We start from the raw sequence: 72,089 nt of genomic DNA, 5'->3' as shown, positions 1-72,089 counted from the left end.
TGAATCCAACGCGATCCTATAGCAATATAATACATCGATCGGTCTCGAATACCAATAATGCTACACAACCGTGTTTAGTGTGTCTTTCTATGTTGCAATGTTACACTACTATTTCAGGTTAGGGTGAAGGTTGGCGCCTGTTAAAACGTTTAAACCCGCTGCATTTGTTTGCACCTGTCCTAAGTTAGGAACCTGTTGTTCGGTGGTTGTCGTTTGTTGATGTGGTTCATAAGTGTTTCACGTTTTTTATATAGATTAGACCGTTAGTTTTCCTGTTTTAATTGTTTTACACTAGTCTTTTTGGGCCCATTATAGCTTGCTGTTCGGTGTGAGCCAAGGCTCCGTTTTAAAAGCCGTACTTTGACCTATAATTGTTTACTTTTTACACATTGTGACTTGGACGGAGAGTTGTCTCATTGGCACTCATACCACATCTTCTTATTTCTACTAATTTCCTCTCCTGTCCGTAAGGCCTTCAAAATTCTGTAACAATTTAAGTCAATAGACTAGCAATATCATCAGCTACAAATCAGAACAACTAACTGTTGTTACGTAGTAATTTCAAGATGGCGTGTATATCGTATGAAACAAATAGTTTCGCATCGTGATTCGGAGCAATAAATTTTAACCAGCATTCTTATGATATTTGGTATGCTATACAAAGTCCTTTATCGACTGTAATGCTGCATCATATTGTTAAGTTGCTACCGATGTAGTAGGAAATCTCAATCTTATCATTAATTGGGCTAGACTATTCATGTAAAGATGCAAATATTGATAACTGCTGGTCCAACCGAATCCCTGAGACATCTATCTTATACCATGTTTATCTGTCCTGGGGTCACAACTTCAGTTAAACTCATTCAACTTAAACAAAACTTGAACATGCTACTTTTTTTTAATATAACTAACCATTTGCTTCAGGCATCACAGAAAGAAGTGCAGATACCTAAGATTTTCAAGCAATATTCTATTTAAAAGAGCCTCATTTCGGCAAAATAACTCCACCGGATTTTAATCTGTAATTTTAATGGTCTGACTATGCCTACAAGGTTATATCTAATTAATTGATTAAAACATTACACAAAAAGTAAGAAAGCATTTTGAAACATTTGTCTATTTTCACAGGCCGCATGTTTGGCAGAAATCGTATAACGGGAGCACAGTTCATACTCAATCTATGTATTTTTTACAATATGAATGTATAACAAATATCTAATCAATTGTTGTCATTAGAGAAAAAAAAAAAAAACTGCAAAAAAATAAAAATGTCCAAGCAATTTTCTATTTGCATGAGCCAAAACATTAGATAAAATAGTTCAACCGGAATATCACGTAAAGTTGATATGTAACATATAATGATGTAACTTTACACTATTTAATTAATTGGCTTGAGTTGCATAATAATGATATATTTTATTCTTTAAAACCAATTAATTAAGTTACAGAGAGGGAAACATAATAATGTAACATACAATGCATAAGGTGATACACGGGGTAAATTTGTACAATAGCCAAAAAAAAAAAAAAAAAAAAAAATAGAAAAAAACCCAAAAAAACCCAGACATATGATATTAATAAAATTAATAGATAGTAATAAATGCATAATAAAAATAAAATAAAATGTCCATTATCCAGCATAATACTAAGTAAAGCTTTGGAAAACAAATGTTTTACAGCCATACACAATGCAGAGGGTTGGTTGTCATCATGTTCGAGGTCTTCGTGTAAAAAACAATGTCGCAGAAAGGGTTGCTCAGTAGGATACTGTAGATTGTGGAGTATATGTAACTGTGTGCGCTGCAGATCAGGAAGGTCACCAGAGGGTAAATAACAACAAAAATATATATTCACAAGTATAATGTTATCCTTATGAGTAATTATAGCTGTAGTACATGTACAGTTATGTTAGTACGTTAGAAAAAATATGCTTGCGTATGCACACACACCAGTTTACGTTTTTTGTCTAAAAAGGCCCTTTTGGTAAAAAATGAAAACAACATTTATACATTTCATGCGTCCGAAGCGCTTTTTTTGATTTACTTTCATCAGGAACGCTCAAAGCCGAATATTTTAAAGCGAAGAATGAATAAGAACCGAAACAGTTGAAGAACTGTATGACCAAAAAGGACCTTAAAAATAGCAAAATCCATCTAAGGTCAACTTTGTCCTAGGGAGTTGAAACCTTAGTTTCTTTATCATTTAAAAATTTATAAACGGACAATTTTAGAAATGTTTGTTATAAATCATGTTATTACCGAAGTACTGACTACCGAGCTGATGATACCCTCGAGGACTGAGAGTCCACCAGCAGAGGTATCGACCCAGTGCTGTAAAAAATTAAAACAACACGTTTTAAATGTAAAGTGATAATTGAAAATAAATGAGCTGCATCGGATAGAAATCGATCTTATGCAAATGAATATCAATACATCTGTTAACTTATTTTGGGTTCAATAAACTCTCTGCAATGTCTGGAACTGTTTAAAAATTGAGTTGATACAAGAACCCTACAAAGCAGTCTCAAATTCATCTTCTATTTTGCATTTGAATGTTCAAAAATCAATTAAAGTCTTATACATGTACATGTATACGTGCACTTGCATAATGTCGATTTCTATCCGACGCAGCTCAAATGTTACGCTATCTTAAAGGACGGAACATTAAAAAAGGTCGTGTTCACCCTGTACTGTTCTGAAAACGGTTGATTACTGCCATTACTTCATTTAAAAATCTGGTATGTCAGTTGTTAAAAAGCATGTGAGAAAAAGAGGACTATTTGAATAAAATAGGGATTAAATCGGATTAGGTTGTAAATACACAAAGTGTATTAACTTCAAGTAAATATCCATAAATCCATCAAGTCATTAATGTTTAACTTTAAAGTACAAATAGCAGAAATGTTGAAACTGCCTAACACATACACGTATCCCTTGTATTTTTGTTCTGTTCTGTTCTGTTTTATTCTATTTTTTTTCCCTTGATAATACTAAAATAATTGTGTTTATTTCCTCGTGCATTGAAAATTTTTTTTATCGAGTAAATACATAAAATATAAATCAGAACAAATTCATTTGATACATTGATACTTATTCATTTGTAAAAATAAAGTTTACTTACTACACCATAACGTAAGCATCATTCACTTCATTGAATGATTTTTGTTTACTTTACGTCCAGTGGGAAATATTTCATACATGTTTAGAAGGAGAATAATTCAAAAATAATTACATAGGCGGGTTCTTTAATGGGATCGACTTTGATGAAAATCGAGCAATTTGGACTGCCACTGAAAAAAGAGGGTATATTGGATTGGGACAAAAATTTATCAATGCAACAGGCCACCTACGGACCCCTCAAAGAGGTTTTACAAGGGTTATTAACGTGCAAAGAGCGTGACATTCCTCCTCTTTCTACGCGAGGCATCGGATTTAACGTCCCATTCTGACCGGACGTGGCTGTATATTCATACATCCCGTATAACCAAACTGACACCCCACTTTGACAAGGGTTCTATTGCAGGTCTAAGGAAGACCCTAAGTGACCATATTTCTATTCCCCAGTCACCCTTCGGGCGAACATTCAATTTGTTTTAGCACCATTAGATACTTTTAACACCACAAAAAAAATATTATCATATATATGAGAGAAACATTACAGTTACTGGACAATAGAAGATGTTTTAATATGAGAATTTATCATAGAATCAGTCCATATTAAGCAAGAATTTAAGTTCTTCACTTAGTATATTACATGGTTACGATGGAAAAATTAAAAAAAAAAAAATTTCTGAATAGTTTCAAGTTTTTTCATGGAGTAAATACATAAAGTATTAATCAAAACAAATTCATTTGAAACAGTGATACTTATTCATTATCAAAAATAAAGTTTACTTAATACACCATGAAGTAAGCATCATTTAACTCTTTGAATGATTTTTGTTTGCTTTACGTCCGGTGGGAAATATTGCATGCATGTGCAGAAGGCGAACAATTTAAACAATAATTACAATAGGTAGGTCTTTAAATGGGAGTCCATTTTGATGAAAGGCGTGAATTTTGGACTGCTTCTGAAAAAAGAGGGTATATTGGATAGGGACAGAAATTTAAGCCGTATGACAGGCCACCTTTGGACCCATCAAAGAGTTGTTGCAATGGTTATCAACGTGTAGATAGCGTGACACACTCTCTCTCTCTCTCTCTCTCTCTCTCTACACGAGGCATCGGATTAATCATCCCCATTCTGACCGGACGTGGCTGCAAATTTATACACCCCGTATAACCAAACTGACACTCCACTTTGGAAATGGTTCAACTGCAGGTGTAAGGAAGACCCTCAGTGACCATATTTCTATTCCCCAGACACCCTCCAGTAAACATTCAATTTGTTGAAGCACCAAGTATTTAATGGTGCTTCAATTTGTTGAAGCACCATTAAATACTTGGAGCACTATAATAAAAAATATAACATATTTATGAGAGAAACATTACAGTTACTGGACAATATAGGATGTTTTAATATGAGAATTTATCATAGAATCAGTCCATATTAAGCAAGAATTTAAGTTCTTCACTTAGTATATTACATGGTGAAGATGGAAAAATAAAAAAAAAAAAATTCTGAATAGTTACAAGTATAACGACTTCAAAATGTCAGAATTTATTACAAAATCTATCTATTTTAAGTCAGTGTGCGTATTGTGTTTGGTCTATATCCTTCTTTGACAGTTATAAAGCTTAGTTTAAATTTGGCTTGGCCTAAGCAACACTTATCCCAGCATCACATCTAACTTATTAGATAAAGTGCATCAGACGCTATATTTTCACATTTCTTATTCGATGAATACATTCATGAATTTTCCTCTGATAGAACATTTATCTTTGAAACACAATTATTTTCAAATTTTAAATTACATGTGTATTATGTATAATTCAGCTTTTATATTCCATCTGTATTTAAGCTTTTACAACCTTGATATTACTTTTCATATCTGAAATGTTCTTTTTATATAAAATTTAAATCAAATTTCTATAATATTTAATTTTCTATGTGCCACATGTGGAGCACTTGTGTTTATCCTGGTTTTAGGTGGAGTTCGTATTTTTTTATTCTTTTGTTATCTGTGTAATTTTTTGTTGTATGTCTTCTGGTCATTTTTAAATCATGGCCATGGTGTTGGTTGTTTTTATTTGACTTATAATATTCGATTGCCTCCTGGTATCTTCTATATCTTTGTATGACATGGGTATTTTTTATATGAGGTTATATATATAAAATAAGGATATGTGGTATGATTGCCAATGAGACAACTATCCACCGAAGTTCAAATGAAGTGGATGTAAGCAATTACAAATGTATAGGTAACCGTACAACCTTCAACAATGAGAGAAACACATACCGTATAGTCGGCTATTAAAGGCCCCGACATGAAAAGTATGAAACCATTCAATTGAGAAAACTAACGACCTTATTTATAACAGACCAATTTACGAAAAACAAATATGACAGACATGAACTAGAGGCTCCTGACTTGGGATAGGTTCGTTATCATTCAATATTTTTAGAAATTTCAATTTAATGTTTCCAGTACCATCGATGATAAATAATCTGTTGAAATTAGTAAACGTGTGTGAATTAATTTCTGCAATACTTTAGATTTGTGAATAGTACTTTTTGCTTTCAAATGCGCAAAAAACGTTAAAGTTTAAGGTATTTAATTTTCTCAACATTTAACATCATGTGACATTGAGTGCATGAACAATCTTGTGCACTGAGATTGTTATTATTATACTTTTATATCGGACCGTTTGTATCCTGTACCTAACATTGTCAAAGTAAATCTTTATTCATTCTATTGTTTGTAATTTTCAGCTTATCTGCACGAACTGGATGAAGACAACTAAATTAACACAGATAAAGATACAACAATAATTAAAAATTGTTTGTCGAGCTTTTTTAATTTTTTTTCAATTGCGTGACGTTATTTCAGTTTGTAAATGGTATGAGTCCGAAACGATTATCATCGGGAACGCTCAAAGCAACATAATAAAAATGAAAGTCAAGGATATACAAGTCCTGATACATTAATTTCGTCAGTGTATCCTGTTTATATCTTGCTGTTTGTTTGTCCACTGATATCCATATTCATATTCATGACAAAAGGAACTAATTAGGGCTTCATATAGGTATGGACTCTTTTATTGAAAATCGTTTTATTTATCTGTTGATGCCTTTTCTACTTCTACTGTGTTGTTTGATAGTTGCCTTATTTTCGTATTTAAGCAATCATGTTTTTGTTATCTTTTATATGAAAAGTAAAATAGCAAAAGTACCAAAGTCCAAGGAAATTTCAAAACGGAAAGTCTGTTATTAAATGGCAAAATCAAAAGCTCAAGCACATCAAACGAATGGAAAACAATTGTTATATTCCTGACTTGGTACAGGCATTCCCTCGTGTAGAAAATGGTGGATTAAACCTGGTTTTATAGCTTGCTTAACCTCTCACTTGTATGACAGTCGCATAGAATTCCATTATATTGACAACAACGTGTAAGCAACACAAACAGACATAATAGGTAAAAACGTCAAAAATCGGGGTACAGCAGTCAACATTGTGTTATAATCTTAATCACTATAAAAACAAATAACTATTTCAACAAAGAAAAACAAAATCGCATATAGACAATCTTTAGACAAAAATGAAAGACAAGGTAACAAATATTGACCATGATCGCACAATAACACAATGGCGGGATGTATAAATACCGAGCCACGCCAAAAGGATATTACCAAAAATAATCTTAGCAGCAAGGGTTAAAAATTTACAGAGACAAATAAAAACACTATAACACGTAATTATAAGAGATAACACATGTTAAGAATAATATATATTTATTGGCGAAGTAAGATCACTGCTTCTGTCGGTTACCAACCCATGAACAAAGGGTCTTTGGGTAACCTTAAATTAAAATTGCAAATCAAATCTTTAAAATAGAATAGATAATTAAAATTGAAATAAAACTAAAATGTAATGAAATTATGAATTAATAGACTAAGTGTGCTGAATTGAACCCTGGAAACAGATGTCCAAATCAACATGAGAAACTACGTTTGAAGTGTAAATGAAGATTAAATGGATTAATGTTCTAAATTAAATAATAATAAATCAAGTTTATCGGTACTGGTGCAGCCTATAAAGTCCGCCACTAAACAAATTCGAAAATTTCTGTCATAACAGAATGTTTCGAAAATTGTTACCGCCAACCAGTACTATGAAGGTGATTTATTTAAAAATAAAAAAAAACCAACTGTATGTTAAGGAATCTGACCGCCGTAACTACAAGCTAACAGATTCCCGAAGCCATGGACCTACTTCGCCGTTTTGTGGACAAGTTGAATGTGAAAATTTTATAATGTCAAATAAACCTTGCTGTAACCTCTACAAAAACAAATAATTTCCGATATCTGATAAATGAACACCGTCTCAAAATAAATCTGGATTGTCTTCGGATATTTCTGGATATCTAATATAAGCACCGCCATGTTTGATGATATATGTAGCTGCTAAACTATTTAATCTAACTCTAGTTCTGTTCAAAGATCTGTAAACAGTCTCATTCCTGTATTTCAATCTGGGTAAAATTTGAGACCAAACAAATTTTGACTGTGGTAGTAAGACCCGAAGGCAATCAATTACTTTTAAAATATCGTGTCCTATACACATGACACTTTTTGTCCGATATCATTTCCACCACAGTGAAATACTAATACTTGCGGGGGTTCTTCAAATGTAAGCAAATGTTTGACTTTGGGTATTATCTCACAAATCATCAATCCACTTTTTCCTTGCCACCATATTGTAGTTTTTTTCTTTCCAAACCTAAATTTACACCATCCAGAGGCGGATTTAGAGGTTTTTTAGGGGACCCGCCCCCCCCCCCCCCCCTCTTTTGTGGGAACAATTTGGTTGATTATATAGGGAATCACTGAAGCATTATTGGAGCGGGCCCCCTCTAAGGCAGTCAGTGGGCCCCCTCTTATGAAAATTTCTGGATCCGCCACTGCCATCGACAGACCTTCTAGCATGTACAAATGCATGTTTGTTGATTGAAGAACCCACCAACCAAACACTCTTTTGTTGACCCGAAAGTCTTAAAGTGACGATCAGGCGAGTATTCAAATTTCAAATTAATAATGTACAATATATACAAACAAATAAATGATGACACATATTAAATTTGACTTGCTTACTTTAGCGTTGGTATTCTGATATATCTTTTGTAAGCTTTCGATTCCCAACGACCAAAATCCTGAATTTCATCATCAGAAAACCCCATTTTCGAAGACTGAGATGCAGCTCCGATCCTAAAACTATGACTTTGAAAATTATCCGATGTAATATTCGCCACATTCAGAGCTTTCTTTAGAACAGCGTTAAACTGATAACGTGTAACATAGTTTCCACCGAAGTGTATGAATGCAGTACCAATACTTTTGGACCTGGCAATAAAATATCTCTTTAATAAATGAACAGGACATACATGAGAATTAATTGAAGGTATAATTATTAAACTACCTTTGCCTAACTGATCAGTTTTTGAAAATTTAGGTTGATAGAAACGTTATTTTCCGAAAAACTAAAATCATCTAACGACAAAGTGTGAGAATGTGCCAGTGATTTATTGACTACTAATTCCCCTATCCTGAAAAAGCCGAAATAGGCCAAACTAAACAACCCCGAAAACAATAAGGTCTCATAGTGTGAGAGCCATACAGATGGTAATAGTGAAATCAATTTATCTAAAATCTGTGGCGTAATTGGCAATATTGAATCCGCTCGTTTGTCAAGCCTTTCCATTCCAATTAACATTTTCTTAATTATAAAATTTTGAGTGTTATCAGTAATATTTAACATTTTACATTTAAAGGCTATACCAAAAATATAAGACTTGACAGTAGTAGTAATACAACTGACCTCGAAAAAGACGCTTAGTTAACGAGTTTAATGTTCCGGAATAACACACGGCTAAAAAATGTTTTAAATGATAGAATTATATCTATATTTTAATTTCTGTCTGGTCGTAAAAAGTTTCTTTGGTCACATTTTTGTATTTTAGCCCTTTAATGGGGCACCACTCAATTTACGGTTTTGGGTAGTCACCTTAAAATCCAAAAACAAAAAGTTTTTGGTAAATTTCCGGCTCTTTTCGTAAATATTTTCGATGCACATATCATCAAGGATCATCGGAATGATAGAGACATAAATATAATACCATCCCCGAGTAAAACTTTCAAACTTAAAGTTAGCAGTTTTATAGATGGAAATTTAACGCATTTTTCTTTGAAAACTAGAAAACATATGATTCAAAAACAGTATTTGACATTTGAGAGGACAAAATATATTATTGCGATACTGCATGCAAATTTGGTTGGGCAAATTCCAATTAATTTTGTCAAAAACTCAAAAATTAAAACATCATTAATACCTTTTTTTTATTACGGAAATTTCATATCCGTCAATCAGCTCCATCATTTATTTTTTTTCTTCACAATGAATTTGATAGTTTCGATGTGATGATGTACATTTTCTTGGATAAGTTAATTAATTTGGAGTTTTTGAAGTGTGATTTGATTATATATAGTAGTTCTTTCGTGTATTTTCTGTAAATAAGTTAGTTTTTTGTTAATAGAATTTTGACTTTTTATAAAAGTTAACCAAATCCTTCGGATAAGATGCTTTTCCGGATAATGACTAGTTGTGGAAGTCCTAAAAAGTTTACTCATACAAGTCCCAAAAGGAGAAGGCTTGATAGTGTGTGGAAAAAATGCATTGTATGTCAATGTTCAACATCAGAGCAACTAATATGCATGCAAGCGGTCTGGAAAAAAAGTACTATTAAAGTTTCGCAGAGATTTGGTGTGTGACAAGGTGATGTTACAACTAACTTCTCTTGATCGTCTGCTTTCTTTGGACGAAAGAGTTGTGAATCATTAGTGATGTTATAAGACTTACACCAGAAGGCAAAATGGTAGCGTCTTCAAATTATCATAACAGAAAGCCAAATATGTGATCAATCTGATCCACATGTATCCTCACAACCTGACACTTTTATACGATCTCGCGCTCAGTTTCCTCCTTGTAGTTTGGATATGAAAACATGTTTTTTTGTGTAAAAGCTAAACTTTTAAAAAGTACAGAAAACAACACAAAATTGAGTCGCCTGAACGTGTTGACAGTCTTTTGAGGTGTGCTAATGTGAGTAATCATGTATCCATGGTAAAGATAATCGCGAGTACAGATTTATTTTCGAATGCAGATTACCTTTCAGCATGCATTACCAAGTACTTATTGAAGTCAACACGTGTGCAATCAGGTATAACAGTTACTGAAGAATTAGAATATGAACTTGCTTTCAATTCATTGATAACGATTGTTAATGATGATATAATATGTTCATCCAGAAAAGGCCTTTCTCCTGTAGCACATCCTCGACATATACCGATTACTTTTACCCAAGAATGTCTCTGATGCTTACCCAACTGCCAAACTCCAGAACAAACTACTAAGTAACTAGTTATTATGACACTTTACAATTCAGACACAGCGGGGACAAGGAATTTCAAATATATAGTTTAGCTCTGAGCTTACTATAGGGGATGCCATATCTGCTGCAGAAAAAATGAAGTTTATCTTAAGACTTCAAGAATTACACCAAGATGTGTCTGTAGATATCAAAGATACATTAAAAGAGGAACAATTACTTCACTCTGCCGCTAGCGCTCTAAGGAGCTCTGTCCTAGTCGGGTCCTTCCATGGAAAAGATGCCCGCATGTATGGCTATTACAAAATCAATCGTTTTGTAGCAAAATCAACATTTGCCTCATTACATTTGGGATTGACCGTACAGATATATAATGAATATGGGAATATGGGTCACGAACATTGATAGAAACTTTGTCCTTTTGTGTTTCCTATGCAGAGGTAAGACTATACCTGACAAGCATTGCCATGCATGAGTTTGACCGAATCAAGACGGTATTTACGCTCTAAATGGCATTGTTTCAAAACACCAAGGGGAGTGTTTGATACCAATGGATGCTGACAATATAGGCCTCAACACGGAGACAATTGATAGTAAGGAACGTTTCATTCCATGGCACGAGCAAACTTTCAGGTTTGTCATTCCACAATTCCACAATTGATTCCAGTTTGCGTCAGAAAGTGAAGAGAGGTCAAGATAGCACTTTTCAACTGACTGACAGTGCATCATTGTTTCATTATACCAAAGGTAAGAGAGGTCCTGTTCACGTTCCGAATGCTTTCAAAAACATTTCAAACTGTGCTGAAAAAATTGAAAACACATCAGAGATTCCTTTGGAAATTTTGTGGTCCATGTCAAAATATATCGGAAATTTTCATGTTTAGTCGGAAACGTTTGACCATCAATTTATTCCATTTTAGACCGGATATAGCAACTCTTTCTGACTTCAGGGTTAGATTTTTGGCCTGGACGACAAAACAGGATAAACCCCAACATTTTTCAAGGGACACATGACATCAGATTACTTACAAGATTATCTTTGTACTTGCAAAGGTAAAACTTTGTGCTCAAAAGCTGTGTTTGCTTTGAACAAACTCTGTCCTGCACCGAACTTGTTTGTGTCAAGAAAGGGAAGTATGTTGTAATGCTTATACGCGTACTGAATCCGCATACGGTGACGAAGATATTGATTCATATCCCTATTTAATGAAGGCAAGAGCTTTTGCATGTAGCTTTAAAAAGACAAGTTATATAAGGGTCTTGTCAGATTTTAAATTACAACATTAGCAAATTGGCATTACATTGTATTTTCCGTTACTTCCATAAAAAATTGATGAGTCTACACTTTTTTACCAGGATAATCCCACTAAGATGCTCATGCACCAAACTGAGTTTGTTTTACACTAAACCAACCGCTAAATTAATGCAAGTCACACATGATTTTTTTAAACTTCGCATTCGCCTCGGTTGACTATTATATGTTTGGTGTAATAACTGATATGTCCGGACTTTGCAAATACACAATAATTATTTATGTATAAATAGATACTAATTTTCCCAAATTTACACAACCTTTTAGATGCAAAATTAAAAACACTGTTTCATCGCTTGAATTTTGTTTTTTTCATAGATAGAAAAAATATTGAAATAATTTGATAAACTGTTGTTTTATAGTTCAGAAAATAATTCTGTAATATACTGTAGTGAAAAATTATAACCAATATGAAAGTTAATGGATGTGAAAAGGTCAAGGCCACTTCTACTTTTGCTATGTCAGAAATGGAAAAAAATCAGAAGGATCCAGATCAACGCCATTTTGTAATGGCAACTCTTCAAATAAATAGTCAAATTTGTCGTTTTAACATACTTCGCAGCATATGCTTATGATTGAACCTTTTTTGTAGCATTCTAATGAATAAATATAAGAAAATTTATCATTTTTGTCCTTGTGGTTGAAATATTGATATTTTTAGGCCTGACCTTTGACCCAAATTTCACAAAAATGTGACCACTCTGGATTTTTACGACCGAACTTTTCTTATTGTACACGTTTTCCTCTTTCCATCGATATATAATTTAGGTGTGTGTTCTTCCGGAACATTAAAGTTTTAAAAAATGAACTCTGGTTGCAGTACTAAGACGGAGCATAACCTCGCACAGATAAATATGCTATAAAGTTACACATAACATTAAGTGAGAGTGGCCAAACAATGGCATGTCCGTGTGAAGATCTAAATTGATCAAATGACCTGACAGCAGTTTCATAAGTGTCACTTGTGTTTGGTGAGATTGACGCCGTTAACAACTTGTTGGATTCAAATTTGAGATCACTTGTAGAAAAGACTGTGTGACCTTTTCTGGTTCTTGTAGAGCCTCTGGAGACATGCGACGAAACCGTGGCCACTGTTGACGAGAAATTGCATCCGCAATACAGTTTTTGTTTGATGTAATATGCATTGCTTTAAACTGAATATTATAAACCATAGCTTTCAAGACTAAAGGACGAAGAATATGCATTACCCTTCTTGATCTAGACGTTTTAGAATTCAAGATATGAACAAGTGCTTTATTATCAACGTGTAAGATAATTTTTTTATTCGCAAAGGTCTCATACCACAAATGAAAGGCTAATACAATAGGTAATAACTCTAAATATGTAATGTCCTTTAATATATCGCAACCTAACCAAAATGACGGCCAAGGAAAGAAAGCCCAATTAGGATGTAAATACGAAGCACATCCACCAAATGCACTCCCAGCACTATCAGTAAATAACTCCATATCAACATTTGATATCCAATCGGAATCGGGAAAATAAAATTTGCCATTAAAACAATCTAAAAATAACGACCACAGCCTTATGTCTTCCTTAATTGACGCAGTGAGCCTTATATGGGTCCGAGGATTTGATATTCCTGACATTGCATCATAAAAACGTCTGTTGAATGCCCTACCCGTAGGGATCACTCGCGAACAAAAATTCAAAATGCCTGTAAAAGACTGGAGAACACGTAATGTTGTTCTTTTTTTGCCTAACAAGTTTGAAATTATTGTTTTCAATTTCAGCAATTTCTCTTGGGGAATTTTTACTGACATTTCAATTGTATTAATTTCAAGCCCCAAAAAAAGTAAGAACATGAGTTGGACCGACTGTCTTGTCATGTGCCAAAGGAACTCCTAAGTGATCACATAAACAATCAAATTCACTCATCAGGTAAAGGCAAGTTGAATCAGCCCCCGGGCTTGCAAACAAAAAATCATCTAAGTACTGTATAACACTATCCGATCCCGTTTTGTCCTTAAAGATACATTCTAAAAATGTTGAGAATTTCTCAAATGTTGCACAAGACAAACTACAACCTTGAGTTAAACAGCGGTCCACGAAGTAAAAGTCCAAAATTTTGAAATCCAATAACTCGAAATCATTCGGGTTTATTTGTAAAAGCCTAAATGCCGAGCTGATATCTTTTTTTCCAATTAGGGAGAACTTTCCTTGGCTGCCCACCATATCTAGTGCGTGGTGAAACGGCGTATAAGTCACAGAAGACAAGCCCTTATCAATATAATCATTTACGCTTAAACCGTGTGGAAACGATAAATGCTGTATAAGCCTCCAAGAACCATCCTTTTTAGGACATAAGCCAATCGGAGATAATCTTAGATTAAAAAGAGGTATATTGTTAAACGGGCCAGCTATTCTACCCAAATTAATTTCGTTCAATAATTTTATTTGCAACTTCAACTTCATTGCCAAAAACAGAAACTAGATTTCTACAATCAGTAGTCATCCTAGGTCCAGTATAATTTAGACGAGAACCTTCCAAAAATCCCAAATATAATTCCGAAACGACTATTTTATTACTATAATTTCCCAAAAACTTGCAAAGAACATCAAAATTAATTGGCGTATTAGCGATTGAATGAACCGTGGAAAGCTGGTCGCTGGAATCTGACAGCTGCCCTTGGATTAGCACTCGAGCCTCGTTGCGAACTGCTATTTGGTTGTCCAGCAGCGAATCTAGGGCCACGCCTAAAACTCAAATTTGTCTGAGCACCATAAAATCGTGTACAGTTTTTACAGATGGGTGAATACCTGTACAACGTAAACAACTATGTGAATAATGACAGTTAGGCCTAGTACAGGAGCCATTGTCATAATCATAACATTTATACACATTAGTTACATGGTTTTGGTTATTTTGTGTGTTATCATCATACATGAAGAATAACCAAAGCTCTAAATCAACTGTTCCCCAGTTCCAAGACGGCATTTTTATTTTTTTTAAAACGGAATTGCTCGTCGTACCTCTTGCAGCCTAAACCGGGAACCCTACTAGCTCCCAGTCGTATGTCACTCATGTATTTTCATTGAAGTTTTGTGAATACACAGGCATTACGGACTCTTCATTATTCGGCAAATCCACTGAACTGTTAGACATGGTAGATGGTCATGGTGCATTAAATGTTTGAATTTGCATCCGGGGCGGCACTACATCATGTTCTGTTTGGGACGGTGCAACTGTCCTGTCATTCTCAGTAACACGGGCTGTTCTCCTTCCTTTAACTCCTTTTCCCCTCCCGACAGTTTTTTCCCTAGGCACCACTAACCTTCCAATAAATGAACACAGTATAAATAAAAATAATAATAGTTGTCAATCTTAAAATATATGTATAACTAAATATAAAAGTAAACATGAAATGAACAACGCAATATCTATGACGGAAAAAAATTGATAATAAATCAATTAATCAAATGTCAATTTAAAGCATTTACCGAATATTTCTTAACGGAAGCCTAGTTAAATATAATTCACTGAAATAATTCACAACATCAAATAACAATTAGGTGTGCCATGGATAATTGTATTATCTAGCGATATTAGATGACTCTCAGCGCGCATCGAATATTTAGTATAAATTACATACCTGATAATAGGAGCTACCAGAATAATCTGCATAACAAAATGTAATTAGCATAGATAGCATCAACATTAGATGCCTCAATAAAAGACAAAGCAATAATATGAATGAAACTAAAAATTGAACTAAATTAAACATCATAATTCGTTATATAGGCATATAATAAACATAAACAAATGAATGTATTAAAATTAAATATCAAGTAATCATGTGTATACTAAATTAACTCAATAATCTGACCTTAAATCAATATAAATCCTTGAAGATAGCGTTTGCAAAATTTGTGATGAGGAGTGCAAGAGCAGGTAATTTATATGTAGTGTAATAAATTTAGACATACGCGTCTGCTTTGACCCGCTAATGAACTATTGCTGGTCTTCCTCTGATAACGCGATTTAATGGTCGAGCCCTTTAAATCGAATTATGCTGATAAACAACGTCAGTACCTAGAATCTATACTTCAAGACAATCGTGTATTATTTTTGAAGTTGATACGGAATATTAATCAACAAGGTCTTGGTATCTTCCGATGAACGTTTTTAGAAAAAGGACGAGACATTTATCTTTTGTGTTATTTATAGTTTTAAAATTTCACATACATTTGACTCAAACAGAAAACAGTACATGTTAACGCTGGTTTCTTTTGAAGAACAGTGATTTGAATAGGGTTTAGTGCTTACAAAAATGTTTAACCCTGCCACTTTTTATATATGTCTGTCCCAATTTTGTAGCCTGTAATTCAATGGTTGCCGTTGGTTGCTGTCTGTCATAATGTTTTTCGTTTATTGTTTTGTCCTAAATCAAACGGTTGGGTTTTTGGTTTGATTTGTTTCATATTATGTTATGTCGGGGCCTATACGATTTAGATTTTTCTTATTGTTAAAGTCCATACGGGTGCCAATCCTTGCTTACATCCGCTTCATTTTAACTCTGTTGGACAGTCTCATTGGCAATTATATCGTATCTCCTTCTTTTATATATAAAAGTAAAATTCAATTATACAGATTATTTAAAAGTTAATTACTTTTCTTATGCAGATGTCCTGATCTATAAAAAATAAACCAGTTGACACTACAGATTCGTTTTTTAATAACATATGGACTATTAATATAATACTGCCAGCAGGGTTCTTTTGTAAGCCAATTTAACTCTTAGGGATTGTATTCGAACTTTAAGCGACGAATATGACCTTTGTAATCGCGATAATTTACTGTAACTCCCTGAACTGGTAAAAAAGTACAACAAACATACCGAACTCTAAGGTAAATTAAAAAAAAAGGAAGTTCATAAAGACAAAATCAAACGTTAGACTTTATCAACCAACGAAGCAAATGGAAAAACAAACTGTCATATTCCTGACCTGGTTCATGCATTTTCTGGAGAAAATGGTTTAACCTTGATTTTATAGATAGCTTAACCTCCCACTTGTATGACAGTTGTTTTTAGTTCCGTTATATTGAGAAAATTTGGTGATCAATTCAAACAGACATACTTGGTTAATGTGACAATATTGAATCCAGCAACCAAAACTGTGTAAAAAAACATCACAGACATACAACACAACTAACTAAAAAAATCAAACAAACAAACAAATAAATCTAACAAATGCGCCAACAAAAAAGTTTCCGTAGTTAATATTAAATTTTAAATCTTACAAAGACGCCAACAAAAACGTTTTTGTAGTTGATAGTATATACAGTGTATTTAGTATACACGCTATGGATAATGTTCAAATTAACATATAAGGACAAGGGTAAAAAAATGAAAACTACACTATAAAAACCTCTTGCGTCCGAATCGCCTCTCTGGACACCACTTGCACCAAGAACGCCCAAAGCTAAAAAACACGATGGCTGGATGCTGGAATACCAATTCACGTCAAGAGTCAAATGACCAAAAGGAACTTAATAGCACAAAAACAAAAAAAGTAAAAAAATCAAAGTAAAAAAAAAGTTACATAATTTCAGCAACTAGAAACTAGAGGCTATCTTGTATTATTTGTGAAGTAAACACTGATTATTTATCTATTAGATTTTGGTATTTTCCGATAAACTTTTTATGAAAAAAAACTTCGGAGAAATGATTTTAAATGGCTTACGGAAGTTTTATTAGGTCATTAAATCTCTTGAATCAGTTTTCAAATTTGAAACTTCCATAAACTCTGTTATTTTTTTTTATTTTAGAAATTGAAATCAACCATTCCTTTTATATATTTAACAAATTAAACTAACCAGAAGGAATTTTGTTCGGTTTATCAAATTATCAACGTCGGGTCAAACATTGTGACATTTTGTAGATCGAGGTTCAAAATTGATTTTTTTTTGCAACTTAATTAAACAGTTTCTTAAAATGGCATTTTTCGTCGCTTTATATTAGGCGGCTTCCAATGTGAATGTTAAAATAGTAAACATAAAACGTTTATGAGTTACTTTAAAGCAAACTCTAATTATTGTTCCGGAAAGTGCATTCCCTTAGTCGTCGCCTCAAAAGTAAACAATTATTCAAGGCTAGTACGTTCGGAAAAGTTTTATCTCACGACAAGTCGATAAAACCTAAATGCAGAGGGAAACTAAATGATGATCAATGATTAGCTTCGGTTAAAAACGATAGAAACGTGATGTTGTACGAACATTATTACGTTAATAGCTATCGACTCCCCTGGAGGCTAGGGTACAATTAAAACGCGTCATTAAGTTGTTGCGCATGAGGTTAAACACCCCCACCGACAACACGCTTTGATATGAAATTTTACAGAGTGCAGAGTAAGGTGATGCAGGCGTTGAGAAGACCTATATTTTGGATTTACTTATAACTAAAATAAAAGACTCTTGTAACTTATTCTGATGACACCAAAGCAAAAACAGCATTACGATTAAAAGGGAAAAGTTTTAAGATTAACATTAAACATTAACTTGTTTACTTTCTGTACGATTGAAAATATACAATTTTTGTATTTCATACTCGAATGCCTTCAGTAAAATCAATTACCGTTATAAAATGTGAAATATTGGAAATATATATTATTGATTGAGGTAATATAATACAATATATAAACGTAAACTATAAAGAATTTTTTTTCTATTTAACTGACAATTCCCTATAGATGCCGCATATGAATAAATTATGTTTACTTTTCAGGAATTTAGTAGACTATGAATTTCAATCGTATTGACAAATATTGAACATAACGCTCCCAAATACTAATTATTGGTAATTATATACTAAACAGTGACTTCATAAACCAAAGACACAGTCTTGGATTTAAATGCAAACGCAATAACAATTTGTATTCAATGGAGACAAAAAATAAATGAAAAATGTCAATGTAAAAAGGAATTCTGATACATTTTTCGAACAATGACTTTTGAAAGACGTGTCCTGATTATTTTCTTTTTAAATAAGATTTTCGGTTTAAATAATTGTGAAATATTAACAGGATTAGATAACTTTACTACAATTGGAGCCAAGCAATGCTCAAGCCAGTGTTACGAACATGGCAGCTGTATGTCTTTTGCTTACAACAGAGATATTTTACAGTGTTTTCTCTTCATTAACAATGTTACCTTGGTTGAAGAACATTCGTATGAAAATATAACTCAGGCTGCACTTAAAAGACGCATAGACATATCAGATGTAAGTTTTCTTTCATCGCAGTGTTACTTTATTGATTATTCTTTTTTAAAACTCCAAATTCATTTCTAACCATAGTTCAAATAAAATCGCTTCTCATCTTATGGGAAAAAGTTTTAAGAAATATAAAATAAACAAAATATGAGGTATAATACGATCCATTATTTGGCTTGAATGTACAAGGACATGGTTGAATACTCTAAAGACAGCAAATATATAAAATCCGTTTCTGTACAAACGACATTTGGGATAGTATTAATCAAAAACTTTCGAAAATTTAAAGTGCTAGTATACGTTTTTTTCAACTAGTCTCTTCTTATACACCCAAAAGTGACCTCGTATTAAATACATCTTATACAATCAAACTGACACCCATTTAACCGATAGCACATGTGCTCTTGCTCAACTAGAGACATCCATGTGACAATACTTCTATACATGATTTAATCTAAGCCTTGTACACACATTTGACTTACAAATACATTAGTAAAGACTTTGGTTTTTGGTGACAAACATTAATTTGTAATATGAATAAATGCTGCTTCTTTTATAGCAAGCTGTTTTCCTAAGATAAAGGAATCGTAATCGATGGCTCAATTCTATAAGGACAAAACAAAACACCAAATTAAAATTTTCCACTGAAGTATTCCTTCAAATTTAAAATAAAAATGATATCAGAAATACGCGAAATGAAAAAAAAAGAAAGCAAAAACAAAAACACTGGGACAAATGTTGTCAAATTATTACCATTTGGTGAATTTTTATTGCACAAGGTCATGCTTTTTAAAATGGTTTTGAAGTTCTGAAAATTTATCTGTTGGAAGTGTACTGATTGCTATTTTAGTCCTGGAAAACATATCCTTAGTTTTTCTATGGTGCTATATTTATTAATTAAAGTTGGGCTCTGAACTAGCTTTATTTAACTGCGAGACGTGCGAGTTTGTTTTTGTGTGCCGACCCCTTTCGAATTGATTTTTATAGTTTGTTCTAATGCTGTTACACGTTTGTCCCTGTTTTTAAAACTTTTAAACGTCACTACATTCTGTATGTGCCTGTCCAAATCCAGCAGCTTTGGATCCAGCGGTTGTCGTTAGTTGCTGCCTGTCATCATTGTTTTCGCATTTTGTCGCTGTATAAATTAGGCTGTCGGTTTCCCTTTTCAAATTGTTTCACATTTTGTCATCCATGCATATATCTTGGTATAGCTTACTATACTGTATTGAATTTGTTAGTTTTTGAAGGCCTTATGGTATTTTGTAATTGCTTTAGTCTCACACTGGATATTAGTCTCATTGGCAATCATACCACATCTCCGTTTGCATGCTCCCGCCGTAGGCAACGGGGACATTAAGTGTTACCATTGACCGTCCTTCCATTTGTCCTTCCGTTCGTCCCATTTTCGTTTCCGCACTCTAACTTAATTTTTCCTCATCCAAATGTTATGAAACTCATACAGAATGCTAGGACTCAAAATTCGCAGACAGAGTTCGATTTTGGGCAGTGAGTCACTAACGTTCTAGAGTTTTGCCCCATTATAATTAAAAAAATTGCTAATTTTTTTCAGTTTCCACAATCTAACTTAAGTTGGTCTCATCCACATTTTATGAAACTCCTACACAATGCTAAGAACCACAACACACAGATCGAGTTTGAATTTGGGCAGTGAGTCATTTTTACATTTCTAGAATTTTGTCCCTTATCAACTTTGAAAATAGCAAAGTTTGAGTGGGGGCATTCGTGTCCGTAGACACATTTTTTAATTCCATATTGAGAAAGACCTGTACTATAAGGCACATAAGTTTCTTTAAACAAACCAAAACGTTTTGAACAGGAAAGTAGCAAACAAAGAGAACAAAACAAATCAAAGATGGACAACCATTCAATGTCAAATTTTCAAGAACACTTTGTAATAGAGAGTTAGTTGATATAACATCTTTACCACTGTCTTATTCAAAGGTTAAAGATGAGACGTTCAAATCATAAATAAAATGGAGGATTTGATTCTCTATATTGATGTCTTGAGTAGAGAAAATAAATCACTCCGAACAAGTTCAATGTCTTAACTCTCTAACCGTAAACATAAATAAGTCTAACAAAAACGCCATTAACTTAATCTCTCGAGAATTCCGAAAAAAAAGAGTATAAAAAACATACAGATATGATCGACCGTTGTGAGGAATGTGAAAATAAATAAAAAAAGGGGTGTAACAATTATGTTGCTGTGGATTAATTTATTTTCATGGATATCAATTTTCGTGGATTGAAGAAAACTTGCATTTTCGTGGATACTTGGTTTCGTGGTTTTGCCAATGTTTACGTACAAGGCAATAGGACATTTGTACTTCGTTAAACATTTAAATTCGTGGTCCAGCTGTTCCAACGAAACCCACAAAAATTGGTATCCAACAAATAATAAAGAATCCACAGTATATAATTGATATAGTATAACGTTTGAATTTTGTCAGGGTTTATGGACTTCCCCCTTTTTAAATTTACCTTGGGGTTCGGTATTTTTGTTAATAATTTTTTTAGGTATTCCTACCATAATGACATTTAAGAAGATATTGTATCTCGTATGAAAACAACACAATTTCATTGCTACATACACTGAACTCTATTGAAAGGTATCAGTTTTATATTGAATCCGATGTTTTATGGAATTCGAAAGGCTACGGAAGACAAGGTAGAAATTTATAACTTACATCATATTTCTTTAATTAACCCATTAGTCACTAACGGCACAAATCCTTCAAGAGGTGTACTTTAATACCTTACAAAAAAAGCCTTCTGCAAGCACTGTTTACGATTTAACCCAAAACATGAAACGCATAGTTTATTATAAGTAAACAGTCAATCAGATATCTGTAAAATTCGGCCTTCTTCATTAGTTTGTTATATATCCCATGTACCGAAGTTAACAATATCAAAAGAACAAAATACCCGTTTAATATAATCGCTTTCAGAGTAAACTTTATATCTGGTAAACACATTGTTTTAAGCAATATGTACCGCGATATTGATTTTACCCATTTGAAACGTACAAGTCTCATTGGCAATCATACCACATCTCCTTATTTTTATAATGTATATTATATGTATAATTGCTACTTCTTTGTTGTTTCCTTTTGCTCATAAAGCTCCTGAAGTATTTAAGTATATCTACCTCAATGGCGTTAAAAAATATTTTAGACTTCCTGATGAAAGTGAATCAAGAAGAGCGCTTCGAACACATCAATGTATAAAGTATTATTCAGTTTCATTCTTTTGAAACATTTCAGTTCAATATGAAAACTCAATGGTCATACATCAACCTATGTTTTTAATATTTCATAGAAATGTAATCTATCATCATATTTATATTTTATTTAACTATGCATAACAATTGATAACAATCAAAACTGCGTTGTTTATAACAACCGTTCAAATATAAAAGTTGAAATTGGATATAGAAAAACACTACTTTTGATGAAATTGTAAATATTCATTTGACTTCAAAATGTGAGTCAGCACCCTGTAGTATTTAAATGCAAAAATGTAACATTTATGGTAGAACAGAAATGTAAATCAAGGGAGACATCAATAAAAAAAAAGACAGAAAGAAGAACCATGCGTACATCTCTATATTTACATTCTTGTAAAAGAGAGGCGAAAGATACCAAAGGACAATCAAACGCATAAGTCGAAAATAAACTGACAACGCCATGGCTAAAAAATGAAATAGACCAAAGACTGACAATAGTACACAAAAACACAACATAGAAAACTAAAAACTGAGCAACACAAACCCCACCAACATCGGGGAGGGGGGGGGGGTTGGGGGTTGGGGGGTTGGGAGAGGGTTGAGGGTAGGGGGTCGCAAGCGCTCCGGAAGGGTTAAGGAATACACTATATGTCATCTAGTGATCAGTTGAAATAACAATCATGTAAAAAGTAATGTCATACTGATCTAGATGAAAACCATTTATAAATAAACAATGTTAATTTACTTCTTTTTCCAAATACTGACAACATTTAACATGCTAAATATTCGGGAAAGTCGGACATATGATTATACTTTTGTATAAACTGGTTAAAACTTTATAATTGGTAGTTAAATTGTCGTTTTGTGTTTCATACCAAAAAACGAAACCAATAATAGTGGGTACATGTTACAGACCACCCAAAGCAAACGATATTTCAGCTAACTTTAAATAAGCTAAGGCCAGAATTTGAACACATTATCCTAGTTGATTTTAGTATAAGCTTTAAAAATAGCTCTCTTCAAATTAAATCAGCTGATAAGTGATTATATGCATGTAACACCAACATCAAGTACCATCTTTAACTATCTTTACTGTAATAATCAAGTTAAAATAAGTCAGTCCGATGTTATCCCAACAGGCAAAAGTGACCACTTTATAACATTATGTACGAGAATGGCACAAAAAAAAGTTGGGAAGCCAAACACAGCCAAAATAAGACCAAATAGACATTAAAATAAAGAGGTCTTTAATGATAAACTTAATGCCACTCTTTGCATGTATGTAGAAATGTACAAGGAGCATGAACTAAATTTTGATCACTCTTTCATTCAGCCCTGGATAATTTTGCTCCTTATAGAGAGATAAAAATGGGACAACAATCTGAACCCTGGATGACATCTGACATCCTAATTATCATCAGAAATAGAGATGACCTGTTGCAAACTTACATAATAACAAACAATAAACACAAGTACGCACAATTTTGTAACATCAGAAATATGTTAAGAGAGATATTAAAAAGCTAAGGAAAATTGTGTGTCAGGCAAGATCGAGGAATATAAACATTTACCCCAAAACTCTGGCATCAATTGAAATCCCTAGGATATAGCCCAAAACAGTGGAATTGGGGAAATACTTTAGGAAATAACCGCACAAACAAACATGCCATAACTAAAAAGAACTTTCAAATCATTTTAATACCTTCTTAACCACTGTCGGTTCTTCTCTTGTCGATAAATGACCACTAGCTTCACGAATATTTTATGTTAATTCCATTCTGTTTAAACAATTCTATAGTACAGTTACCAACAATAATGTCCAATTTGAATCAACATATGTCAGTCAAGACTTTATACATAAAGACCTTTGCAATTTAAACTCTTTCAAGAACACGGGAATAGATAACAGTCACGCAAAATTCATCGAAGACGGAACAAGCGCTCTGTCAAAACCAATAACTTACCTAGTGAATCTATCAATTACGACTGGGATAATACCAGAAGAACTGATAATCACCATAGTAAAACTCTAGTTTAAAAAAAAACCAGTAGATCAGAAATAGGAAATAATAGACCTTTGAGCATCCTATATATTATCTCTAAAATTCTTGAAAAATCCGTATATAAACAACTGGAGACACATCTGATTCATCATAATTTATTGTACCAATTTCAATCTGGTTTTCATAGCTCTTATTCAACTTGCCCTAACCATTTATTTGATCACACTGAAATACATACATGGACAGGTTAATTTACAGGAATGGTAATGATGACATTGCCACAGTTGAACATCAAATATTATGCCAAAAATTAAAATATATGGGCTTGAAAGATTTCGAATGGGTTGAGTCTTATCTAATTGGACGGAAACAACTTGAAAATTTAAATTGTCGAAATTTAAACTGTTCCTCATACTTTTTTTTCTTTTGTTGTTTTGCATAGTTTGTTCTTATGATTTGCCATTACACCAATGTCCCAGGTTACGGGGAGGGTTTGGCGCCAACAAACTAGTTTAAACCCGCCACATTATGTATGTGCCTGTCCCAAATCCGTGGACTGTAATTCAGTGGTTGTCGTTTGTTGCTGTGTTTCATTTTTGTTTTTCGTTCATTATTTTGTACATAAATTTGGCCGTTATTTTTCTCGTTTGAATTGTTTTACATTTGTCATTTCGGGGCCTATTATAGCTGACTATGTGGTATGGGCTTTGCTCATTGTTGAAGGCCGTCCGGTGACCTATAGTTGTTAATTTCTGTGTCATTTGGTCTCTTGTGGAGAGGTGTCTCATTGACAATCATACCACATCTTCTTTTTTATATTAATAATACATGTGGTATACCTACGGAAAGCATTTTAGGCCTTTGCTTTTTCTATATTACGTTAACGATATGTCAATAAGTATTGTTTCCAACTGTAAACTCCTGCAAAATGCCTACAACCGCACTATAATATTTTCCCATAAGGACCCAGAAATTATATCGAGGAAAATAGGAAAGGAATTAAAGTCTTGAAGCAACTGGCTCGTTAACAATAAGCTATCTTTACATCTGGGCAAAACAGAATGCATTATCTTTTTGTCCAAAACGTTAACTAAAGAAATTAACAGATTTCAATTACAATGTTATGATCAAATGATTAGATGAAAGACAAAACGTTTAAATGAAAAAAACAATGAATTCAATTATAAAAAAAAAAATTCTAGATTAAAATGCAAGTATTGTAAAGCAAGCTGCCTTTCATTTGAAAAAACAAAATAAAAAAATACCAAACTCAAAGGAAAATTCAAAACGAAAAGTCCCTTATCGAATGGTAAACTTAAAAGCTCAAACTCATCATGCTCATTGAAATCATATTCCTGACTGGGTTCAAGCATTTCCTTATGTAGAAAATGGTGGATTAAACCTGGTTTTTTCCTAGCTAAAGCTCTCGCTTGTATGACAGTCGCATAGAATTCCATTATATTGACAACAATGAATGAGCAAAAAAAAAAAAGAAAAAAAAAAAAAAAAAAAACATAATAGGTACAAATGTCAAAAATTGGGGTACAGCAGTCAACATTGTGTTATAATCTTAATCACTATGAAAACAAGCAGCTTCTATGTTAACAACGAAAAAACAAAATGTCATATATATACTCTATAGACAAGGTACATAAGCAAGAATGAAAGACAAGAATACAAAAAATGACCATAGCACAATAAAAAAAATGGCGGGATGTAAAAATACAAAGCCACGCCAAAAGGATATTACCAAAAGTGGACTAAACAGTAAAGGTTAAAAATATACAAAGACAATACAAAGACCACTATAACACGTAAATAAAATGATTAACAACGTCAGTACCTAGAGTATATACTTAAAGACCATCATGTATTATTTTTGAAGTTGATACGGAATATTTATCAACATGGTCTTGGAATATTCCGATGATCGTTTTTAGAAAAGGACGAAATATTTGAAACATTTGAAACCTGCAAAACTCTTTCTATGGCTTTAATCCAGTGTCGCATTGACTATTCCTGTTCCTCATGGTATGCCGGAGTATCACAAACTCTTAAACACAATTTCAAATTGCCCAAAACAAAACTGTTAGATTCATTAAAAAACGTGGTCCAAGTTAGTGTCTGCCAACCGGAACTATCAAGTGCTGGTTTTTTAAACATTGAAAATAGAGTTACACAATTAAGATAGGGACACGCATATGCATATAGGATCTATAACAACAAGTGTCCGGCATATTTTAAAGATCACTTTTGAAGGAATAAAACCACTAATGCATAGCTTCAATGGCTTTCTATGTTAAATTCTGCGATTTCAAGCATTTTAAAAATGACTACTTTGTCTTAAGTTCAAATAAAGTGGCAGTCATTTCATGTCAAAACTGTACCTTATCATGCTTATCTTGACTTTTGTTGAAATATTCATCATACCTTTAATAGCATATAAGAGCGCACTGGTTCCTGGAAGTTAGGTAGTACAAACAACAGGGCAATTGTGCCCTCCTATTATAATTTCATAATTTTTTTTTCTATTATTTAAAATAAACTTTCAACAAAGATTCTACAGTGATCTCAAGTCTTTTAGTCTTCATTTGATACAAAAATTACCCAAATATTTTACTTATTGATAAAGTTACAGCTATGCATAGGAACTACAAGTATTTTGTTTGAGATATGTACTACTTTCTTAAATGTTCTCTCTGACATGGGCCCGAATTAGAGGGTCTTTATCCTTGAAAAGTCGAATAACATCACGGATCACCCCCAGTTTTTAGTGGGACTCGTGTTGCTCAGTCTTTGGTTATTTGTGGTGGGTTTTGTGTATTGATGTTTGTGTCTTTTTTTAGCCGTGGCGTTGTCAGTATATTTTCGACTTTGAGTTTGAATGTCCCTTTGGTATCCTTCGTCTCTCTTATATAACACTAGAATACGCCATTTCAATTTTGTTGTTCCTAAAGTTAACAGAAAGGACTCAATATTTTATTTTCTTAAATATCATTGCAGATTGGACTGCGTTTCCAAATAATGTAAAATCAATACATGACCAGGACGCATTCAAAGCTGCAGTGAAGCAATATCTGAAAATTAAGTAAATGTGTATATTTATTTGTGACTGAAATTCAATTTATGCAATACCTCTTCTTAATTCATAAGTTGTTTAATTTAAGAGATATGCACTTTAAGGACTCCATTGGAAAGAAGCGGAAACGTCTTTGCATCTTTCAAATTTGACCATTTACATAGTGATTTTGCTGTTTTATATATATATCACTGTGTATCATCACCACCAGATATAGGTAGCCTTGGCCTGGTTCTCTGTTCATTGTCTAAGAAAAATGACATTACTTAATATATACCAACATATAGGTACCCAGGTAGCTATTATTAGTTATATGGTTCGCTACTGACCCCTTACGGATCCATAGAGGGTTAGTAAAATCCACAGGGGGTGAGGCCGAAGGCCGAATCTCCTATGAATTTTACTCACACTCTATGGTCCGTAGGGGGTCAGTAGTGAACCGTATAACAAATTTATCGCACACGGGACTTTTCCTGCCGCGTTTTGAAGAAAAATAAACAATGAACTACAACAAAATCAATAGATGACGTCACCATTAACAGTAGAAGTGACGTCACGAACCCCCTATGAAATTTACTAACCCCTACGGATCCATAGGGGGTCACCACGTGACGACGTTTAACCAATCACAACGTCATAATTTACCCGCGGTGCGATAAACGCTGGTATTTGTACAGTAATTTATTTTTCTTAGACATTGAACAGAGAACCAGGCCAAGGGTACCTTTATCCGTTGGTGATGATACACAGTATATATACATCTTTTAACTGCATTCAGTAAGGATTCTACTTCGTCAAAATTATCTCCCTATTACGCAACCTATTTTTTTCAATCGTGAAAAGAAAGTCAATGAAGGGATGACGTACTGTCAATTTAACTCTTGAAAACAGATAAATTTATCGACGTTGCATCCTTACGATCCTAACATGACAGTTGTATTTTCAAAGACAAATGTATCTACAAGTTATTAAGCATCATGATCCTTTAATGTAATTTCAGGTCTTTTGTCAACTTAAAATTATTGTCTTATCGGTTGTCAGGAAATTTTTTCGAAAGTTGAAGAATTCTAATTAAATATGTCCTGGAAGGGCAGATAAAAAATTAGCAGAGGTTACCAGAAAGATACCACACACAAAAATGATTTTTAAATTTTGTTTTTTTAATGTTATGCATACAAGTGATCAACAAGAAAAGTCTTTCGTCAAGGGCTTTCAGTAAAAATAGAAGAGGGTGTAAGTGAATGGTGTGTCGAACTTTTCTTTTATTGTTATTACAGTTCATGAATGAAATAGATAACATGCCTTAATTTTAATTAAAAAATGATTGAACGAAAAACAAAATTGAATACAAGTAAGAAATATTTTTAGTAGCATGCACATTTATTCAAACACACCTACTCTGTTGTTGTGACTCATTTGAAGGGTATCCTATTGGCCCATATACTTCATTTCTTGGTACTGTGAATTTACAAAAACAAGCAGCCTAAATTTATAAATATAATGGAATCTCAAGGGAGATTATATATCAAATATTTTTGCATTAAAGGTTTTCGTGACAAAACAGTCAACTCAAGCACACCTAAACATGAAAAGGTGTAAATATTTCCCATTTGAAGAGACCCCCAATTAAACAACTGTTGTCGAGAGCTGAGATACAAATGTATGCTTTAAAAGATCAATCGTTTTTCTTTTTATGAACATTTATGCATATGTACAAAACGATACACATTATCGACTGTTTTGTAAATATTTGTCGTTAAATTACAGTTAACAAATATCTCAAAGTTCCATACTATAATTAACTTATATAAGACGCAACAGAATTCCCAAATTATGCACCTACATTAAACTTTTAAAGCCCACAGAAACAGAAGTAAACAAATCATAGATACCAACTTGGCCGTTTTTACTGTTTCTAATAAAGAGTTCCATTTCTTTTGTTTAATTTCAACTGAATATCAGTCTGTATTTATATCACGGAAGTTCAAATCCTTCACTAATTTGAATATGGTTGAAAATTTAGAAAATAAAGCCTAGATTATTAGAATACATGACAATTATTTTCATTTTATTAATTGTTAATATTATTTGCACATTATTATAGAATATTTTGATACATAATGTTTTTTTTTATTTAGAACAACATGTTTTGTAAGATAGTTTTTCTTCTTCAAATATAAGGAGCGTCGAGATAATGTCGATGAAAATATCGATTGCAATTCTTACAATTTGTAAAATTATTCTTTGATTAAAAATCAAATGTAGGTCTTATAATTTTCGAGTAATTAATTTTTTTAAAATTGAATCGAAGCAATTAATACTCTTTATATTCTCAAACAGTTTCTTTCAGTTGCTTTTTGTTGCCAACATAAATGATTACAAATACAACCGCCCAACTTCAATACGCGTTATATGTTTAAATGCAACCTAGCAAGACATTGAAGAACATATATTCATAAAATTGAGTACCAAACCTTCATTGTAATAAGCGAATAATTCTTTAGTAGTGCACGCCAACGTGATAATGGTTGATAGACACAATAATGGACGTTTGAAAGTAAAATGTAAATTAAAGTGCCAATTGTTATTTGTTATATATTTACTGTCTACAATAATGACTGTTAATAAATAATTCATTAATACAATGTATATGCTATAAAAGTGGACCAACACTTTTTCTTTAGTCCCAGTATCTTTGTTTTTTAAATTAGTTCAAATTCGCAAGACCAAAATAAGAATTAATTAATCAACCTGTATTATTTTTTTCTATTGTTTGCTCGTGTAAAAAGTGTTCAAATATAACATAACGAGACTATTGCGAAAATGTTGAAAATACTTAATATGGACCAATTCATCGATGAATTAATCTGCATATCATGATGACAAACTTTTAAAAACGTTTAGCTTTGGGATTACAAATTGTTATTTTGTAACTATTCCTGGTATTTTCATTAACTTAATGTTCTTTTTAAATTTTCTTGTCATTATTGTACAAATCAATTATTTAATAGGTATTTCGTTAGATAATGCCAATTACCGGTTTGCATCATAAAGTGGTCCTTTAAAACTGCACCTACTCTTCACAGGGAAGCTGGATGGTTTTTTTTTTAGATGTAACGAACAGTTTGATTTAGGACTTTATATTACATACGTTTGACAATACGTAATTTTTAAAACATGGCCCTGTCCAATTCATGACATTTACTCCAAGACATATACAGTATTTGATTTGAACTGAAATAACTGTCATGAAAAATGGACAGTTTTATGCTCTGTAAAATCTGGGTCAATACACCACAAGCATTCCAAAGTACATGAATTTTGTTCGAAAAATGACAGTTAAGCATAGTGGCATCACAACAATGCATTTTTTTTATCTAAGCTTTAGGTGAAATATCATAAACAACTGCTGTCTTAAAGTACTCTAGAAATGGTTACAAAAATGTGCTTAATCATATCTATATACAATGTCCAATTCATATTGAACGTTATAAATGTTTGCGGTATTTGGCGAACTTTAAATCAAATATCTATTTCCCCATTTTATTTGACTAAAACTATTTTTTATGTGTTTACACTTACAAAAATGTAGCACATCTATAAATATTTTCTGTTTGAAATGTCCCAATGGTGCGATAACGAACACAAACTAGTCATTGAACAAAATTAATCATAAAATTAGAAAATCTTACCCTTCCGGAGCAGCTGAGATCACCCCCAGATTTTGGTGGGGTTCGTTTGTTCAGTCTTTTGTTTTTTCTATGTTGTGTTTTGTGTACTGTTGTTTGTTTGTCTTTTTCTTTTTTAGTCATGGATTTGTGAGTTTGTTTTCGGCTTATCCTCCGCCTCTCCTTTACTCATCATTAAAAATTTGATTCAGTCCTCTTTTCAGGGCTTTTCATAAATGTTCTTCAATAATCATAAATAAATCATATTGATAACTCAAATTGAGATATTTCGTAGTATCCCGTCGATAAAGTATTACTGAAGATCTGAAACCTTTTTGGTGATAAATGATTTTCAAAATGATAATACGGTTTTAAAAATTGGACTTAATCCGCTCATTACATATTGCAAATACTTGTGTTTTGTACTTTTAATACATGTATTCATTATAGCTGAAAACTCAGCGACGTAACATCAATATTCGTGGCACTTTAATGCTGATTTTCTCATAGTACAAAATGAAGATATTAAATATTCATAGTTCGAAACGATTGCAAAAATAATTAGTATCAATTTAGCATAAACTCTTGCGTTAATTGAAAAAAAAGGTGTGAGTTAGTTTATGTCACATATAATGAAACTATTAACAACAAATAGATGTTGAAGATGTTAGTTTAAATGACTCGAGGGACATTATTTCAAATACAAAATGCACACGAATAATTTTGAATGAAAATGTTTCTCAAAATTACAGTAGCTTAAAATCTTCAGATAAGTTTTAATTCTTCTTTACAATAGAAAAAAATAAATTGTTTAAGCACAATGAAAAAAATATATGCTTATCAAATTTGAATTGGGAGCAAGTTTTTTAAATACATTTGTAATTTTGGGTCAGTTGAAAGGTAAATCTATTATACAAGATATAGTTTGATAGTGAGACATCGCGATTTGCAGGCGTAGAAACATTACAGTTAAAATTGAAACGAGTTTTAAAGGTATGTACCAAGACACACAAGACGTCACAAGACTGATGTGTCATGGAATAATAGTTGCTTTCAAAAATTAGTTCCAAATTGAAGACGTATCTTTGAATATCATAGTATTTGTTCTATACATAATACATGCATGGTATAGAATATGTGTTCCAACAGGAACATATATTCTAGCATTGTATGTAGCAACGTTTCCAGAAGAACTTTTATCTGGAGGAAAAAAATATAACTTGACAGATGATTGTTTGCTTCGAATGTAAATTACGATAAAATGGCAATGACAGAACACAGTTTTGATATAATACTGGTTAACAGTTTAGTGCAATATATATTCATAATTTGACAACAATATGTTATTATAGTGCAGTTCTGTTACAGAGAGAATGATATAACTTACGATACATATACATCTCATGGTATTTATATTTGTAATACTAGTATTGATTCCGTAGTGTTAAATTATCAATGAAGAGTTTATTTACTTATTTTTTTCAACATTTCATTTATAAGTTAACACAGATTTTTCTTGATATTTTGTTTACCGATACTTTATCGTTTATTCCTGCAACCTTTGAAATTAAAATAAACAAGAAAAAAATAAGATAGTATGCATGTCTATTACTACTTGATTACTAGTGAGTTCAAGATATATTTTAAGTACTGTAAAATAAGAAATTTATGAGTTCACTTTTTGATGCAAATCACTGATTACAGGTTAACATGCTTTGTAAATAAATTAGATCTAGATATTGCGATTGCAAACTTTGGTGAAATAAAATCACTACTGAAATTAAGAATGCAAGTTGTTATTATTGAGAACATGTATCTAGATCACCATAAGATAAACTATAGCTTAGAATGTATTATCATGTGCTCTTCGGCCTCGTAATCTGTTTGGCCTTTTTTTTAAACTATTTTGGTTCGAGCGTCACTGATGAGTCTTTTGTGGACGATACGAGACATTGCATTTCATCACAGTTAACCTGCATAGCAGTCAACTATTTAAGCCAAGCGCGATTTTTTAATTGAAAACATTTTTATTAATTTAACATCATCCCATGTAAACATGAAATATAAAACACTTGTTTCCTCAAAAACATGGAAAATTCACTCACAAACGAATCTAAGTATTTCTTTCACATATGAATAAACTCCAGAAAATGCGTTAATTCCTTATAATTATATTTATATATTTTCAATAACTGTCGATGCAAATATTTATTTTTATGTTATATGAATTCAAGCCGCAAAGTTGGTTTTAGTGGTTCTGTTACACTTTAATTCTGTTTTGGCCCTGGTATAAATTTTTGGTTAGTAGAGGGACCTCGATGGCTGAGTGGAAAACATGGTTGTGAGTACGAACCTCGCACGTGACAGATGAGTTCAATTTCAATCTCATTTGACTATAATTGCCAGTTTTCCTGCGGGAAGTTCGTTTTTCTCTCCATGCCCTCCGACTTCCCCCACCAATAAAATCTTGCCGCCACAAAAAAGCAAATAGTGCTGAAAGTGGTGTTAAATACACGTAATTAATTAATCAATCAATAGTTGTGTTATGTACTGGTCACGATACTCGAAGATTCGATGGTCAATAAAGTGATCGATTATCTATACTAGGTACAGTACAAAAACTGCTTGTTCATAACACATGTATCAAATGATGTTAAAGTAAACAATTTTTTGGGGCCCTTTATAGCTTACTGTTTGGTGTGGGCCAAGGCTCCGTGTTGAAGACCGTACTGTGACCTATAATGGTTTACTTTTATAAATTTTGACTTGGATGGAGAGTTGTCTCATTGGCACTCATACCACATCTTCTTATATCTATTTACCGTTAAACAAGTATGTGTACAGGACATCATATCAGTCAAGAATAAATTTTGCTAATATTGTTGATATTTTTTAAATTCCCGCTCACTTACTTAATGTTTGCTAACAAAATGTAGTTTTCAAGGATACATACGAAAGGTTCCGAAAAAAATACATCAGACATTAAACCATTTTTTTTACTTCGGTACGTCCGCGTTCCGTGGTTTTTGGTCGACAAATTGAAACAATGATGTTATTAAAAAATGTTACAAAATGTATGGAATTTCCCCTTTAAAAATCGAAATAAAATACAGAATATATTTAAAACTTTTTTTATGTCATTTTGAATAAGAAAAGATGATAAAATTATCACATTCACATAAACTAAAATACGTCAGAGACCTGTTGAAACATAAAGCTGGGGATGCAATGAAGTGACCATCGTGCATTTACTAATTGGGCAATACAGCTTTGTTTTTGAATGACCAATGGGCGAAAGGCTTTATTAATATAATATCACTAATATACAAGCATGACAGTTACCAATATTACATTTCGTCAACTGATTATTTAGAATATGACAAATGCTAGTTTCACATAGCTTTCACGATGGATACATCAATCTAATGATTTAACAAGGGTGAACATGTTGTCACATTGTGATGAAAGCCTAAAATAATCCTCATTGATGTATTGTTGTTGATAAACGACCTATTAGGGGAAATATATCATCAATATTTAAAACATGAATATCAGTTTGGATTGTGCCCTATATAAGTCCAAAACAGTTAAATATTCGCTGGAAAAAGGACGAATTAAGGAGGATACAATTTAGACGTACAATATGTCAGTCGTTATCCTGCTTAAGAGTTGGTGCTTGGGACTTTCTTTGGATTTAACGTCCCCAATACCACCGGACTTGAATGACAATTTATAATTATCTAGCATCTTTATTGGATATAGTAGAGTCCCTAGCTGTACCATTGGTATTGGTAGCAGTGGCTATCAGTGAAGAATTCCAAACTATTTAGTTTAGTACGGTTTGTTGTATCTTTAATTCAATGACATTATTTCATAAAGACCATGCTGACTTCTCTGTAAATGATGCCATACCTACTACTGTGAGAAAGATTTATGCGTGAAAAAAGCTTTTGAAAACATTGAGATTCATTCAATATTTATAGAGAAGAAAACATATTAAAAAAATGCTCAGAACCCTTTAAAGACTCAAACCACCAGTACTAATGTTAAACAATTTTATTGATTTGCATTAAAAATAAATGAATGGAGGTGATGATTGTCTTTCTTCAAAATATAGAATTCAATTACGTATATTATTATAATTACATGTAATTACCAAATTACAGTTTGAAAATGCCATTGCTTGTCATTAAAGAGCTAATAATAACTGAAAATATATTTATTAGGGAAAATTGATTGTATACCGCCATCTTTAATTGTAAAAAAGCAATTCACAATCGTTCTAGTTATTTGCTTAAATCTGTAAGTTTTGAGACAGATTGTCAATTAATGTGTAAGACTGTTTATATATTAAAACAGAATAAGTGATTTATTGCATTATTTAGTCTGTTTAAAAAAATACCAAAATATTTGGTTTTGTTCGATTCAATTTCTCAACTTAGTCATATAAGGGGAGATAATTCTTATTGTAAAAATTTCATAAAGGATTGTAAATGAAATTTTCATTTTTTACTTGTACATGTAGCAAGTTCGATGGCACTATTTTTTCTGTTTATTTTCTTAAAACATATTATAAAACGTATCATCTCATATTTTATTTCAAAATTATATCTCATAGATATCTTTTAATTCACAAAAAAAAGCATTTTTATCATAAATAATCTATGCAATATTGGTCAATTTGAACGACTTGTAGCTTAAAAATATCCCGATGACACATACTTTCAATCGTATTCTTGAAAAAAAAACCATGGTAAAATCTACATTAATTACGTTAATATAAAGCGATGATCCACCTTAATAAAAACTTTTGCCACATTGACATGCTTGCTTCCTATGAAATCGTGTCGACAAGCCATTTGACCCGTATACATCAGCTCTAGAAAATAAAAATCCAACCGAAATTGCGCAATCAACACATTTTCTCGATTGCTTTTACCTGAAACCACATAGAAGTCAGTTTAAAGGTTTAAAATTGAAGATTCTTATATAATTTGGAGCTATACTAGAGTGAAACCTAAATCAGTGTAAGATTGGACAAAAAGACATGGAACCTTAGTTTGAAGTAAATTTGTTCATATTGGACATGTGTTTAAAATATCCTTGCAATATCGTTTACCACTTTAAATTTGTTTTAAATTGGAGTTAAAAATTGTGAATTCCCATATAGTATGAGGTAAAACCTCGAGAATCTCACCTCCTAGAAATTTTAAGGGGACAGGCCAGATCAATTACGAAGATTAAGAGCATAAAAAACAAAATATTACGAAAATTTGTGCCTCAGGGGCAATATATGCCTTGTGGTAGAAAAACCTTAGTTATTCAAATAATTCGACATTTTATAAACAGTACTTAACAGAAAGTGCTGACTACTTTGCTAGTTATATTCTCGAAACGAAACGTAAGGATATGTGGCTAATGATGTAAATTTTAAATTTTCTCTACAATCCTGAATTTGTGGAAATAATTGCTAAAGTATTGATTGATTTCTGGAACATTAGTGTTGAAACGATTATCATTCATTCTTGCGTTTAGTCTTTGTCACGTTTCACCAACATATATCATTTCACGCAGAGTACATTAAATACCGTACACAATATTGGAGAGAGATCCATTGAGATACTCATGACCATTTAAAAATTAAACAATGCTGTAATTCGCCATTTAAATCTTAAACGTTCGAAATTTTACTGAATATACCTTAAATAAACAAAAACTGTCTTCATCATTTTAGTAGAATTAGTAATAAATTAAAATTAAAAAAAACTTGGAAGAAACAGAGGTATGAAAATGCTACTTTTTGGTATGAGAGTCATTTTGATCTTATCAGCTCGAAAAAAAACTTAACTCATGGTCAGAACTTGGAGTTCGGTATTCTTGTTATTTTACTTTTTTCTCTAAGTTAATATTCAGAACAGTTCACTGCGTTAAATACAATATTGTTCAGACAATTGTCTTGCAGTTAATTAATATTTTTTAGTCTTTGTTCAAACTGTTGAGTAGTCGTTATTTACTTGTAAACAACCACACATTCCTGATTTGTATAAAACGCTATTGACAGTTTGAATTGACTGCAAGCACAAAGACTGAATACTACATGAACTAGTAGTATTGATTTTACAACTGGAAAATATATGAAAATTAACTTAAATTTAAAAAAAAAATCTTAACACTTTCAGGTTCCGACGGTGCAAAGAACAATATGAGAGTTTAAGGTTATACTCTTCTACTAGTGTAGTGACAAATTGAAAGCTGGCCACATGACACCTAAAATTGTCACATTTGTCGTATATCATAGTTTAAAGTCGGCCTTTTTTGTCAGCTTCTAAAGATTCAGGTTTTCACAGGCAACTTCCTATTGCGGTAGTGTCCGTAATGCCGAGTTCGCTTGGATAAAAAGTATTGGAGCTGAAATGTGAGTAACTGAGCGAAAAGACATTATCTATATCTTAAGTAAAATTAAAAAACCATTGAAAGATGATTTTTCTTTTCGTCATTGAAAAAGTATGAATTTGTTTATTGCGAATATGAAAATAAGTCGACCAAAAGGGATTGCACAATAAGTAATCATTTTTAAAAAAATATTAATACACCAAACTCGACAAATATGTTGTCGATCAAATTAGTCCAGTATTTGTCTTAATATCACTTTTAATGTGTTTTTTGTTGTTGAAACGAGTGTTGTTCTTCGTAAAGTAAAATTCCATGATAAGCAAGAACTTGCCGTATGTATGTATATTCTACCTTCGCTCATTAAGACAACATTTTATGGAAACAAATAAGAATAATAAAAAATGAACAAAATAAAAAATATCCAGGTTGTATGGAAGGTATTCAACATGTGTTCTGATAATTGTTCTATTCATCCTGTCCGGATACATACCGTCATTTACAAAATTATGAAGGTTGACTTTAAAATTTTTTATGATCTTACAGAAATATAAAATATAAGGATTTTAAAATGGATATATTTACAAGTAAAACACAGAGTACATATATTGGAAGTGTGATCAAGACAATGTATCCTATGAACTTTTGTCGGCTACAAAGGTTTCAATGGGTCAGTTTAGGACAATGTCTGCTTTTAAAGAAACTTAAAGAAACAGAAACCCATTTTTTGGCCTCTATCATGTGAACATAAAGAAATATGCAACGCTGTGGTTTTGATTTGTTATCAGTGTTTTACAAAAGGAAAACAACGGATAAAGTTTACATCATATTATCATAAGCTTTATCATTATTGTTTCTTCACGACTGGTTTAACTATAATTCGATAACATATTATATGTTTGCACTATCTTTCATCAAAAACACGCGGTTATTCATCATTGAACTATAAAAACCAGCATTAAATAAACCTTGACCAGAAATGCATAATTACACATATAAACCTAAAATTGAAAATGATGTTTATTTTTCAAAATGGAAGTCTGCAAAAAAAATAATATAACTTCAAGTTACAAAGTTTAAAATGTATATATAGACACAAAAATCATTTACACTATTTATTTTTGTAACTTGTATATATATGATAATCTATAATATTTAATTTCTCATAGTTAACGTCAATTAAAAGTATTTCAATTTTCAAATTAGGTTTTTCATTCATGGTGGGCGCGAAAATAAATATTCAGAAAAATATCGATTATTATTCTTTACAAATATTTCAATTAAAATGTATTGAAGGCTGATCCTTAAATATGTTAAATATGTTTTGTTTTTCAATGATGTGTAATCGAATTTTGACATAATATATGGGTTCACTATATTTTTAATTTAAATCTTCTTGTGAAACTACGTCTTACAAAGTCTATCCAAATTATTTTTGCGAAGAATTCTGCTGAAGTCGGTGCTAAGGGCCGTCTGAAACTTGCAGTGAGTTGAGAGTTCTTTTGCTCCGTGTTGAAGGCCTCACTGTTACTTTCAGATGAAGAACAGCAACAAAATCGCTGTGAATGGATACCCCATATCTTTTGTTTTTCTATTGTGTCATTAAAAAAAAAAATACAAAAACAAAACCCAAGAGATATTTAGATATTGTTCAATTTCTGAGCCATAACCAGTTTACGCAGGACGATCTGACGCAGAATGCGTGTTTGAATTTTTGCTTTTTTTCTTTTTTCAGTGTGTTTTTATTCAACTTATGGTTTGAAAATACCCCTCTAGTTATATTCGCCATCTTTTCTCTAAACCATTTTATGTATATTTTCCATTAAGTATTTAAAAGGGCAAAGCCATATGGATTTTAATGTCCGCTATTTTGGATGATCTAGGGTTATTTACCGCGCAACGCGAATTGTATAATAATGTTATTATGTTCCAGTCCTTACAAGGCCACTTTACTGTTACTTATTTGAATTATGATTAGCCTATATCTTAAATAGAGATTAAGTCAATGTTAACTTTTTATTATCGATAAGAAAAACTAATTAGTAAAGAAAACTGGTCCTTTCCTAGTAATTGAATATTGAAATCCATTGAGTACTAATTGTTTAAGTATATATTATTACGTTATTCTATTTCATGGTATGTTCTTTTTTTTCTCTAAATTCCAAAGTAATAGTTCAAAGTAAACAGTTGTACAAAAGATATTTATTTGCTTAAAAATCGGCCATGGTAATTATGTCGGCTTCTTTCGGTCAAGAGTTCGTTTATGATTTTTTTTTTTACTTTTATTTTTTCAAACACTACAAATAATCGAAATGCAGTAAGGTGCATGACCAGACTAAGAGATAATTACTGTTTATGTAATCATTAAACGTAATTTCATCAGTATTATAATTAAAATTGAAAAAAAAATACTTAGATAAAAATGAATATAACAGTTCATAGATTTGATGTGTCCCACTTGCTTTTCATGATTTTTCCGTCAATAAGAATGGCCAAAATCCAAATATTTAAAGTTATTATACCTTCAGGTGAAACTTGAGGACAACGTTATCAAATTTGTGGAGGTTGTTTATCAAAAAATTCAGAATAAACAAATAGGGGTTTTAATGAAAGGAAAAGACCGCTCTTTTTATAAACCAAAACAATTAAACAAACCATTTAATCTTATTGTCGAAGAAAACTTCAAGACCAAGATTTGATGAAACGTTAAAGATATAAGAGTTAATAATGTATATACACTCGACAGTATAAATGTTAATGATTTGAAAATATATTTGACATTGATATTCAAATGATAGTTAGACTGCAAATTTGTTCGGTGCTTCGTTACTGATAGTTAAATTCATTTTTCGTCAATCTAGTTTAATAATAATATCCAGTTGCATTCCTGTAATTAAAAATGCACCAAGGGAATAAAATGTATTTTAATCCTCTTTAAGGTTAAACTAATTGAAAATATGGCATCGAGCGTTGAATTTTATTAAAAATTTAAATTGGGGAAAGGTATAACATATCTATAAAATGAATATTCTAAAACAACCTATTTCTATGCAGGCAGATCGATGCACTTTTTTTCTACGATTCATTAGTTATTGAAAGCAATGAGACAAATCATTGCAAACCGATTGATAAATAGTTAACGGTAGTTTATTTCATATAAATAACAAAACAAAAAGTTAGTAACGACAATATTGTAAAACTAATATGCTTTTAAACACATCATTTGAAAGGTTTCCTGTAATATATTGGATAGTGTATATTTTTATAATAAATATAAGACTGATTTTCTGCCCTTTCCCTATAGTAAAAATTAATTATCTACCGATTTTAACTGATTAGAATTACACTATAAAATATTGGAGGTTTAGACGGACCTATCAACCAATATAAAATTGGTGAAGTCCACATTGCCTTCGATGATGTTGTTTACTTATGATGATCTTAATGTTATAAAATTTCAGTTAGTACAATGAAAAGTTTAGTAAATTTAGACTATTGACAAAATTATCTTGTATATCAAGTATTTTTACAACAGATTAAAACAGTAATCTAAAATAATTTTTGGGGCAAATCTATCAATTTTCAATCAAACTTTATTAGACTTGCCGTGTACATTTGTACATTACTTAGAACAAAGATTAGTCTGTTAGAGTTCTTCAAAATGTGAATTGTAAATTACAGAATATAGAATTCTTAGTTTCAGTTCATTGTAATACCTCAGCATAACAGTTCTTGCAAACATGTTTTAAATTTATTTATTTTAGAAAACTAACACGATAATGTATAAAGACGTGTAAGGTCTCGGCTTTTACAGTGCAGAAAATACAATTCCAGGTTATCATAACTTAGCTGATTTTGATACTTCTTATAGCTACTTTTATCTTGAGAACAGTTTGAGTTTTCTGCTGCAAATTATTTCATGCGTGTCTGGTTTCTTTTAATTATAAAGTTTTAACAAAACTTTGAATAGAAAAGGAAAAAGAAAACAAATTTAGGTGGAATTATCCTTCTGAGTACATATTTTGTAGGAACATTGGTCATTTGTCATTTTAATGTTGTCATTTTAATGTTATATTTAACATTGCCATAAAAACGAGAGGTTTGGCTAGTCACAAAACCAGGTTTAACCCACCATTTTTATCTTAAAATGTCCTGTACCAAGTCAGGAAAATGGCAATTGTTATATTATAGTTCGTTTCTTTGCGTGTTACATTTTAATGTTGTGTTTCTGTTGTGTCGTAGTTCTCCTCTTATATTTGATGTGTTTCCCTCAGTTTTAGATTGTAACCCGGATTTGTTTTTTTCTCAATCGATTTATGAATTTCGAACAGCGATATACTACTGTTGCCTTTACTTAAACCCGCTGCATTTGTTTGCACCTATCCTAAGTCAGGATCCTGATGTTCAGTGGTTGTCGTTTGTTGATGTGGTTCATAAGTGTTTCTCGTTTTTTATATAGATTAGACCGTTTTATGTTTGAATGGTTTTAGTCATTTTTGGAGCCTTTTATAGCTTGCTGTTAGGTGTGAACCAAGGCTCCGTGTTGAAGGCCGTACTTTGACCTATAATGGTTTACTTTTACAAATTGTGACTTGGATTGAGAGTTGTCTCATTGGCCCTCATACCACATCTTCTTATATCTACTTACTACGAATAAACTATTTTTTTCCATAAAAATTAAAAAAAACAAACGTTTAAACTTGTTGATTCTAAACTTGTGTCATTTTTATGGCTTTTAAAACAATTGATGCCTCATGTAGAATGATTGAACCCTCTAGTTTGTCTGACTTCTCATCTGACTACTTATATGTTAGTTTCCTAACATTGTATTTATCAACATGACAATCAAAATTCTTAATCGTATGTGTAATAATATTTCTTTTTGTGTATAATTCTTGATAAACCAATTGATTCAAGATTCAAGATTCAAAGTTTTATTTAGAGTCGATATTCCATAAACTACATAAACACAAGCTCTAGTGAGCTTTTCAAATCGACTTAATAACAAAATACAATACACACATACAAAAGTCATGAAAACAATACAATTTTAAACATATAATGCATAGTAAGATACCATAAATGACATATATATAAGTTAAAACATAGTACACTGAAAACATAGCACAAGTTAATAATAAGATTGCACAAATCAAATAGTCAAAATAAAATAAACACAGGTATAACACTATATGCATGCACTGCACTGGCATGAGCTGTTACTTGGATCCCATGTTTGTACCAATTTTTTGAAGTGGTCAAAAGATGTTTCCATTCGACAACGGTTCGGCAGCTCATTCCAGATTGACCTTTGAAATTGACCTTTGGGAATATCTTCTTTTTCGCTTATCATTTTACTTTTTTGCAAACAATTGTGTTTGGCAAAATGCTCTCAGGAGATGGACACAAGCAACATCGATTTATTATTTTGAAGCCGAATGTAAAATAACCAAAGCCTCTACTGTTGTATTGAAAATGATTGCCAACTTTTCACTTCCATCAAAACAACTGCTAGCTGTATGCATGTCTGAGCGTACACTTTATTAACTGGGTGTCATTTAAGTACACAAGAACACAACATGTTCTAAATAATTTTGTTATAATTTCATAGCGTTTAAATGAATACTTTAAACTTTGCTATTGCATATTTAGTTTACCACATTTAAATGCAATTATTCTATCCTCACACTGACATCACGCTGAAAAATAGAGTATGCTTGAATTCTTCTAACAAAGCAGATATATATTTTTTCGGTTGTTATCTTCCAAACTTGATTTTTCCATGAACCACAACAGTATAAGATAAACAAAACAGACTTTTTATTCAACTTTTCTTGCTCCAAAATATGGTGAATCAATCCAAATTGATGTCTTTACGAAAAGGTCATCATTCCTCATTGCCTTCATCAAACAATTTCCATCATTGTTTGCAACATAGTTTTTGTATGTAATAAAATCTGAGTTTTATCGGTCTCCAACTTTTACAATATCTGAACGTTTATATTTTTGATTTCCTTAATTAATTTTTAATATTTAGATGTTTAATATGTTCTCCAAGGAGAATGCTTGTGTATTTTAAAATAGATTAGATTAAATATGTTAACGATATTTCCGAAACTTTGCCGTTGTCTCCATGATGACCCCTATACAAAGAAAGTGTTGTTTTTGAATGACATACCAAATTTTCTAATATATTGTACACTTTGTCTTTCTCTATAGGAAGAAGCTGGCAGATGCCTTGGACATGATTGCAAAGAAGGTCAAACCTGTTATTTTCTAAAAGATGAATCAAATAAATGTTTAAATACAGGTTTGTTTAATCATTATCACACAAGATATTATACCGAAAAAAAAAAATTACACCTCTTTACCATGAAGACATCGAATATAAAAGAGACAGTTAAAATATTCAATGCACTTATTGGGTACAGGTCATCATGCCATCATTTCTCATTATCATTTACCGCTCTCTCATTTGCTTTTTTTTTTGCATTTTTTATTTATCTTGACAATTGTGTAATTGGAATATATGATATTAAACACTAGTAGTAAAACATACTACTATCATTCACTGACAGACGCTATAGACGATCATTATATACGGAAGATTTGTAATAAGATGCCAAGGGACATTCAAAATTAGTAGTTAAATAGAGACAGACAACGCCATGGCAGAAACTGGAGGTTGCCTCAGGAGCTCCGGAAGGGTTTGCATATCCTGTTCCACATATGACCCTTGTCTGGGTACTCCTATAAAATACATTGGTAAGTTATAATGTAGTCTTTATTTTTAAGTCTAAGTCATCTTGAAAAGTTTTAAACACGTCATCATGATTTGTGTATCATTTTGAAGCCATAACTAGGTCCTCCTTTTATGGTTTAGCGAACACTAAACGACTTATATGATTGGATTCTTATTAGCCATGAGCAACATGATGGCCTACACTAGTTATGCCGGACTCCTAATCTGTATGAATATTCGGAGTATAAGTTTAACTCGTGTAGCTCAAGCCTTACATTTTTAAATTTAGGAACTGGTTTCATTTTTGGTTTATTTTTTGTCATGATGTTGTCTTTTGTCTAAATATATAGATATTGGTATGTTCCTGTCTTTTTTTTGTACGATTTAATCCTTGGAAAATAAAAAAAAGGGTATTTTTAACTTTGAATTGATATAAATAGGCATGGTACACTAGTACAACGGAAATTGATGAAATATATATTACTGAAATACACATGAAAGGCTTGTTTAAATTAAAATTATGTTTACATTGAAAATTCTGTTAAAGGAACAGGTACTATATTGTTGAGGTGTCACTTTTCGGGGTTTTCAGGGACTTAAGCCTGTCGATATGGATATTAATTTAGATTGCTATAGCTATATAAGAGACGTGTCCCAACCCCAACAATTCTATAGGTGTAAGATTTTTTTAAGAATACTTGTAAATATTTTAAATATTTCATTCGTCAAAATAGAGATATTTTAATACTTCATCCGGCAAAATGTGCCAATTAAACAATATATTTTTTGATAACATGCACATCATATCGATATGCCGATGTTCCCGAATATTATCAAAATGCTCTAATTTATAGTGGTAGGAAAGCAATGTTATGGAAAGGAAAACATCAGCCCTTTACAAGGAAATCGTTTATGTTAAATACATTCCAGTGTGAATCTTGAAAAAAGTAACATATCGAAAAAAGTATTTCAAAACAAAGGCGACTACAAAAAAAAACAAGAGAGAAATTTGCAAAATCACTTTCTTACGTGTTTAAAATAAAATCGAATGCAAAATATTACGTTTCTGTTGTAGAATGTGTGATTTCTCCACCAACTGTTAACCATGCTTACATAATCGACAAAGACATAGTGTATAAGCTAAAATCAAGTGTTCACTATAAATGTGCGAATGGATTTAAAATGTTTGGAAACAACGAAGTCGTTTGTCGAGCTGGTGGAATTTGGTCAAAAATTAACTTCGAATGTCTAGGTACGTCCAAATACATCTGAATTAAAGTATCAATTGTAGTGGTTTGAAAAAAACTTTGACTGTAGTGAATTTCATCTTATTGATTAAATTTTCTTACTTCTATAAGAAACCAGATAAATTTGCTTCTGAAAGAACACTCATCAACGTTAGAGCAATCAAGATATTGCAAATAGACACGTGTATACATGTCGGAAACAATGATTAATAATAATGTTAGAAACAAATGTTAAAGATCAGTTCAGTACCGAAGCAAGGACTCCTGAGTGGATGATCACTCGGGACTCAGTAGTGGTATCGCCCAAGTGCTAGTAAATGAAAATTGCACTTTATAAATTTCAAAGGCGTTTGTCCTTTTTGGCTTTTTATTGTCATCATAGAATTAAACGATACTGATTTTCTTCCCCATATGCATAACATTCTTCCATTTTCAAATGATAGCCAAGTGAATCAGTGACAAAAGATGATACATCTTTGTGGGTGCAAACTCAGACCTGTTTCATATCCAAAATATAATTGCTGTTTAATTAGCTCAGTGTATTCCAACAATAATTGTCATAATGGATAATTTTAGATTGTGGTCCACCGCCTCTTCTCGGAAACGCCACCGTGTCAACAAAAACAGTGTTGACCACTTTGGGGAGATATGTATACTACAAATGTAACTCTGGATATGCAGCGACAATAAACGTTAGAGTAAAGTGTCGGTCGAGTGCTCTTTGGTCTAACCCTTCAGCAACGTGCAAAGCATGTGAGTTTGTCTTCATTCCAAATGATGTTTGAATATGTTTTTATCATATTACTACATACATTCTTTTTGTATCGACAATTTCTTTTTTTTTTAATACTAAAAACATTGTGTTGCATGTCTGTGATGTATATTTACACAGTTTTTGGCTGATGGTTACCAGTTATTGTCATATTAACCTACTATGTCTGCTTGGGCTGCTTACCCGATTTTGTTAATACAATAAACAACAGTCATACAAGTGGAAGGTTTAGCTAGCTATATAACCAGGTTTAACCCACCATTTTCTTCGAAAAACGCATGTACTAGGTCAGGAATATAGCAGTTGTTTTTTTACTTGTTCTGTTGATTGATAACGTTTGATTTTGTCAGTTTTAATGGACTTTCCCTTTTTGAATTTGCCTTAGAGTTCGGTATTTTTTGTTATAACTTTTTTCATTGATGTATGTTTTTTTTATTTCTATCTATACCGTTTAAACGAATGAAGTTAATGTATATATGACACATTTGGTTTTGTTTATACATATTTTTCTGTTGCTTGCCAAATTGAATTATAACGTCTGGTTTAAAGAATGTAAAACATAAGAAAAACCCTTAAGAACGCATATTTTATATGAGTAAATACTGACTTTAAGTCCTAAGATATTGAAGGGAACATTATTATTTTTATTTCATTTCAGTATGTTCATCTTTTCCAATGATTCAAAATGCACAGATTAATTCAACAACGAACCAGCGAATTGTAGACACACAAATATTCTATACGTGTAATACCGGCTATGAACCACCGAAAATGTGGATTAAATGCTTGGACAATACAATATCAAATGATCCTCTAGCCGTATGGTCAGATCCTAACGAAAAATGTCGAAGAGGTAAGCGGAAAATTTAGAAGAAGTATTTGCAAAAACAAATTTCTTTTGTTTTTATCATTTTGCTAATATTTTGATAAGAAAAAAAAATAGAAATAGTTTAAACAACTGTTGAAAATAACAACCTCACACCCTCAGCGTGTCTTACAAAGGTAACGCGAAAATATTTATCGTTTACCCTTAAAGCCTATTAATAATATCTCTAAACGACATGACGAAATTAAAAAATAAGGGTAAATTGAAAATCCAATTTTGAGTAAAAACCAATCCAACAACGTAAAATTAAAAGGTGAGACACTTAACATGTTACGACAGAATACAATTCAACAGTAAAAACAAAATAACTCGAAACCTAAATAAACTGCGAATAAACTTTGGAAATAAAACAGTTTCTTGGAAAATATTGCTAGATATCATTTAGTAAAATTTACACTTTACCTAAACATATCAGTCATGTATATTGATGTAAGTCGTATCCTAAATATATTTATATGAGCTGTAAAAAATTAAGAGACCCATTTCGTGCAGTAGGTGGGAATCAAACTATAAATGTACAAGTATTTAACAAATAAGAATATAGACTCACGATTCTTTTGATTTCAATTTACTGTGCGAAAATGTTTATAAAGGATATGTTTTTCACAAAACAAATCATATTGAAGTAGGAGAGATTCAAGTATGACTAATAATTCTGATTCTTTAATTCTGCAATATGCATATTTGACATGAACGTGAAGATTTGAAATAAATTATCTCCTGTATGGGTGTCCTATATATAAGTCTGCTTTTGGTACAGGTTGTTATTTGACTAATTGTAATGAAGGTGTATGATAGAATGAAAAACAAAAAAGCTGTAGAAAAGTAAATAACCATAGTTTAAAGTTTGTCTTATTGAAGATGAAAAAAAATCACGGTTCTGTGCTTCTGTTAAATGAACACAATTACATCGTGTTTCTTAGCCATGCAGGTAAACTACGTTACATTTAACATCTTATTATTTATTTCTTTATATGAGAATATAACTCAGATAATCGATTTTACAATCGGTAGGATAATAAATTTGTGGCTAGAAAAGGAGTACAAATTTCAAATGCTTATTTTTTTAATGGGTATAAAGACTCTATTGCATGTTTTTTGAAATATATCATCATTAATGTCTCTTTTTGTGGTCACACGACATAATTTTTCTTCTCTTTAAATCTAACAATTAAGCATGTCAACGAGCAAGATGATACACAATCATTGTTATAGTTTTTTAAATAATATAAACAAATTTGGTTTCAAAGTAATTAAAATTAAAGAACATTCATTTTGTATATTTTCCTACACATTCAATCCTAATATCGTTATATTTTCTGACATCACCCTCGAGCTCACAAAAAATATCAATATCGATGAAGATTGATGGCCAACGAAATTAGTGAATTTTTGAAATGTATAACTTTGGTACAGTAATCTCTAACGAAAATAGCACATGATATTCATATGAAAAAAAGTCATTGTGCTCTTGCCGTAGATATCTCTGTATCATATACTCTACTCATAATGGTTTCATGTAACCTTGTTCTTTCAACGTTATTGATGCATATTGTTCAACAAATAGTGTATGTTTGTTATTTTTTTTTTTTTTTTTTTTTGCTTTTGGTCGTATCCGCTTGAAAAATATATACATGTAGTCGAATACAACTATTTCTTCGTATATATGTAACTTCATAAATGCCTATACACCATTGACAACAATTTTCAAATGCCCTGACGTCTTGTGTTACTTTGCATCTTTCGAATGGGGTCTCATTGATCTATAACAAACATTTTAAATTCAAAATGAAATACAAAAAAAAAAAAAACTTTAATTGACTATTTTTCTTTCAACCCAGTGGATTGCGGTCCTCCTTACGATATTATGAATGCCAACTACGGATTTGTAAATGTGACTCTTTACCAAGAAGTGATAACATACAGCTGCAATTCTGGTATGGCAATGTCGGGTTATGTATATAACAGCACCTGTCAGGCAAATAGAACATGGACTGAAACTAACTTTGTTTGTGCAGGTAGGTAACAAAAATTTCAATAACAGCAATTATCAGCTATGCAAAATTTTACAAAAGTATTTAAAACGTATTGATGTGTTCTCTTATATATTCTTTAAATTCACTACATCGAATCTGACATCGGATACAGTAAAAATCACACAATTTGAGAGAGTTTTTCGTACTAGATATATATAAATTATCTTAATAGAGCTATACAGATAGATGCTAGAACATTTTGATATGGAATTATAGATGTGACAGCATGCCGTAATGATCATTCATTTGCGAATTATCCCTTTATGAACCCACAATGTCTTTATTTTACCAATCAATTCATAAAATTAAAGTATTACATTTATAAATCAAGTGCGTTCTAAGCGCTGATCTGGATAAACACTCATCAAGAACGCTCAAAATAAAAAAGAAGGTTTAACTGCCAATTACATATTGCGCAAACCCAATAACTTTAATTCCAAAGATGCATAAGTGCATACAGATGTGAGGGGCCCTAATTTATGACAAAAAAGGATAAAAAATAACAGTAAAATCCACGTTCATGTAAAATCATCTTTGCCTTAATGGTTTGAACCTTAGTTTCACTATATTTTTTTTTATAATTTATCAAAGAAGAATTAAAGGAAAGCATGTTGAAAATTTAACTTTCAACAAGTTTTTTTTATGTATAAAAGCATTTTTTTAAGATTGCGGAGAAGCTCCTATCCCAGAAGGTGCCAGCATGACAGTGTATCGGGGTGTGCATAGCACAATGTCTTTAACTTGCAGTGATGATTACATAGCTACGGGTGTCGTTAATGCTAAATGCGAAAATGGTATCTGGGATCTTGGGAGCTTTAATTGCTGGTGGAAGCGTAAGTGAAATCATATAGAATCAGTCTGCCAAATTAAGAAGTTAGAAACAACTTAAAGTTCATGAAGTTTTGTATGTCAATCAATATGTGACACAATAATTAAATTAATTATTATCATAATTTACTAATATTATTATTAACTCCAAAAATTAAGCAATTGCAAACGATTAAATTGGAAAAACCAAAGTCAATATTTCAATGTTGACAAAATAAAAGGAAAAAGGTGTCCATATGTAGAGCCGGAACTGCTTTGTATTACGAATCATCTTTATGCAGATCCTTTTTTATGGGGCGGATACATTTTGCTGAACCTTAAGTGTTTTTGTTAAGTAAACTACTCGTCTTCAAATTTCTTTATTTTGATGTATTTTAATTTTACATTGTTTGATTTGATTTGTTTGGTTTAATATATATCTATATTCGTACATATTTGAATGACAACAATGTTTTGACGAGTCTACATATTTTGTGAGTAATTTGTTTGAGTTCCCTTTGAAAACAATTTCATGTATCTCTACAAAATAGGAAGAAGTAGCAAAAGGTTGCAATAAGTTCAAACAAATAACCATAATATAATGACAGTTCCTTTCTTTTTATCACGGTTTATCAGACTTTGTAGTGTATTGCAGAGTTGCCTTCTGTACACCCTAGATAAAACTCGGTGACTAATTGGTCCAAGTTAATGGTTTCATATATACCTTACATTGTTCTTAGCTGATTAGCGTAAACTATAAGTACACAGTCCGAAAGCCGATTAGGGCATTTTCCAAAAAAAAAAATACATGCAACAGGTATTGCTTTGTGATTGAATTTTGAATTTGCTAGTTGAAAGGATTATTATCTTATGATTTTTAATGTCGATCTATGAATTTATTTCTATTGGCACATACCTCACATTTCATTTAGGTCAAATTAAGGTAAATTTATTTGCAGACTGCGGCAATCCTCCATATTTATACGGAGCAAAACGTGCATTTACCGGAACGATAGTAGGCCATAAAGCAACTCATATATGTACAAATGCCTACGCGGACGTAGCAGGTGTTGGGTCAGTTAAATCCTACTGTGAACTAGGTGGAAATTGGAGCACAGTGTTTATCAACTGTTCAAGTAAGTGCATTTGTACACTAAAATAAATCATAAACAAAATACCCGGTTCAATTTAGTTTCATATTTTGTTTAACGATTAACCCTATTTCTTTTTATAACATTAACGGTACCAATTGATGCAGATTCACATTTTCATGATTGTACCGAAGTACTCAGCAAATTAGTGTTTACTGAATCAAAATGCTGGATCTCGGCCTTGCAATGTACGGGTATCGGAGTCAAACAGATACAGGACAGGGAACTAAATTACCTTGCTTATTTGCATTATTTCAAATCACATCATGAAAACTACACAAACATTATGATAGGATATACTTAGAATACAATCATATATCAAGATTTCACTTTGATTTTCTATATACATATATAATATATATTCGAATAAAAATAAAAGATTTTAAACCTTCGTTTGTTTTCAAGTACATTACATTTGATATTAAAAACACTTGCAAATATGAATTTTCCTGATTAAATCTATGTAAAATGACACGATTTTTTTTAATGTCCGTTTGTTTCATGCCTTAATGTATTAACTAGGAAAATGTTATTCACCACCGACTATGCTGAATGCCTACTATCCTACTGGTATCACCACGTATGAAGGATCAGTAGTTTTTTACACATGTGAAAGCCGATTTACTCTAGTAGGTGAAAGTGACAATAGTACTTGTATGGCATCAGGAGTTTGGATAGGTCCCGATTTTGAATGTATCCGTAAGTTTGTTTTCATAAGAAAGATCAAATGTCATTTTTATTTGAACCTGTTAACCGTATGACGTATTTCAACAGTTAGAAATATTACTTCAAAGAAAGCGTTTTAAATCAAAACGACAATCTGAGATAATAAAACTCAGAATGAAAATAACATATTATTTCTGATACGTATAGAAAGAGATGTAGGGTGTAGGTGAATGAAACACCACATCAAACCTCAAAAGATATCTGAATTCCACAATCAAAGAAAAAAGCGATGTGATAAAAAATTTCCGTATTAAATACAAATATGTCCTATTTATTTTCAGTTTCCAAGTTTTTATTTTCTTTTTCTTTTATATATATGTTACATATATTTTTTTTCTAATTTCATATTTCCAGGTCAACAATCTTTCTTCTGCACCAAATGTTCTGACAAGCGTACTATTCGTTACTAATTCAAGCTTAAACATATTGTAATATCTTATAAGCTATAATCCGTTATTGCTCTTAAAATTTAAACAAAACGTTACAAATTCAAATAACATATTTGTTATAATATATTACGTCACATCGATCGTTACTGTTGTCCGACTTCTGACCTTCTATCACAATCTCTAAATATTAACAATTTGCCCATTATAAATGTTGAGGGTATACTCGATCGCACAGGCCATCTTATACAAAGAGTGGACAGTGTATTTAATATAAGATCAAACATTCAATTGGCATTTATAGTGTTATACAGAAAATAAACAATTGATTAAGATGAATCTCGTTCATCCTTGACTTATATGCAACATAATTATGAATAGAACACTGAACAGATTTGGTCAATTCATTAGTTTACTTGTTACTTTGTCAAAACACTTTTTTTGAATATGCATAGTATAAAAATAAGTAGATGTGGTATGATTGCCAATGAGACAACTTTCTACCAAAGTTCAAATGGTGTGGATGATAGCAATTATAGGCGACCGTGAGAAAAACCCATATCGTATAGTCGGCTATGAAAGGCCCATACATAAGAAATATGAAACAATTCACTTGAGAAAACTAACGGCCTAATTTATAACAAAACAGTTTTCGAAAACAATTTTGACAGGCATAAACTAACTACAACCACTGAACTACAGATTCCTGTTTTGGGACCTACACATAAAGGATATGTCGGTGTTAAACATGTTAATGATCCTCAACCCCCCTCCTTGGGACAGTGGTGTTACAGCACAACATAAGAACAAACTATAAAAATCATTTGAAAAGGACTTAACTCATTACATCGATACAAAGCAGAAAAACATCAACAGACCGAACTTGGCAGGGTACTTATACATCCTTACAACACAAAATACAAAAATTACAGATCTGAGAGTACTCGCAGTTATTGACAGCTAGTTAAAAAAACAATAACAACTTATTCAAAAAATTATGTATTTAAGACTAAAATATCAATCAATAAACATCCATTATCCAATGGATTTTAGATTAAAGACGTCATAAACAGTCAGAGAAAAACATGGTATTTTCCAATGCCAAAATATAGGTATCGACAGATTGTAGAACCTTGAAAGTGCATATATGTAGAACAACAATATTTAGTATGGTTGTAATTAAATCAATATTTTTATAATAAAAGCAATATTCAAAGACAGATCTAATTACAGTGTTGAATGTTGGTTTTATCCCCTTGTGTACAATTTACTGTTTAGTTCAAATTACTCTCAAAGTATAACTATGTTACTAACAAAATCTGAATGTTTTATTTTTTTTTATCTAACTACGAGTCCAAGTAATCACATGGGCTATTAATACAATAATATGTAGTTGTAAATATTCCAATCAATATTATTGCAGCTGACTGCAGAAGTCCACGCTCTGTATCAAACGCAAAACCAGCTATATATAACAGTACACTTACACCATTTAATGCCTTATATGAATGTGAGGTTGACTATACGATAATTGGGGATTCCTATATATCATGCCAAGCAAACTCTCAATGGACAACAGAAAAGTTTATATGCAGTGGTGAGAGAAGAACTAATGTGTAATCAGCTGTATATTCAATTGTTCATGTAGATTAAAGTGTAATGTCTCTAACGAAACATTGAAGATTATTATCTATTTTTTTTTTTCGTTTTATGGGTACTATTCATGCTTGTTTTGACTTTACATACTGTGAATTTATCTATTTTGGAGGGTATGAATTTTCTTGGATAAAAGAAACATTGTATGTTCGTTCATATTTGATTTCGTGATTTTACAAAATATTGCATACAAGCCTATAGAAATGTGTACCTCGTTGAACATTTCAATTCGTGGATCACCTGTACCTGCAAAGTCCATGGAAATTAGTAAACCACGAATAATAATGAATCCACAGTACGAATAAATTGATAATCATATTTCAATATGTGTTCCAAAAACAAAATTGTATATTAACGGTGAACAGGTATACGAACTTAAAGCTACATTAATATATGAGTACGTGCTTTCTAAATGAAGATTTTACATTGATCCTCTAATGAAGCTTTTTGAAATATTTCAGCTATTTTCCTTACAAAAAGCAACTTGCATATTGTATAACCTGTTTAAAATACAGAAAAAACAGAATTACTAAAAATATTTTATCTTGAAATTGCTTATTTGAGTTGATTTAACGACACATTACATAGCAAACCCGACTAAGCAGCATGCTGACGCATCCTACACAACAAATTAGAACAATTCTGTTTCATTTAATCTCTGTTTTTGACGACCGTTTACTGGAATGACCTACTTAACTTGCACAGTCGATGTATATAAATACATAAATGAAGATGTTTTTGACCATTCTGTTGATTCGTAAATAATGGAAGCTGGATCATCAGTTGTTCCAATTTTTGAGATACATTTGAATATAACAAATGATCAACTATTGAAATATGTGTATTGAAAAAATAATACACATTGTACTTCTTAATGTCTTTTTAGGTTGTTCGTATCCCACATTACTAAATAGTACGTCTGTCATAATTGTGCGAGTATCAGGAATTAACATCGTAAAGTACAGCTGTGACGGAGGATTAAATTTGATTGGTGATAGTGAGATCACGTGTCAAGGAAACCTTATCTGGACTGATCCATATTTTTTCTGTACAGGTATACATATTTCAATATTCAAAGATGCTAACATAATTTGTATTAGTTCGCCTCAACAAAATAGTGAGAACTTAATATAAACAATCGTTAAAGTAAATATAAAATCAGAAACCAATGATATTTTATATTATGACATTAAAAAGAAAAGAAGACGGAAAATAATTGCAAAGAAATTTGTTAAAATTTGATTTTCTAGGATGCACGAATCCTCCATCTGTACCAAATGCAGCATTACATATAGAATTACTACAGAGTGATAGTATGGTGTACTATGATTGTGATATCGGATTTAATTTTATTGGTTACAAATACATTGATTGTATTGATAACTCGTGGACTGTACGGCGATTCATTTGTACACGTAAGTAGGAATTATAAAAGACAAATGGTAAACCAAATACTATTGTTTTGAAGTCTTAATATTGATATGATTTATAAGGTTCACATAGTACTAATGGATTAACAATTATTATCAAATTACGTGTAGGTTGTTCTTTTATTTCATAGTAAGTTTATGTTTTAGATTTTTCCAAATGTTTCCGCAAAAGATCTTTTTTTGGAAGTTTAATACAAAGACTTGCTTTGTGCTTTGTTTATACATGTAAGCTTTAAATTACATAATATTTAGGGAACGAAATGGCCTTAAAGGAAATGCTGTGATGCAAAAACTGCCAGATGACATAGTAAAAAAAGTAAATTAAAACAAAAAGAGATAGAACCTACCAATGTTGGTCATTTCCTTTTCAACTTACCAAACGTATTGCCGTACGAATTACAATTTGATTAAAATACAGATCCCGTGTGTCTAAGCTTTGCTTACAAATATCTGAAAACGCCCTTTTGAAATTTCCGTTTTAAAGACCTTTCGGGATCCTCTGGTTTGGTAGAATCAATACACTGCTTCAAAAAACATGAAGGCGGAAATTTCATTGGCTGATGTCATAACTACAAGATAAGAAAGTAAAATGGAGTGTCTGTAATTTAATCAGATTGTACGAATTAGAGACACCTTGCTACAGTCTATTAATGCACGTTTATTTTGCATGTATTTTATACAATACCGTAAGTTTTAGTTGTAATTTGATCTGCTATCTCATCTGTAAATTAATTATTGTGATCGAAAATTATTACGGTTTATTTGGTTTTGTACTATTTATCATGATAATGAGTTATTAAACATTCAGCCTTGTATGCCAGTAAACAATGTACTTATAAAAAGGACAAGTGGATTGGTATGACTATAACTACGACTACACAAAAGTAACGAGGAAAAAAACCTAAATGGCCGACATAGTTTTCAAGGGCCAATTGCTTATAACAGATTTTGAAGAAAAAATCGATTTGTACACAATTGCGTCCATTATACAGTATATCTATGTAGTATATGGCAATTGAAGATTTTGAAAGACATCAAACATATTTTCCCAGCTGAATTATTAAAACAATTTTAGTAGTATCTGGACAAGTCGCTTTTCATTGCATTGAAAAAGAACTTATAAGTCGTAGAAGGACTGACAAAATCATGTCAAAAACGAAAAAGGACGAAAAGACGAATAACAAATCATTTAATAAAAACCTCAAGACTTAGCAGCTCGAACCCCACTAAAAAACCTGGAGTGGTCACAGGTGCTACGAAACGGTTGGAAGATTCTGCAAAGAAATTTTGATTTCAAAATATATTACAGATATTAATGAATATCACAAAACAGATATCGTTAGAACTTTTTTTAGCTTTTTTTTAAAAATGTTTTGCTGTTTTCGATGTGTTCATTTGGAATCTTTTCCTGCATACAGCTTGCACAGAACCACCAAGCGTTCAGAACGCTACATACAAAATTGAACAGATCAGCAACAATTTCGAAGTTTTATACCAATGTGATACTGGATTACTTTTGATTGGAAACAAGTTCACACAATGCCAGGTAGATGCGACTTGGACATATCCAACATTTATTTGTACTGGTAAGTTTTTGTAGTTCAATTCTCTTAGTTGCTGTTAAAAAAGTGGAATAAATGTTATTGTTTACAATGTTAGGAATTGGAATCAAAAGTGCATTTAATCAACATTCTATTCTTATTTTTACTAGGCATTTATTTATAAAAGAATCTGTAAAGACATTGTCAGTTTTGATTTTGTGAATTGTATTTTTCATCTAGTCATTTTGAGAAGTCGGTTAACATGTATTCAATTCTTTCTTAAACATTTTTTTTTTTCAAAAACAATTTTAGGCATCAGTGTAATCATGTAATGGTTTGGATATATACCAAAAAAAATTAGAAATAACTAGAACACACCCGCGAAATCGCGGGTATTTAGAGCTTGGTTGAAAGTATGTATACTGTTGTAGATTGAATTTTTGTAAAAGAATGTATGTCTGCAGAATTTCAGAAAAGGTATCAAACTGAGTCATAGGCACTTGGAAACAGGACAATTATTTTAAGCCCTCTCCATTTTTTCCAAAATCCGTTATTTTTTTGCTCTTTGTTAAATTCCATGATTTTCGCGTTTCTGTATACTATGAACATACATACAATATAAATAAAGTGTATTTACTATTAACTATCAATTCCAAGTTTCTTCTCCACGGCGATTACTGCTATATTATATAGAGAGTCTCTATATATTATAGGGTTATAATCATAGTATACATGCAGCATAACGCGAAAATAATTGTCCTGTCCCCCGAGTAATTATAAAAATTATGTTTAAAGAGGGGAGTAAAGGGGAGGGTTATCTGCACGGAAGAACGCGAAATAAAATTGCCATTTCACGATGAGCGAACAATTAAAAATTTCTTGCACGTTGATCTTTTTATCGATTTCAAGAAACACGGTGAATAACGAATCTTTTGCACCGCTGCACGTGAAATAAAAAGTGGCAAAACACGTTGCATGAAAATAACCCTTTACCCCCTCTTTTAAAGTTTAAAATCGGAAGTTTTGGGTATGACTTAAAAGTCGGTCTGATGACGGAAACAATATCCGGACGCCTTTTTCTTCGTTTTTCTCCCAAAATAACTCAAACTGAATAATCATAAGAATGGATGACAAATGCGACTTTGCATAGTACCTATAGGACACAGAGGCATGATGATTAATTTATTGGGGAAGGATGAGAAGCGACACACAAAATGAGGTCTTCTCGTATAATAGTATAGATGATAATATTATTAAAACACTTTTAAAAGCTGTTTGTCACATTATTTCTATTTAAATTGCCAAACTTAAACGATCAGCATAGAATATGATATTTTTTACAGTCATTTATTTCGTAACAGTCAACAGGCCAGTAGCATTCACATTTCAAGCCAAATATTTACAGAAAGATACTGGTCACTGCACAAAGACGGGACTATATAAAATAAAGAGATATTGCACGGTTGTCAATGAGACAATTATCCATAAATACTAAATGACTTTGTTATCAATTATAGGTCAACATACGGTCGTCAACAGTGAGTAAAACACATACCATAAAGCAATCTAAAAAAGCACTGGTTTGACAAAAGGTGAAGCAACTCTAACAAAAGAACCTACGGTCTGCTATTTACTAAAATAATAAACGAAACACAAATATGTCAGACAGCAACCAACGGTACCCACTGGATAACAGGTTCATGGCTTTCACAGGCACATACAGAATGTGGCTGGGTTATCTATATCAGTATTTACTGAAAAAAAACTAAATGACATACTATCTTATTTTTGATTTTTTTGTTTTGTTTTAATACATAATGAATCTTCAATTTTGATGTATATCTATTAATTAGGCATAAATGCCATCATTGACTTTTGTAGATTGCCCTAGTGCACCATCTGTTGCAAATGCAGTTGTAAATATACCTCTGATTCGTCACGATGAACAACAACTGACTTATAAATGTAATAAAAAGTTCTACTTGTACGGGCCAAATACAGTATCTTGTCAAAATGATACTACCTGGTCATCTATTTTGTTCTCTTGTATTGGTAAGTTTATGTTATCGCTAAGTATTACAATGTTTAAAATACATATACATTTTTATGAAGTGCCCTTACCGGAACACTAAATAACTTTATCATTTTGATTTGTAAATCCGTTTTTATTTATCTTTATTTGAAGTATATCCTACGTTACATGTTTTTTTTTTATTGAAACAGAATAAAAATTTGAAGCTGTACATTATAAACCATTTACCTGACCAGTCAGTTCTAAAGCACAGAAAATGAAATCACATAAAAATAGTGCTCAACACTAAAAAATATTGCAATTTGTTAATGTAGATGTATAAAATACTATATTATTCATGCCTTATGCATGATTCTCTTTTAGTAAGTAAAACATAATAACATATTACAAATTCTGAAATTGTTTTGTTGTAGTTTGTCCTAATCCATCCAATGTCATGGGATCATCATTCAAGTATACAATGGAACAGAATAATATGATTTTTTATTTCGAATGTGATGAAGGACTAACTTTAGTGGGTGACAATACCTTGCGGTGTAAATCTAACAGGGCATGGACACCTCCGATGTTTGTTTGCACTGGTATGTTTCATTTAGTTTGAGCATGGTTATTTTTCAAATTTTTAAGTCATTTGTTTGTAATTTGCTTGTTTTTGACGTAATTACCAGGACAATGCATTCATAACATATTATTAGAAAATGTTTCATTCTAAATTGTAATAAATATGTACGCATGCAATTCGACTTTGTAAGATCGTTGGGCAGGACAATTGATTTTGACGACTACCTCCTACGAGATATGTTTGAAAAGTTTCAACTATTTGGTCATGCAATCGACCACAAGCTTATTCTTACAAAGAGAAAGAAATAATTCAACATTTACAGTGTTTCGAATAGCTGATTTGATTTTTCTAGATTTTTAAAGATGTTTCATTTCAAACCCAATATGAATTAGAGATACACAATAATGTAGATGCTAGCAACTGAAGTTCATCTAACTGCCTTCAACAATGAGAAAACCCATAACCCGTGTTCATCGGCATATTCACACAATATACCCATCTTACTAATGGTCTGTGTTAAGTAGTGACACACATTAAGTTTTTAGTCGCAACCACCTAGTTTGTACAGCTAATTGATTCCTACACAGTTTATGCCTTATGTATTTTTGTCAGTCTAGAAAGTAAATATGAATTGTGCATTTTCCGGTATGGATATATTTCGATTTACTAAAGGTCAAACTTCTTGAAAATATTTTTTTTTTAAATAAAAAAAATATAAATTTGTTAACGGTTTATTTTTACTTATTTAGGATGTTCGTATCCGACATTATTAGCCGGTACTTCCATCACAATTGTGCGTGTATCTACAGTTAACATTGTTCGGTATAGTTGTGACGGAGGGTTAAATCTGATTGGTAATAGTGAGATAACATGTCAAGAAAGCCTTAACTGGACGGATCCATTATTTTTCTGCACAGGTATACATGCATTCATTTTCTTGATATATTGTTTTGTCAATTGTAAACATTTGTTATAACTGATTGTCGGATAATATCATCTCAAATATGCATACGTTCACTATTCATCTGAATATTTGAATGCTAAATGAACCTGTGGTTTAAAACACTGTTAAAACAATATAGTAATTTTAACGGTTACATTTTGAGACAAAATAGTCATTTCGAAACAGATTAAAAAAAATATCTAGCTTTTCTATCTATAAAATGAATGATTGTTTTGATTGTATAATTTGATATTCTAGAATGCATGAATCCGCCATCTGTACCAAACGCAGCATTACACATCGATTTACTACAGAATGATACTATGGTGTACTATGATTGTGATAGTGGATTTAACTCTGTTGGATACCAATATATTGATTGTTTTGGTAACTCATGGACTGTACGAAGATTCATTTGTACACGTAAGTATGAATTATAAAAAAAACTGATAATACTCTTAATGATGTCGTTTAAAACACTATGCATTGGTATACATGTAATTAATATTATACACATGCTTCTTAATATTTCTCTTATGTAACGTGGATGCCTTATTCCTCACCGAGTACAATTTATATTTCTTTTATGTAACGTGGATTCCTTATTCCACACGGAGTACAATTTATTTTTCTGAATGCTCCCCAAAAAATGTATTTTCGAAGTTATATACAGATGCGTTGAAATTAAAAAAAAAACTATTCTTTCTTTCGAAACTGTAACAAAACCATGTTTAATGTGTATAACGCCCTGTTCAGAAAACTGGCAAAAAAATAACAACATAATAAATGAAGACAATAGACAGATAAAACACATGCTTTATATTGTTTTGGTCATTTTACAATGTCATTCGACTGTATTAAACTAGTATTGATTGGGGATTCTTAAATGGTTGTCTTTCTGACGAGCTGAAAAACATTCAATACAATTCTTGTAGTTATTGCCGTCTCTAAACAAAATGGAGATGCGCAGCAATAACTTCATGTAATACTGCAAAAATGCAAATCTATGTAGTCATGAAATTATGAGTGTAAGATATACTCACTTTCACCTTTACATTTCATATCGTTATACCAAATGATTGAGAAAAAAGTTCGATAAAAATCAACACATTTGTACGTTTAATCATTGGTTGATCATAATATGTCTGTATGACTTACATTTTACCCACGATTATATAAACATCTTACTTGAAGATGACTTTCAATCATATTACCCTCACATCAAAGGTTTTGGAAAACGATTGAAAGAAGCAACTAAACAACAATTTGAATAATATTAGATATTCAAATTAATATGCTCACCGCACTTCTTTAAAAGATCAGATACTACTTCAACTTGTCATTACGGCATACATATAGTTAATACAATACATTATGAATATGAACGAATAGCGCAAAACACAGGATATTGTGCTCGACTGTTTACAAAAATAATTATGTTTTGCTTTTCTAAATACTCTTTCAAATTGCATTTTTCTTCATCAGCTTGCACAGAGCCACCAAGTGTACAGAACGCAACATATAAAATTGAAAAGATCAACAACGAGTTTGAAGTGTTATATCTATGCGATAATGGATTACTTTTGATTGGAAACGAGTTCATAAATTGTCAGACAGATGCAACGTGGAAATATCCAACATTTATTTGTACCGGTAGGTTTTGTCGTAGAATCCATGATAGTAGATATTGTAATGGCTTCAGACTACAATTAATTCCCTTTGTTCATGGTCTAGGAATATAGTTCACACTTATTATATGGGGTATTTCTTCCTGAGTATTCTGACTACTGCTTTCTTTGAAATGTTTACTATTTAAATGGTCCTATCAGTTGCATATATATTGAAATAAGTAAAACATGTGGGAAAAAAATATTGTTAAAAATGAAAGAAGTGATTTGGCCAAAATGAAGTAGGATAGAAATTAGCCCTCGGCATCTATTAAAGATTCAAATCCTACCATTGGCACGTTAATATGGCCCTCAAAAGAAAAAGCACTGATAAATTGTCCTGGGACATGTATATTTTATTAGAATAATAATGATCTATAAGCAGGTAAATTTATTTCATGTTTGATGAGGTGCAAATTTTTTAATTCAATTTGAATTTTACAAAGAAATGCATTGTAACCAATGGGAAGAATAATTGTGGTTTGAATCCTAATGCCACCTACAATTAACTTCTTGCTTTAAAATTTTATGAAGCATTTTAGGCAGACGAGTTTTGATTCAATTAGGCCTTAACACAATCGTTAAACACTCAGATATCACCAAATGAATAGGACTGTTTTTTTGTAATTATCAACTTCTCACCTGAAAACAATCTATTGAAAAAAAAACATAACTCGAAGACAAAAAACAGTCAATACGTACCATGATATAAAAGGAAAAAAAAAGATTGAACAACACGAAACTAATCAACAATCGGGGTGAAATGAAATGCTCTTTAAAGCGTAAGGAAATCTCCAATACACTAGTGACATTATTTGTGTTGCTCATGACTTATTCATAGAGTCGTGATGTAATTAAAAAAACTAATTTACAGTTTTACGAACACTGGACTACATGATATTCACCAAAACATGTGAAAGCTTATTAACACGAAATAATGAAAATTTGCGTAGTTTATCATGTTTATATTTTTATGTTTTTTGTTATAACATATTATGAATCATAAAATGTATTTAATTCATATCAATTTACCATTAACATTTGTATTGTCTGTTGTAGATTGTCCTATTGCACCATCTGTTCCAAATGCAGTTGTAGATATACCCCTGATTAGTCACGATGAACAGCTATTGACTTATAAATGTATATATGGTTTTCATATGTATGGACCAAATATACTATCCTGTCAGAATGATACTACCTGGTCATCTATTATATTCGCCTGTATTGGTAAGTTTGTTTGTTTAATTTATTGATTTGTGTACTAAGATGAGCAACACGACACATGTTGAGCTGGAACTGCTTACCCTTCCGAAGTACTTGAGATCGACCAGGGGTTTTGATTGGGTTTATGTTGCTAAGTCGTCTTTAGTTCTCTATGTTGTATTTTGTATACTGTTGTTATGGCGTTGTCATTTTATTTTCGACCTATGAGTTTGAATGTCCGTTAGGCATCTTTCGCCTCCTTTTTACAAAAAGTAGAATTCAACAACAAGATAAACAAAATATGAGTACTTTTATCTAAAGGAAGCATCACATCTGCTTCTTGTATTGATTTAGGAAATTCGCTTAAAACCTGTTTAACTACCCTTTAAGTATTTATAATTATTTGTAAAATTGTTATAGGCAAATAAGCAACTGAAAGGGTCGAACTCTTGTACTGTCACTGTCAAACCCAAATGGTGACAAATAGTATTGGTCTTTGTCCATCTTACCATTAATCCGGGAGTCCCGCTGTCCATCACGCTTTGTGAACACCCTATGACCGTTTTCCAAAAACGTTTCTACCTTTTGGATTGTATTTCATTATGTGCACTTATCTATACTAAATCGACAGATATATTTTTAAAATTTTGTAGGAGTTAGGAGCTTTGGTCTTGTATCTTTATGCTACTTTAATTTGTAAACAGTACTGTTTTGTATGCAAACGGTACTACTTTTTCCACTACTCTTGTCAATTTGATAAATATGTATAGTTGACCATACTTTACCTCATGACAATTGTTCCAAGTGTTATTTGACTTTGGCTGTTCTTGTCCTACAAGAACAGTAACAAAATGACAAATTGAAAATGCTACTCCTATTAGACATCTCTTATTTGAAAGCTTTTGTAATGTTTTGTAATTGCTCACACCATACTACCATTTTGATTTGAAAGTTTTATATTATAGCAAAACTACGTTCTGTCACATTCTGTACAACAGTTCAAAACTTTATCCTTCCTTTGTCAACTGAGGCGAAGCCAAGGTTGACAATGTCTTTTCGAGGGGTAACAATATGCTCTATCACCCTCTCAGAAATGTGTTATTTAATTTATTATACTGAATGTTCTGTTATTACTGTCGATTAAATTTCAAATTCAAAGTAATAAACTATGACGTCTTGTACATAACAACCATCCGTATTTAATAAAGCGCACACTTGATCAAGCGTCTCCATGAAGGGTAATAGGTAAATTAACACCCTCGTATTAGCCAATCAAAATGAGGGATTTTGACGTGAAGTATAATAATATATTTTGTTCTTACAAATCGAAGCTGAGACGATAATGCAATGAGTGTAATCATTGTTCTACAGCTCTAAGTCTAATGGGTCAATTCACATTGGCGTTTACACTTTTTACTCAAATTTTAATGTTTTCATAAAATAATATAAGGTTTAGAGATCTGCAAGTGAAATCATGAAATAAAATTAAGTATATTGTCTTATAGAATTTTTAAATAATTTCTAACACGTATTTATTGATTTCAAACATCAAGTTTTCAAGTCTACAATATGCTTGTTTGAAAATAATATTATATATGTGATGTCTAAAAGTTTATTATCTCATTATGTAACATAAACATGAAAATTCAAATATGTATATATTTCTTCTTTCAGCGTGTCCTTATCCATCTAACGTTACGGGAGCATCATTTAAGTATGAGATGGAACAGAATGATATGATTTTCTTTTACGAATGTGACGAAGGACTAACTTTAATAGGTGACAGTACCATACAGTGTCAATCCAATACAGAATGGACGCCGCAGAGGTTTATTTGCACTGGTATGCATGCTCATACCGTATTCACTAGATGTAACTCATTTGTTGTTAAGTGCTTCTGTTCCAGTTAAATGTCACTATTATCTTTCATTTGAAAAAGGTGTTTTAACTTCAGTCTGTATGCATAAAATCTTACTTCCTATAAACGTCATCGAGACAATATTGTAACACACTAAGACATTGAATATTAATAGTTTACAACTTTTAAAGCTGACAAACAGTACACAATCGTTGAAATGAAACTATGTAAAAGTTAATTCTATTTGAGAGTCCTTTTAACTCAGAAAATCAAATTTTCTAATATCTAACCTAATTCCTGAATACACAAATCACGAGAGCAGGAAAACAAATATAAACTTATAACGCGAAATAGGTATCAAGTACTACAGGTTTAGAATAAAACTTATTTTTCCTAATGTGATTTTCCAGAATGTACACATCCAATTCCTTTAAACGACACATCAATCAGCATTATACAAGACTCCGGCACATATGAAGCAACATATAACTGCAATGGTGGATCAAATCTGATTGGAAATGGAATAATAACATGCCAAGAAAATATAACATGGACGGATCCAGTATTCTTCTGTTCAGGTATATCTAATAATGGTCTACTATATAACCAACTCACTAATTATTTTCATTCAAAACGAAAGTTCTTGTTATCGTAAATCTGCTTTGAAAAAAGCGTATTTTTTTATTTTAAACAATGTCGAGATAATTGAACATATTTTGTTGTTTTTTGCAGAATATTTTCGTTAGGCAATCTACTATCTGTAGAACATTTCATTACTTTATTTGCAAAGACATTAGCTATTATTATACTTCATGTCAAAATGCCAGATTTTGATTGGTTAATACGAGGGAGACAATTTACTCTATTACCCTTCACAGAGACGCTTGCTCAAGTGTGCGCTTTAATAAATACGGATGATTGTTATGTACAAGACGACATAGTTTATTACTTTGAATTGGAAATTTGATAAACAGTAACAACAGAACATTCAGTATAATAAATTAAATAACACATATCTGAGAGGGTGATTGAGCAGATTGTTACCCCTCGAAAAGACATTGTCAACCTTGGCTTCGCCTCAGTTGACAATGTTTTCTCGGGGTAACAATCTACTCTATCACCCTCTCAGTTATATGTTATTTATATATTAGCAAATGGAAATATCACAAAGTGCTACTTCATCTGGACTTTTAACATGTTAAAGTTCTGTGAACTGCTACATGTACTTTTCAATTGTTCTCTTTATGCATCACATTATGATTTTTGATATCTAAATAGAATCTTCAAATTGTATACTTGGGTTTCTTGTACAATGGAATAAACAGTTTGTAAATCTTGCGCCTCCGAAATGCTTTCTGAACTTTCACAGTGTGATTTAATTATTCAAATTGTGATATTTTTAACAACAAATTTTAGGAAATCATTTCGATAATATAGCAAATGATTCAGGGGTGTGCTGCTGAAGCAAAACCTGCTCGACACTATATTTTTTTCATTCATCATCACACATTGGTTGACTTATGCGATATATCTGTTTTTAAACTCACAAGAGACATGTTTTCAGAGTATTAGATTTTCAGCTACTAGCTGAGAAGTCATGAGATTGATATATTTACCGATTATTCTTTCCCCAATTGTGACATTTGGACTGAATGTAGATTTTTAGAAGAAACTTAGAATGACGTTGCAACCTATCTCGCTCCGTTTATGAGTTTACGCGAATCCCTCAGATTTTTTATTTAGATTTTCCCTCGATATGCGAGATTTGAAAATCGGTACACTATTGTTGCCTGTGGTTCATATCTAGAATGGTTTGAAAAAAAAACTTGAAACTATATTGGCCGAAAATCCATTAAAATAGTTTTGATAATTTCTCACAATATATAATTTAATGAAAACATGTTATAGTAGTCAGTCAGATAATCTTTTTAAGTTAAAGTACAATGCGCATATTAAACTTGAACTAGTATCAAATAACATTACACCTTCAGTATTAAATAGGCAAACTCAAATTTATTTGATTAAATATCAATAACGGACGAAAATATGTATCTTTTTTATTTATTTTTAAACTATATGAACACCATTTAATCTGTAGTTTTTAATGCAATATAATATTATATTTTAGAATGTTCCAATCCACCAATTATTCCGCATGGAAATTTACATATCGACTTAATACAGACTGATCAAATGGTTTACTATGATTGTAATGAAGGATTTAATTTTTTTGGTGAAAAATATATCAAATGTGAAAATGACGACACTTGGACCAACCCAACATTTATCTGTACACGTAAGTACCTGTTTGTTGAAAGTGCACACAATTAGAGGGAAATGCTTAATACAAGAATCAGGCGCATTAATGCTATATAAACAGCTTGCTAAAGATGAAAACTATATTTTCACCTCTAGATAGCATATGGATTTTTATGTTATAATTGTGATTCATTGAGGTTTTATACAAGTTTTAATGCAAGTCATATGTGAAATTTATTAAGGGAGGGGTTTTGTAACCGATACACTATTATATAGATACATAATTTGTTTTTGTTATAAGTAATATGATAACATGATAATACTCAAAAATATATATTTTAATAAGGAGGTGTTGTATGATTGCCTACTATCCACCAGACCTCATTATATATTTATTCACTCTATTTGTTTAGCGTTTTTTTAATATTTGAAAGGACATTGATACCTTTTTGTATATAGATAGAACCGGTCTATAAAATTTGTGAAACTTGCCACATCAAATGTTACAAAGAAAATCAATTAGTTCCAATAGATACGTACGTAAAATGTGTGTATGCCCTAAAAAAATTGCATTACGACATAATGACTATATATGATGTATATATATATATATATATATATATATGTTAGATTTATCAATGTATCAACCAAAAACAAAGGAATTAAATAGCAAAAAAAAAACCCAGAGTATTCTATTAAGTAACGCATTATTTACAGTGTTACGTTTAAGCTTTGATCACGTATAACGATCATACTACCGCAACTGTCTACATTTCTTCATCGTCAAATTATTTCCTTTGTGGAAAAAAAATGCATTGACAAAAAAGGAACTAATATAGTAGCGTAATTTCCGAATTAGTCTATGTTTCTGGAACTTTAAAGAAAAAGAAAAAACACTATAATATTCTGATTTTACCAAAAATATACTTATTGCAGCTTGCACCGAGCCACCAAGTGTTCAAAATGCGTCCTACAACATTGGAAACATCAACAGCAATTATGAAGTGCTTTATGAATGTGATGTCGGACTATTGCTCATTGGAAACAAATTTATAGACTGTCAGTCAAACGGGACTTGGACCTATCCAACACTATTATGTACAGGTAGGTAATCTCAAAGACAAGGAAGGATGATTGTATAGATTAATTATATCAAAAACACTAGTAAAGTTTTTGGTTATAAAAATTCTTTGCAATACAAATACAGATTGTAAAACAATGGATGACGATACAAGGTATTTGGCAAAACATAATCCGAATTCATTCACATTTTGATTAAATTAGGATAAAATAAAAGCGCCGCCCAAATTATGTTCTGTCTTCAGTAGGAATATCTCATTATATACTTTCCATGTGAATACAATTTTTTACGAGGTTTGTGCAATATAAAATTCCATATCTGCAAGCAAGTAGGCTGATATTCCAAGAACATTGAAAAGTTTACTGTATAAACATTCCTTCAACCGGTCCGTAACATGCAAAAAAATAAAACAACATGTCAGCGACAAAAATAATTCTATTAGAAGTATATAGATCGAAATATTGCTGAAAATGAAAACAACATTTGATTTTGAGACCAATTAGCTTAACGTCGTTATTGGTTCAATTTAAAAGTCTAAAATGTAATTCATTTCAGAGTGTCCAGCTGCCCCATCTGTACCACATGCTGCCGTGAATGTAGACCTTATTCGTCATGATGATAGCAAACTGACATATCAATGTCTGCCTAGCTTTAATATGTATGGTTCAAATGTAATAAATTGTAATATTAATTCTACATGGACACCAGCTTTGTTTGCCTGCATTGGTAAGTCAGTTAGTATTTGTATTGACATACAAACTATAACGACATATAACACTTCGCACTGAAAGTCGTGTACAAAGAAATAATGATAACAAAAGACAAAAATGTTTGCAAAATTTGAAATAACAACAGCATTTACAGTTACAAAACAGTCCCCAAAATAAACTTCACTTTTATATGGAGTTTGAACATGAATTTGTTCTTTGACGTCGCGCTTTGATTATAGTTTACAAATCCAATAATTCTTATAAATTCTCTAACACTCATTCTTTCGTTCTTAAATTACGTTTGTTCTTGTTTATTTCTTTATCAGTCTCATTTTGTTAGATACGTTATTCATATCGTGTTCTCTGAATATCATTTGTCATTTCAATATAATTATTTCGTCTGTGTTTCTACATTTTATTTAAAAAAGACAACAAAAGCCACGTTTGCTTCTTGATTCACAACCGATGGATCGATATGTCTGCTGTAAGAATGTTCGACCAAATCAATGTTCTGACCATGTTTCAGTGCTTCCGCACGTCCAATTGTTTTATATATATTTGTACATGATACATAGGATTACCTATGCATATACTATAATTTAAATGATCATAGCTATTTGAAAATTATGATGTCTGCAAAATTTCAAACCTGATTAAATTTATGCTGTACATTTGTATATACATGTAGTCTTCAAAAGAGCTAACACAAACTAACCAATGATACCAGGATTATGGTGCGCAGACAAGTGTATCGTCTAAAAGACTCATCAGCAGTGCTTGCATAAAAACAGTTGCAAGCAAAATCAAATAAGAGTTGAAGACAAAATTGTTCAACATCTCCTCATGTTTATATGGCTTTCCAAATTAGGAACCTTGAAAATGGTTATCAATGATATTGACTTTATGTACGGGAATTAAGCTTTGATGTTTTTGGTCTACTAGGATCGTGGCATACATGAAATGAATGTCTATTGTTGAAATCTAGATTTTGTTTTGTTCATTAGGTATTTGGGTTTTAGTTTTATTGGCTTTTAACTCCTAACTCCTTGTATTCATTATAATCAAGATTAGTTCAAAATTTAATTATCATCTTATAACATAAAAAAATGCCTTTCTTTGATTGAATACAGCCAATATACAAAAGAATTGATAACTATTATACAAGTTTAATAATCTATTTCAGAATGTTTAAAACCAGGAAATGTTACAAATGCTGTCTTTACGTTTGTAATCGAAAACGGTCATATGAGTTTCTATTACGAATGTGAAGATGAATTGAATTTAATCGGGGATAATGCTCTACAATGTCAGTCGAATTCAGAATGGACTCAACAAAAGTTTACCTGTAGTAGTATGTATTTCTTTTGCATTTAAATGATTTATTATATATTTGACTGAAATTATATGCATGATTTATTATATCATATTTACATTGTTGTTTTTATCATTTGTTTTATGAATGTTTTATTCCCCGTTGTACTTTTTAAATGCACAATTAAAAAGAAAAATACACCAAAATATCAATTATATATAAAGATTATAGTCTTAAACATACTCTTACACATATTTAATATTACCATTTAAAGCTTTAACGTAATATATTGTTTGCCTTAGAGACTTTGCTTAGATTGCTTCATGAACAAGAACATTACTTTAACAGTGCATTTATATCATATGCATGAGGTTAGCAAAAATGCACATAATATTACATTTTTAAGCATGTTGCACAAAGCTTTTTTGCTGTTAACTTTTATTATAGCATGTCCTAATCCAGATCACATTTCACAAACTACTGTCATAGTTGAGGTTAGTCAATCTGGTCGCATTGTTAAATATCAATGTGAAAATGGGTTAACCACAATTGGAGAGGGAAATATCACGTGTCAGTCTGATATCACATGGACAACACCACACTTTACGTGCAGTGGTAAGCACTTTTAACGATCCAAAGCTTACTCTGATATAATATTACATCGAATGATTTTGTCTGTGCGTCCATACTATGTCTATCATTTTCTTCTTCATTACAAATAAGAAGAAAAATCATGAGTAATGAACGATCTATTGTGTGAGTTTTGAAGTCGTGAACCGGATATTACGTTAATTTGCACTCAGTATCCAGATATTGGGTTAAAAGACATTAAAGACAAACTGTTACAACTCATTTAAGTCAAAATCTAAAATACTTCACAATCATTGATATTGACATGACATCTTGCACAACAATGAATATACGTGTATTAATTGATACAATATGCCGGAGTATCTTTTCACTAGGAAATTTACTATAAGTATACGCTAAATTCGAAATCAACTGCTCATTCTGAGCTTTGATAAAATCACTGAAGTCATAATCACGATTTGCTTAGCACATACAGTATTTTAGGTTCTCAAATTACTGGAGACACATTTAATGCGTCATAGATCGTTCACTACAAAACAAATAAATATACAGAAAACACAAGTCTTGATTGATTATTTTGTCTAATTCTCTTTTTACTTTTTCATGAAATTGAGAATTATTAAACAATGGGTTTGGTAACTCAATATTGGTTTAGTTTCTTTTTGGAAAAATAGTTTTGTATCAAACACAATAAAAAAATCAGGGTAGATAATGTCATAATGATTTTTAAAATGGGATTGCTAGAAAGTCAATGGAACGGCAAAAATAAGGTATGATATCACCACTTTTGTGTCCACAATCAGCTCAATAGCTGACGTTTTGGTATTATGATTTATGAATAATAACAATTCAAATTGTCCTTTATAACCGCATATTTTGGGTCACTTTGATTTCTGGTTAATGGATTAAAAAAGAAAATAAAAGTTAAATGAAAGAGTGCACTGAATAATCATCAATTCCTGTATTTGTAATATAAAAAGAATCATTAATATAGCTAACTCTTTACTTCCCTTTTC

The 72,089-nt window shown here is 31.5% G+C and overlaps 1 long non-coding RNA gene across 1 annotated transcript; it reads left to right on the top strand.

Moving 5' to 3' along the window:
• Positions 1–54,895: 54,895 nt before the first annotated feature.
• Positions 54,896–56,880, top strand: LOC127720981 (uncharacterized). The gene is made up of 3 exons (XR_007991016.1): positions 54,896–54,935; positions 55,132–55,296; positions 56,730–56,880. It is a non-coding gene; the product is annotated as an uncharacterized LOC127720981 (long non-coding RNA).
• Positions 56,881–72,089: the final 15,209 nt, after the last annotated feature.

This window comes from Mytilus californianus, unplaced genomic scaffold (assembly GCF_021869535.1).
Source record: "Mytilus californianus isolate M0D057914Y unplaced genomic scaffold, xbMytCali1.0.p SCAF_11, whole genome shotgun sequence".
Classification (NCBI taxonomy): Eukaryota; Metazoa; Mollusca; class Bivalvia; order Mytilida; family Mytilidae; genus Mytilus; species Mytilus californianus.
Note: the sequence above shows the minus strand (reverse complement) of the source record. Positions and strands in the feature narration are given on the sequence as shown.